Here is a 72089-nt window from a genome sequence, read left to right as displayed (position 1 = left end):
GTCGCGACAATGGCACGAATCGGATGTTCCGATAAATATCATCAACGTAAACATTATTCGCATAGAGTGTAACGTGACCGCGGGTGCGTACAGCAACGACAAGTACGTGCACACGATACACGAGTTTTCACCGAGTGTGCCTCCAGGATATAAGATATCGGAAACGCCTGCACAGATCATTTACCTTTCGATCATCGTACGGAGCATTTCGGACTTGACGCTTCGCGTCATGGATCAGGACGGCCGATTGATTGATTTTCGTGGAGAGGAGATCACCGTTAGACTGCATGTACGAAGACGACAGCGATAACGTGAGATGCTCGTACTGAACGAAGCTGAGCAGGTGCAACAGACGAGAAACAAAATTAGAGAGACAATCCGATCGCCAAAGAAGAAACTCACGGCGTTGAACGTTGAATTTCTGAAATCATTGGGTTTCGTCGTACGAAATGGCTAATATCTTAAACATTGGAGGTGAACCGATCTTTGACGACAGCGTCGTCAAGATTGAGACACACACGTACAATCCGTACGCCAACACAACGTTTGGACATAACGATGAGATAAGAATACCCATACAACAACAGGATTTATACACGTTGCCGTGCGAGAGCTTTCTCTACGTTGAAGGAAGATTGACGATAAAGAAAAGGAATGACGAGTCTCAGGCAACGCTTGCGAATAATTGTGCAGCGTTCATGTTCGATGAAATTCGATACGAGCTCAACGGTGTGGAGATTGATCGCAACAGAAACGTTGGAATAACCAGTACCATCAAGAACTATGTATCGCTATCGTATAATGATTCTCAACTCATGCGGAATGCTGGATGGGACGTTTCATCGAGCATACCGGAAGGATACTTCAACTTTTGCGTACCGCTCAAGAGGTTGCTGGGCTTTTGCGAGGATTACAAACGCGTGGTTGTTAACGCTCGTCACGAATTAATTTTGATACGAGCGCGCAGCGACAACAATTGTATTGTGGGAAATCCGGCGACGGAGCCGGAAATTGAATTGTTTAAAGTACAGTGGCGAATGCCTCACGTCACATTAAACGAGATCAATAAGCTATCCATGCTACGGGCCTTGGAAAGCGGGCGATATCTTAGTGTTAGTTTCCGTTCGTGGGATCTGTACGAGTACCCCATGTTGCAGAGCACGACCAAGCATTCGTGGGCCGTCAAAACGGCGACTCAGCTGGAGAAGCCGCGATACGTTATCTTTGCGCTGCAGACCAGGCGCAAGAATATCATGTCTCAAAATGTTAGCGTATTCGATGACTGTAACTTGACCAACATGAAACTTTATCTAAACTCTGAATTTTATCCGTACGACGACTTGAATCTGGATTTTGGCAAAAATCGATACGCCGTCCTTTTCGATATGTATGCGCGTTTTCGTAAAGCTTATTACGGATACGATTCCAGTGATACGCTTTGCAGCTTGTATACATTCCTGATGGAAGGACCTTTTGTTGTCATCGATTGCTCGCGACAAAACGAATCTGTCAAGAGCGCCACCGTGGATGTGCGAATAGAATTTGACTGCAAAGAGAATGTACCGGCAAATACTACCGCCTATTGTCTCATCTTGCATGATCGCGTAATCGAATACTGTCCATTGTCGAACGTAGTGCGCAAAATCATGTAAATTGCAATATCAGCGGGTATTGCGATATAAGATACACTGATGTACCGCGATAAGATACAGATTGCTCCGTCGTTTCGTCATGATCGTACCAACGTTTGTCGATCTGCAAGGCTTCACCGTCGGGATGAAATTTGTCGTAAAGGAGGTGGCGGTTCTGAGAAACGGGACCGTTTTGGCGCATTACATTTTTACATGTCCCATGCCATGGAGTCTCCTCACGAAATCCGACAAATCATGCGCTTCTTGGTTGATTGCAAATCACCATGGACTACGATGGGAGGATGGAAACGTGCCATACAGCATGGCGAAACATTTAATTACATCGGCCGTGCTTGGAGAGGGCGACGAGACGTCGACTCTTGTGTACGTCAAGGGATGCCAGAAACGAGAATGGCTGGTGGATCTACTTGAGAATAAAGCTAGAAAAAATCTAAACATTGAGACTTTGGATGCCGATTACGAAGATATCGAATCTTTAAATAATCTAGATGTTACTAATACTATAAGATGTGAAAAACATGTTAAGAATTGCGCATTACAAAATGTATTAAAAATATGTAACTGGTGGTCGCGACACCAGAAAAAATTATGATTTTTTTAAAATAAACTATATATGTATATATAAAATGTTTTATTTCCTTTTCCCACATAGTTTGTAATATAATATAGATGTTTTAGTTGTTTAAAAGCTATTCAAAAGCTGTTTTAGCTGTTCAAAAGCTGTTTTAAAGCTGTTTTAGTTGTTTTTAGTTGTTTGATAGCTGTTTGATAGTTGTTTTTAGTTGTTTTTAGTTGTTTTTAGTTGTTTCTAAAGATGTTTTTAGTTGTTTGATAGTTGTTTGATAGATGTTTTTTAAAGCTGTTTTAGTTGTTTTTAGTTGTTTTTAGTTGTTTGATAGCTGTTTTTAAAGCTGTTTTAGTTGTTTTTAGTTGTTTGATAGCTGTTTGATAGTTGTTTTTAGTTGTTTTTAGTTGTTTCTAAAGATGTTTTTAGTTGTTTGATAGCTGTTTTTAGTTGTTTCTAAAGATGTTTTTAGTTGTTTGATAGCTGTTTTTAGTTGTTGTTTTATAGCTGTTTTAAAGAAGTTTGATAGCGGTTCAATAGCAGTTATACAGATAAACCATTGAAAGTTAATGGCGCGATATCGTTTTCATGAATATACGTGTCTCGCGGTGACTTCATCGCACACGTACAAAACTGTACATCGTAGATTTTTCGCAAGGCGCATCCGTACGGATGCTGAGATCATTGTGAAATTAAATATGTTAAACAAACGATGTGACAATAGTGGGATATAGAAGGATGAATTTGAGGGTATGCTCAGTAGTCGTGGACCGAAAATCGCGAGTACAGCACATGACGCGATATGAGCGACGAGTACATAAAATTGTGCAAACCGGTGCTCAATTCTAAATTCAGGATCGTGAAAATCAGCGAACCGCGCATGAGAAATTGTAGCAGATTGAACTTGTGGAACGTCGACGTAGCGCGATATTTGATCCGTCGCGAATTGGGAATCGCCGAGCTTCGATCGAACCGGGAGTTTCTCAACAGCGAATTTGATTGGAAAAGAAACTTCGGATATTTTCCAAAGTTTATATTTTAGCGCGTGAGTGGAACAGAGTGTATATAAAATGGATTTCGAAGAATTGCAGTTTGAAGGAGAAGAAAGAATGGAAGTTGAAGCAAACGATGAAGAAATGGAAGTGCCTGAAGAAATAGAAGTGAATGAAGAAAAAGGAATGGAAGTTGATGATGATGCTATATTGTCAGACGATTCATGTTATGATAGTGAAATGGCTGATGAGGATATTCCGGATGAAATTTTCAGAGTGTTGAATCAAGCTGAAATTAATGCGTTAAATCCTCTGACAAAGATGTGCTGCACATACTGTTATTTCACTCCAGGACAGGTGAAGTTTTGTGCGTCATGCATTGTGAGAATCAGTGGATTATTCTCAATGCTGTACGTTTATCGTAAACATGACACCAGGCCTTATATACTAATGGACGGTCTCTTCTGTTCGTCATGTGGAGACCCATTATATTTAATTTCACCATGTAATCTGTGTCCTATGTGTGTTTTTGTGTAAATTTTAACTGCTTTGAAATAGTATTTTTTTAACTATTTTAAGTGTATATATTATTGTCTAAAATTAAGAGACTATGGCCTATACTGCTAAGAGACTCTACTGCTAACAATAACTGTAACATATATAGACAATACAAAACGTATTCATCAATATTGTGTCACACAGTGCGGGATGTGACTGACTCACGAGCCGGGGGTTTCTGATTCAAATCCAGCGGTGGTAAGCAAATATTCTATGTATAATATAAATTTATTTAATTCCACGTACCGGCACGGCGAAAACGCGGTCGCCCCTCCCCGCGGCGCGGCGAAAACGCGAACGCGGTCGCCCCTCACCCCGCGGCGCGGCGAAAACGCGAACGCGGGTTCCCTCACCCCGCGGACCCCTCTCCCGCGGCGCCCGAAAACGCGAACGCGGGTCCCCTCACCCCGCGGACCCCTCCCCCGCGGCGCCGGAAACGCGGTACCCCCTCCCCCTCCCCCGCGGTGCCCGAAAACGCGGTCCCCCCTCCCCCTCCCCCGCGGTGCTCGAAAACGCGGTCCCCCCCCCCCCCCCCCCGCGGTGCCCGAAAACGCGGCCCCCCCCCCCCCCCTCCCCCGCGGTGCCCGAAAACGCGGTTCCCCCCCCCGGCGGTACACCCCCCCCTCCTCTCCCGCGGTATACCCCCCGCCCCTCACCCCCCCTCATTGCCCCTTGGTTAGAGCGCCCATAGCTTACCTACTTATTTAACCTACCTACGTGACAGCGCGAGTTTCCGTAGTGTGTTTCGATCGCGGAATAGTAAATGTTAGTGCCTAAATTTTCCTATAAAATGAAATAATTTCCATCGATAATCATATCCACACTTTCATTTTCTCTTTTTTTCACCCTTTAGTTACAGATCACATGTAATCGAGTCGCTGTGAGGCAATATTCGTTGATCTCTGCTAGGTTACGACAAAAAGTGAGGTTATAGGACTTTGTTTTCAGTTTTCAATTTCTTAGGTCATCTGATGAAACAAATATGACACGATTATTGATAAATTGGTTCTCTAGCACAGTCTTGGTTTTTCAATTGACCAAAGATTTGTAATAAACAGGATTTAAACAGATCTCTTCTACGTGTCACAGGGTACCCTACCTTTCACATTACATGTCACAGTGTACCCTACGCTATGGCTCAATCGACCCCACGCGTGGGGTCCACTGTGACAAACGCAGCATTTCGAAATATCATTATTTTTGCAAAATATTTCTGAAAATTTACTTCTTAAATCATTTACAAACAAAGTTTATTATATTAAACATCAAATAGTCTCATTTATATTATAATGAAGTTATTAAAAATCATTTTTAATGTGATTTGAAAAAACGTGGTTCAAGGGTGCACACTCTCCCCTACTGCGCCTGTACCACACGTTAGTATTCCTGATTCCACGATTATTCGATAAGTACTAAAAGAGTACTGGAGGGATTACTGGAGGGAGTACTGGTGGGAGTACTGGAGGGAGTACTGGGGGGAGTACTGGAGGGAGTACTGGGGGAGTACTGGGGGGAGTACTGGGGGGGGGAATACTGAAGAAAGTACTGGAGGGAGTACTGGAGGGAGTACACACTAGAGGAAGTACTGAAGGGAGTACTGAATGAGTATTGGATGAGTACTGGGAAGGAGTACTGACGAAGTCAGTATGGTCGAATTTAGTAGTACTTTGAGTACTTATGTCTCCAGTACTTTCACCAATACTTTTTCCAGTATTAAAACCAGTACTACTTTTTCATAAGGGATGTGTGTCAATATATATTTATTTTTGTATATAGACTTACTTTTATGCTTCTATAAATACAACAAACAAAAATAGGAATTTGCACATTGCTTTCTCATTATTTTTAGGTGTGCAAATTAGGAATTTGCACATTGCTTCTTATTGCGTTCACAAAGCTTCTTCTATGAGGAAGGTTGTATTTTATTTAATGTATAATTATTAGTATTTATTAGTTTGGCTTTCTCATAGAGGAAGCTTTATGAACACAATAAAAAGCAATGTGCAAATTCCTAATTTGCACACTTTTTTAAATATAATTTTTACAGAAATTTTACGGGCTCCATCCTCTTCTGGGTCAAATATTACATTATTCGAGGTCAGATTAGGGTATCGCTTTTTAATGTATTTTTGTTCAAATAATGTTAGATTGTCATAAGAGTCATTTCTCAAAAAATTCAAAATTTTGATCGCGTGTAAAGCCAGGTTTAATCAACCAAATCTTAAAGAATTATATATAAAATAGGGGTAGAAAAGACCGAAGAAGATAATAGCATTAGAAATAGCCCGATATCTCAAAATATACGGAAGTTATAGCTACCACAAATATTTCTCAAAAAATTCAAAATTATATAAAAAATGAACCCCTTTACCGATCTTCGCCAAAGTCAATACCAACCTTCCTTTAATAAAACTCTACATTAAAAAAAAAATTGAGACCGATATCTCCAAATTTACGGAAGTTAAAGCAACCACACCCATTTACAAGGTGTACGTACACACACACACACACACACACACACACACACACACACACACACACACACACACACAGCATTTTTTAAAAACTGTATTTTTCGACGTTTTAGAACATTCTAAACACATTGGTAGCGGCAACTCCAAAAAAAATTTTTTTATTAGTAATAATTAATAAGAAATTAATTAGTACAGATACGCGAATCAGGATGCGCCCGTGCGATTTGACGAATAGGAGCAGCCCAACGTTCACGTTGTTACTCGTGTGGAGAAATATTAGGAGGAGCGCTTTATAAATAACAGCGGCTACGCACGAATGTCGCTCATGTATAGCCGTTGTTATTCACTCCTTCCAATGCGCGCCTCGCCACGCATCTAACAAAACGTAAACGTTGGGCTGCTCCTTCTCGTCGAATCGTACAGACGCATCCTGATTCGCGTATCTGTGTTAAGTAATTTCTCATTAATTATTAAGAAACTTATAAAATGATATAATAAACGACCTTTCAATCCAGTTTTACCCGCTCTACCTGCCCATCACGAACAATGGTCCGCATATTACATGATACTAAAATATATTAAAAGATTTTTTAAATACATAGGTATCTCTCTTTCTTTGTTCCTTCTCTCTCTCTCTCTCTCTCTCTCTCTCTCTCTCTCTCTCTCTCTCTCTCTCTCTCTCTCTCTCTCTCTCTCTCTCTCTCTCTCTCTCTCTCTCTCTCTCTCTCTCTCTCTCTCTCTCTCTCTCTCTCTCTCTCTCTCTCTCTCTCTCTCTCTCTCCTCTCTCTCTCTCTCTCTCTCTCTCCTCTCTCTCTCTCTCTCTCTCTCTCTCTCTCTCTCTCTCTCTCTCTCTCTCTCTCTCTCTCTCTCTCTCTCTCTCTCTCTCTCTCTCTCTCTCTTGAAAAATTCTCTCTTGAAACTCTTTCCGTAACCTCGCACTGTCAAACGCGAAACAAATTTAACCTTTTGACACGCATTGACAAGCCGTTGACACTTAAAAGAGATAACTAACCAACATTATTAAATATTAATTTCACTCTTATGATAATTTCGAGATTCGATCTGCATATAAGCGAGATAACCAATCAGCATCAAGGAATGTGAGCGTGTGAATGTGGTTACACTGATTGGACTGACCAGAGCGATATGAACGCGTTTTGAGGGACAAACTGGCTTTGCGTGTGAGTGCAAACGCGTGTCCGTGTGACTGAAATCTGAACTTCTTGCTGAGATCTCGCCGAAAAAATTCACATTTTTGACATGTGAGATTTCGAGATCTCAGCATTGACTGCACCAATCTTAATCAGATTGGTCGCAATTGAAAGCTTGTATCAATGTTATATTAGAAAATTGTCGTCGGATTTTCGATCGCAGTTTTCTTTCTTGAGATATTTGATTCGGAAAATCGACCGGCCCGAAAACTCCGGATAAGCTACTTGGTAGCGTCGTCTGCTAGCTCTCTCTTTATGTACTTGGCGTCGCGACGCTCCCGCGTCGCTTGAAAAACGTGCAATTTACAGAATACACTTATTCTATTTATATTATTTCCTTCCACATCTCTATAAGTCACTGAAAATGAATGTTTAATGCATCTCATCTGTGATTCAAATTCTCCTTGTTGGTTTGAATTATAATTACCCAAGGAGCGCCAATGCGCGTATAACGTGCTTTTAATGCGCGTACAATTGCATTGGCTTCAAAACTACATTAATTGTGTGTTCAAAATGCGTGCATTTAAATGCGTAATTAATACAAATTGAGCATTTGATTTATAAATGACAGGTTTTATATTATATTTAAATAAGTAGCTTCTTACTCATTATGAAACATTTTATTTAAGTTTTTAAATTTTATATAAATTGAATTTTAAATAAATAGTTCCACTAACTATCTTTGTTCTTATTTCTGCGTTTAAAGCATCAACGTGTAGATGCACGTGTAGACTCTTAGATCCCCTATAGGGTAAGCAAGTTGGTGGAGCTTCGGTTGTTCATAGTGAACTCTACACAGATAAAAGGACATTCTTATTTAGAGAATATCTTTATCTTTGACATGTAATTCTTAAAACGAGATTATACGCTATATAATCTCATTTCAAGATTTACATGTCAAAAATAAAAATATTCTCTAAATAAGAATGTTCTTTTCTTCTGTGATAGCTGTACTGGAATATGCTTACAGCAATGCTTAGAATAATTAAATTATTGGTTTAATAATCCAGATATTGGGTCTAATAATAATACAATTGAATAAACTACTTATGTTTTTAAACCCCTCTTGATAGCACTTTAATTGAAGCAACAGTTTTTTCTCAGTGTAGGTTGCACTCAACGACCATTTCTTTCTCTGTCTGGACACAGTGGACACTGAGCAACCTATCCCTTTTTTCTTCGTGTCCGGCCTCTAAACATTGTAGTGAGCATTCTAATATAGTACAGAGTTCACTAGTTGTCCGATTGGGCTTTTTGATCAATGAGCGTAGGTGCACTTTTTGGTATGCGCTGCCATAATATGCGTTAAATGCGCATAGAATGCGGGACAAATATGCGCTTTAAATGTGCATTTACAACCCGCATTTAATGCAAAGTTTAATGTACATTCAAAGCGCATTATACGCGCATTGGCGCTCCTTGGGTAGTATAATTATAGATTTAAAAACCAAGTAGATTAAAGTATCTTGGATGTAATCAACTGTATGTACGTAGATCATTAGTAGATATCTATTATACGTAGACCATGTACGTAGATATTATATCGACAAATACACGGAAAAAAAGACTTGGTTGAGATAACAAAAAAAATGGTCGCCTCGACCAAGTGCCTTGATTATATATGCGCCAGCTGATATCTTGGTCACATATACCAACGGCACCTGGTTATACTGCCATAGTTGGAGCAACCATAGTACTTGGTTATACTGCCGTAGTTGGAGCAACCATAGTACTTGGTTGGACCATCCAAAAGAAATTGGTAACACACATCGGTGATTTCCCTTTCTTCCGTTCGTCTGCGACGACGGCGGCGATGGTGAAGATGACGATAACGACGACGACGACGACGAAGATTCGCGCGGTTGGTGCACCGACCGCGCAAATCTTCGTCGTCGTCGTCGTCATCGTCATCGTCACCATCGCCGCCGTCGTCGCAGACGAACGGAAGAAAGGGAAGCACTCGTGTCAAAAGTCTTCGATTGCGGCGATGCAACCGGCGATCGCGGGACGGTAACCACGACGATGATGATGACGGTGACGATGACGGCGCGCTGGAAAACGTCGACGAGCCCCTCGGGGCTCGCGAGCGTCGCCGGGAATCCGGGACGTAGATTCTCCGCTGGCCGCCGCGCGTTGAAGGTTAGATTAGGTTGGTGAAGGACTTCGCGGGTCCGCCGGCGATTCCCGCCGCGCTTCCGTTCTCCAAGATACCGTTCGCGTTTCACCGCGACCGATACCCGCACACGACGCCGATGAGAAAAATCGTCAACGACGACGCAACGACAGGTCGAACGACATCCGCGTAATGTCAGCACGTTCAGTTTTCGACTGCAGTGCAGCCATGCTGCCATGGCTTAATTCACCAAGAACTTGGTTAAACTAGCTACGGTCAGCTACGGTAGCTGGTTTGTGAGAACTAATTTCTGGGTGACCAATCAGAATACAATTTCTTGGTTACCTCAACTAATTGTGTTGATTATAAGCACCAATAGTTCCTACCAAATTTGAATCGTGAAACAAATTAAGTGTACATGGTTACGGCAACCAAGTCAAAGGTTGTAGTTACCAATATATATGTAACCAAGAAAAACTTGGTAAATTCAACCAAGCCTTTTTTTCCGTGTAGATGTGGGTATATATATTATATCGACAATATATGTAGGTATTGTGTAAGCAATAAATTATTACGTCAACAACTATTTTCTAAATATACCCTGAGAAACCCATTTAGTTGAATCAACTAAAATCTTGGTTGGATATGAGTTTGGTTGGATAAACAAATTCTTTAGTTAATATAACAAAAAATTTGGTTAACGTAATAAAAAATTTAGTTATGTTAAAAAATTTTGTTATGTTAACCAAATTTTTTGTTATATTTACTAAAGAATTTGTTTATCCAACCAAACTCATATCCAGCCAAAGATTTTAGTTGATTCAAATGGGTTTAAATAAATGGGTTTCTCAGTGTATGTACGTGGCTGGGGGATAATGTTATTTCCGGGGCCCCTCAATTTGATAGGTGTGTTTGATAGATCTTTTACTGAGAAAAAGAATGCCGCAAATCACAATGCGCTACGATGCATAGTTTTCGAGATATCGATTTTTAAATGTAATAATAGCAATATTGTTGTACGGTATTAACATGGGTTTGCAATTTACCACGCGTGGAAAGTTCACGCATGTACTTTGTAAGGCACACTATGTGTCTAGTTTAAAAGTAGTGGAGCCCTCCGCAGAGGGGGGCGGAACCTACTGTCTCCACGCATATACTTTTCGCGCGAAACGAGGTGCCATATGGGTTCGTGGCGTGCTTTACGAGCTCGTTTAAGTAGAGGTGGTATTAAACAATATAAGTTAGTCGATCATCTGTGTGAATATTTGTGGCAATATACAATAAAAAGAATTGGAGGAGACCCATTTCGGTAGCGACATTTTGATACTAAATTCTACACTGCCTAGTGTACACTAGACTTGTATACTATACACGTTTGAATACTTGTAACACGTCAAACAAAGAGAGTAGTATGAAAAGAAATGTTTTGAGTGAAAGGTAGGGGGGGGGCAGGTGTTAGAATTGCGTAGGGGTCACTGCTAATTTTGTGTATATTATTATACTATATGTGATAGATTATATAAATTGATATCTCGAAAACTATGCATCGTAGCGCATTGTGGTTTCCGGCATTCTTTTTCTCACCGAAAGATCTATCAAATACACCTAATCAAATTGAGGGGCCCCGGAAATAACATTCTTGCCCGTGGCTGAGAGGTGTCGAAACATTATAGTTTAAGGGAAAACATTTTTCCAGAATTAGTAAAGTAAAGACTCTGATACTCGTCACATGTCTATTTGTAAATCAAAATACATAATACAAACCAAATAAAACAACATAATGCAAAAATCATAATAAGTGAGACATGATTGTTACGATAACAATCAAATAAATAGAAAATGTGCCAATAATATAGTCAGGCTGGATCTTTTTTGTGTCTAATAATATTTTCCGCGTGAATTTATGTACATTTTTTGCTTATAGCAATAAACTACGTACACGCTGATTATACGTCGGTCTTGAAAGACTGTTACTATTTGACTTAAAAGACGTTTTTCTTAATATTTATAAATTATTGCGATAAATTACCACATACCTCAATAATCGAATTGGTAAAGACAGTTCCAGAATAGGGAGGTCCAGGTTCGAATCTTGGAGTGTTAATTTTTGCAACATATCCTATATATAACAATGGGAATATTAATCGACTCTACTGGCCATTATAATCGTCAAGACAATACGACCACAATTTGGTTCGATTATCGTTAAGAAAAATATTACCTTACCGGGTATTTTTCGCAATAAATTTAATTATTTAAATGAGATGCTTATATATGTATAAGTATCCAAGATTACATCAGCTTATATTGGTTAAAAGAGCGTCTTGACGATAATCGAACCAAATTGTGGTTGTATTGTCTTGGCGATTATAATGGCCAGTAGAGTCGATTAATATTCCCATTGTTGTTTATTATTTAACTGGCGAAATAAAAATTTATTTATATCCTATATATATTCCGCATCCTATCCTCATCCCGCTTTTTTTTCATATTGTATATCTTTAATATTCTAATAATTTGTATTAGTGTGATTATTATCAATTTAATAATGTGATCGTAATGTTCTAGCTTCAGTCAAAACTGCGTTTTAAGACCGTTAGTAACGGCACGTAGTTTGATTGACGAAGAATTGTACATAAAAATTCACGCGAATAATACTATTAGGCTACCAAGATCCAGTACTGACGCCTAAAGGCGTTTTCTCTAATTTACTTCTAATCAAGATAACTAAAAGAGTGTAATTATTAGTTCTACAACTGTCACAGTTTTTAACGACAAAATTGATGAGGCAGCTTATTTTGTTCTGAAAGAAGTAAACATTGGAAAAACCTTTGTGTGAATGTGGTATATCTCTATTTCCACTATCTCCAGTGCGTTTTCTAATGCGCTATAAATGCACCTTGAGGAAAAAAATTGTTTCTTATACGTGCGTACTTAAGACTAAGAAACTAAAATATGAAATCAATGGAATGTCAATGGAATTAAGGGAAAATTACGGAATAGATTTTGAAATCTTACAACTGACTATACTAATTTTATTCAAACTAGTCTCAATAAAGTTTGTGTTAACATTAAGCTGCGTCTCCACTAGAGCAACAACGAGCAACTTTTTTTGCTCGTTGTTGCTAAATGTTTCGAAATATGTCAACTTATGACAACATTTTGTCTACACTAAAGCAACATAATCACAGTAACATTTGGGTTTTTTGGATTAATCACAAGAACATTTGGGTTTTTTGGATTTCGGGAAATATTTTTGGATAATGCGACCATAACTGCGACTGTGTCACTGGTAACTGAATACCACAGCCACATTGAAGGAACATTTGTTTCTGTTGCGACTTGTTGACGCGTGTTGCTAGTTTTCCTTTCATCTCTACCGTTTTGAATTGAAACACACAACAATTTTTGTCGCAGGCAACAGAAACATAAAGGAACTTCAAGAAAAATTCGGCAACAACTAGCAACTTTTTTAAAAAACATGGAACATCAACAAAAAGTTGCTCGGTGTTACTCCAGTGGAGAAGCAGCTTTATATAGGTTGTGACGTTGCAGTTTCGCTGCATCGTGGCAGCGCCCCGCCGCCGTCACAAGGCGCGGGTTTTCAATAATTATCCGTTTTGCACCCGAGGACGGTTCACAGAGTCAGAGCGAGAGATCTCCAGGGGCATAATTATAATTGCGTTTCCGTATTTTGATCCTTTTTTTTGTTATTTTGTATTGATACGTGGCGCCTCACCGAGCTGAGACTGGAGTTCCTGAGGAGATGCAGCGGATCGTAAAATGCGGATTGAGTCGACCAAGAGGAATCGAGCCAGGATATCGATCGACGCGAGCGGACCGCGGCGAGACTCGCAGGCCGGCGGGCGCACGGGAGCGCGGAAGGACACGCGCGTGGCGCATGATACGGCGAAGGACGGACCCGTAGAGGCAGGGCCCCGGGATGCCGGGGCGGAATGAACTTCGCCTGCCCTCCTCACCTGCAAAAAGGACTCCGGGGTGGATGGCCACCACTCCCGGACCGAAACCAAAAACACGGGGACGTTAGCGTCTCGTCCGCTACCGGGAAGGATCCCGGCGAAATCGTCATACGCGCGAGGAAATCTTAAGCGCCCTGCGGGAGCCGGAATTGTCGGCCCTGCGCAAGGATACGTCGCGAGCTTGCGGGCTCGCCCCTAATTGGTCCGCGCGTTAACGTCGAGCGGCTGCGTACGCCCGGGGTGGGGCGCGCAATCGATTCCGCCATCGAGCGAAATTTCGGGAGCACTCCTGGATCGTCCTCGACAGCCGAAACACGCGTGAAATCAGTCGCGAAATACAGTTGATTTTCTTGGCGAATATCGGGACGATTCTCTTGGCGATTCTCCCGACCCTTGGGCGACGGCGAGAAGCTTTCGAGGGAGAGCAGAAGAACGGTGAGGTTGCCTCGGTAATATTCAGCATGTAACGCCACGACACCGCTCCCCGGGTCGCGCTCTCGCTCGGGAATATTCGCGATAATTAGCGTATTCGCCGACAAGGCGTATTTAGCGATCGATAGCGAGAGCGAGGGGCACCGGAATGGTCTCGTGGCCGTGGGATCGCGATCGGAATCTACGAACTCCTGGAGATCGCGGTAGGCGCGTCAATGACGACGTTCGATATCGCGAGTACGCCATTTCTCGCGCCCTTCGCGTTCACGACCGCGTGTCTCGTTGTGCGTAGTATTTCGCCCGGTCGAATCTTAGATTCCGCACGCGATATTAATTGCATCAGACGGTTATTCGCGTTGGTTTGATTGCGTACTTGCGATTCGCGTCCGGACACTTAGATTATCCTCGCGATATCGGCTGCGTTGAGATATTATTCGCGTTAGGATGTTGCTTGTCTTAAGATACCATTCGCGTCGACCTAATCTGGCGTCTCGTTATTACTCGCGATAATTCCGTAATTTTATCGCGTTAATTCGAGTAGTTCGCGTGATGCCGAGTGTCTCGGTGCATCATTTTTCGCGTTGGACGATCGCTGACGATCGCGGGTGTTGCGTTCGATCAGAATCACTTGCGTTAACCTCAGATTTCCTCGCGTTAGTATCGTGTTTCGCGTTACGTCGAGCGCCTCGGCGCCTGATTCTTCGCGTTAGGATATCCTCGGCGATATCACATCTTGCGTTCGTTCCCTCTTGCGTTGGGACGTTACTCGCGTCACGTTCGTCCTCTGCGTTAGTTTAAGATATTTCCCTGCGTTAGATTAAGATTATTACTTGCGTTAGATTAAGATTGTTTGGCGACAGAATCCCTGCACGGATTTGGACCTTGCGTTCACGCACTCCGAGCGTGGCGCACTATCATTTCGCGGCATTTCACGCTATTGTTTCGCGTTCATCCCAGTTATGTCGTATTCGATCGTAACTTTTGCCGATGTCCTACATTATTCGTCAGTTTAATACTCTTATTATTACCGGCGTAATTTATACGACTTTGACGCTCTTGTGAGTTTGAATTTCTCCTGATATTATTTGCTGAATAACGACGCCTTCCGCGCGTTTACAAACTTTTCTTCATTCTCCGTGTTTTCTGGCGTCTGCGTTACTATCGTTTTGTTATTTGAAAGTTGACGCCCGCGTTATCAACCGCGCCAGCATTTTCCTTATTAGTGAACGCCATCATGGCCCTTGTTCTATTACATAATAAACGTTGCTCTTTATTTGTTACTGACTGAGTTAATAATTCACACGTCACCCCGCCAAGTACCGCGCTGCCCTCCATCAACCCCGCCCTGCTATTAGGTCGAGCTAGCCATTCCCTCGCACACCGACTTATTTCGTTTTGCGTCTCGTTTTTTGTTTCTCGCGATTTCGTGGACGCGAATTTACGCGTCTGGCGCCCAACATTAGAATCGTTTTGTGGAGTTTCGGAGGTGCGAGAGAATCACCGGAGAGGCCTACCATCCCGCTCTCCTTTCCCCCTTTTGATCCGGCACACGCCCCGGACTGCTCCGGGAGTGAAAAAGTCGTGACAAGGTATACTAAAAAAGTGTAATTAGATTTTTTATTGTGGTTTCAGTTCTCTTGAGATATTTTAATCAAAAGTGCATTGATACAAAAATTCCAGATAAGGTTTGGTAGTTTATCTTCACGCTTGATGCATACATTATAACATAATTACACAATCAATCTATTTTTATGTGCTTAATGTCGTAATGCTACGAGCTTGATTTTACCTTATTAAAATAAATAAATGCAAAATTAATTGTTTTTATCATGCAACGAACCGTGAAAAATTTTTCGCATTAAGTACGACAATACTCATTCTTAACAAATATTGTGTAAAAAATTACACGTCTATTTCTGCAAAACGATGACGTGACGTTAACTGTAGCGAATTGATATAATAATCCATCGATTTAGTGATCTAACAATAAGATTAAGCAGTATAATTTATGCATAATATGCATCAATGCAACTTCCGACAAGAGATAAGAAATACAGCGTTTTATTTCTAATAATATTTAGCTGGGATTAAAGTTTATTCTGAGAAACAAACTTCAAACGTTACGTGCACTATGCAAATAGATATTCGCGTAAATTAACCTCCATTATACTTTATTTCAACCACGGAAATCCGCGTTGAAATCCCACTGAAGATGAATAATGAAGAGAAATAGTGTTTCGTGAATAATCAAGCAAAAAATAACAGCAAGATCAAGTAAAAATATAAACTCGTACTAAAACGAGTAACAAATAATTAATCGATATAAGCCTTAAAAAATAACAATATTATAAAAAAATTAAGAAACTTGTGCTGCGCTTATATTGCGAAAAATAATGAACAAGACACATCATATCCATAAACATATTACAAAAATTTATGCATTCCCTCTTTTCACATTTAGTGATTAACTTTCATTGGATTTTGACGCCGCGTACTTACTTCAGTAATGTCCACTCCTCCGAAGATGACTAGAATAAGATTATGTAGCTATATATACTCTAAAAGCACTTTGAATAAATTATCTAGATAAGTTGAGCTGCCTAAGATCTAAGCTTAGACCGAAAACGGCTTGTATCTTATTCGATTATATAGATAAGTAAGAATTTTCCAAAAAGATAAAATGTCATTTTAATTCTATAAAAGGAGTGATCTCTCGGACTATAGCAGTACCTCAAGATTTCGATGCACATGACATGGTCGAATAGCTAATCATCAGTATTGTATTAGCATTTTAAGTATTATTGCAAGAAAAGTGATAAATAATTTTTTTCTTTAGAGTAATAATTTTGCGAATCTTATAAAATTATATGAGTATAAAAAAGTTTACTATATGTTATTGTTTATCAATTATTTACTTTTTTTATTTCTCATTTTTTCCCCTTTTCTCTTGAATCTCAATTCTTTTATCTTTATATTCTTTATTTATCTTTCCTTATTCTTTGTAATTTATTCTGTATTCTTCATTTTCATTATCTCTCTTTTCACATAAACATACATATTTTACTCTTTATTCTTTATCTTTCATGTATTATATTGATGACTTTTTATTTTTTTTATTTTTTTATTGTTTATCTTTAAATGTACATATATTTATATTGTTTACTCTCTAAGTTTCATAGAGTGGTTTTGCTACTAATATTAGAGTGATTGAGATAGTCGCCAAAAGAGAAGGTTGTCACTCTAATTTGAGTAAATGCGGGCACTTATAAGATAAGAATGAATTTTTCATTCAAATTTTTAGAGCGGTCACTCTACCGGAGTGATCCGATCTCACTCTAAAGCTATAGTGAATCACGAGTCACTAAAGATTGACTGATAAATGACTAACAGCGTGAAATTCCACTCAAAATTGTAGAGTGACATAACTATTTTTATGGACACTGATCCACACTGTACTCGAAAAGAGTGCCCTTTCACTCAAATATGGAGTGCAATTTCACTGCAACTTATAAAGTGCAATTTTACTCTTTCTTAGAGTGACGAATCACTCAAAGTGCACAGGCTCAATTTTCATTTTTCGTTACACTTGCATTTCACTCGTTTTGAGTGATATTTTATTCTTCGACTTTTAGAAAGTAACTATAATAACTCATTATTTATTAACAATATTTATAAATATGTAATTTATAAATATGTAATTAATGACAAATAATTAATATTCTACAAGGTCTGTCAGAAAAGTAATGAGATTAAATCTGAAGCGCATAATATGGCAACACTGAAAAATCGTAATCACGCAGAACGTAAAGTCGTAAAGTACAGTCCTTCCTTTAAAAGCGATACAAATTTCGATTCGTTTGGTTGCGTTCATGTGTCATTATAACATTTTTCATAAGTGTGTGTTAGTGGACCTCGTCACCGTTTTTGTAATCGTTATGAAGTGCACGGAAAAATAAGAAGTCGTAAAATATGGACAATTAACATTTTTTGCTGCGAGAGCTATAGTTTTAGCAATAGCAGCAATAGGTTTTTCTATTATTGCTAAAAATATAGCTCTCGCAGCAAAAAAAGTTAGTTGTCCATATTTTACGACTATAGATTTGCTACGGTAGCTAATTTCTTTTCCGTGTGACAAAATAGAATTCAACAAAGATATGCTATTATAAATATATAATTAATATATTATAATAAGATAAAGTTAAATGTACGATGTGAAAGAGAGCGCCACGCATTGTTATGAAAAGTTAAGAAAATAATTTAGTGATAACGTTTTATCATGTACTCAAATTTTTTGGTGGTACACGGCGCTTTCAATTCGAGAAATTTTGGCTAAAAAATGGATTGTGTGTGCGGTGCTACCACAGCCATTCTACTCACTAGACCTCTCCCCCTGTGACTTTTTTTTATTTCCGAAAGTAAAGTCAAACGTTAAGGGGCACCATTTTGAATCATTAGAATCGATTAAAGATCGATGACGGACAGTATAAACAGCCTTATTTCAAACGGACTTATCTATCCCGGATGCTTCGAACAGTGGAAACAGCTCCCGTTGACAGCGGGATGCTGATGGGTCATATTTTAAATGGGACCATTATAATTTAGTCACAAATGTATAATAAATAATTTTTTCGATTTAATCTCATTACTTTTCTGACACAGACCTCGCATATTTATATAAATCTATATAAATAATACGTACAACTCATAGAATATATACATAGAATATACATAGAATTATGTAATTTTCTTCTGCAATTTTATAAACAACGTTTCTCAAGTGATTTACGTTCTCCTTGTTTGCATCTTAATTATTATTAACATAATGGACTGCGAGATTAAAAAACCAAGCATATTAATTAGAACGTTATCTTTAGATGTAATGTAAATCAGTCAGACCACAGTACCCGTTTCCATGTATGTATATATAATGTGTATGCAATAAATCGTTACGTCATCAACTATTTTCTGAGTATAAATACGCGGTTGATTTATCGACGCGTTATAGTGCAGGAAAAACGTTTGCCAGAATTAGTAGTATTCTCGGAGAACGATAAAATGAAGACTCTGGTGCTCGTCGCATGTCTGCTTGTAAGTCGAACTGCACAATACGAACCAAATAAAACAATATACAGCAAAAAAGTTCTTTAATATCTGTTTCTTTTTTCGTGTCATCAAATAACATTAAAAAATAAACTAAAAAGTTTAAGCTCTTATACCTCTAATTTTTCATATTCATATTCACTGCAAATAATTACTCGACAAAAATTGCTGAGATTAAAAATATCCAATTATCAATGATATCTGGATATCATTGATCGGACATTATTTTGGCCTTGATCGACTTTTTATAAGTCCGATTGAAAGTTATCGAATTACCCGTTTGTTAATTTTTGAACGATTGTCCGATCATTTAAACCTGAATTTTTTCTCAGTGTGCAATTTTTGTCGGGAAATTATTTGCAGTGAATATAAATTGCTTTAACAAAAAGACTATTTAATATAACGATTCACTGGTTTAAATGACTTTTCTTCGTTCATACATGTATTATTTCCACATACATATTAGTCGTTTATGCCTTTTAATACTCAAAATAACTGCTATATTTTTCAAACTTTTTTGTTAATAACTTTTTAACGAATAACGAGCGACGGCTAAAACCTTCTGAAGGTCACTCGGAGTCATGACCTTGACAACATATATCAAGGTCATTGAAATCGGTGAGGTCGCCCTTAATGTTAAGTTTTACCCATTTGGATTATTTTCTAAAAAATAAAATGTTTTAAAATAAAAATATATTTGTAGATTTTGAAATGTACTTACAGATACTTTATTGCAGAATGCAGAAAGTCTTTTATCACAATAAACGCTTAACAAACATAATTTTTGTCCTTTTGACAAATTAAAGATATAACCAAATTCAATAATATATATTTATAAATTTGAGTCAAATCCATTATTCCAACTTCATTTGAATTGAAATAATTCTCAGAAAAATCGTGGATATTTTATGTGGTATTTGTAATCGTCCTAAGCAAACTATTCTCAGACTTTAAGATAAGTAGAATTTAAACTTTAAAACTTATAAATACGATATTCCAAAAAGCATAAAATGTTTTAAAAGTAATATTTCAATTTGAGAATCAAAATAACTATAATTTTATAATTAAAATTTTTTATAAGAGTAAGCTGCTCATATAGAAAATTTAAATCTTTGGCTACAATTCTGTCCTACTCGAAAGCGCCAGTTTCTACATATCGAAGTATATTCATAGAATATTCAAACACATCTTGTACAAGTTGAAATTTACTTTGAAAAGTAGGGGAGACCGGGGCTAGTTGGTACACGGCAATTATTGTAAAAGTAACAAAAGATAATATTGTATAAAAAATATAGTATTTCCGCAAAAACATTGCGATAATATTTCAATTAGTTATTTTAGGCAGAGTAGCGTATTTTCACAGACAGAAAATATTTTTAGTTTTATATATAGCCAAAAGTTAAATAAATCAGTGATGTACTAAATGTTATATTTATAAATATGGTTATCATATCATAAATCTAACTGTGTCTTTAAAATCTTTACTTTAAACGTAATAACTTCCAGTTATGTTAAAGTCTTAAAACATTTTTTTGTTTAAACAATAATCAAAATATCTAAATATGGTAGGTCGGGACTGATTGTGACAGGGTAGGTTGTTTATACTGCTGTTCTACTTATAATTTCGACCAACTCCGTCGATGTAACACATAATTTCGGCATAACAGCGGCAGATATTTTAATCTTATGTAAGATTTCACCGTTAACGTCTCTTATTACGTATCAGAACCCGTCAATACAGAACATCAATTAAATTATATTTATATTATAGTTTTGTACTCAACAATGTAAGTGTAAGATAACACATATTGTTACATGTTGTCATTTCTCTTTATTAAATATATTATACTTTGAAAACTGGATCTTTCACAACTTAATAATCTAGTACTGTAACAACTGACCCCGTATATGGAGCTGGTTGTTACAAATGTCGTCGCCTTATAATTGTTATTGATGCGACAAAATTAATTATACTATTTAGTTAAAAAAATAATTTTTGTGTTATATAACCATATACGGCTATTGAAAAATTCATTTGCGGCTTGTATTCCATTTATTAGTTACGTGTAAAAAAAATCTTTAAAAAAGTGTACCAACTAGCTCTGGTCTTCTCTACTTGTATTTTTCAAAATAATCATAGAGAATCTGAAATATACGCGAATAGATACAAATCTATTCGTAAATATCGAATCTCATCTCTGATCTAATTGTAAGTACTCCGTCATGTTAACATTTAATACAAAATAATGTTTAAGATATATATGTTATAGTCAAAGCCCGAAACGCGGGCATTCCTAGGATTGACTAGTCAACCCTGCACAGAAAAAAAAATATTCTTGATTTGAAAATATATTTAGTTTAAAGTTCCAACAACATGGAAATCTTGAAATAAAATTATATTGCGTTAAACGAAGAAAATTTGCTTGAATGAAGTCATTATATAGTTCAACCAAGAAAAAAAATGTTGAAATAAAAAGTTGAAATTCTTATAAGAAGCTCATAGTAATCTTGCGTATATACGAAACAATCTACATCTTCTTATTAGAATTTCAACTTTTTATTTCAACATTTTTTTTCTTGGTTGAACTATATAATGACTTCATTCAAGCAAATTTTCTTCGTTTAACGCAATATAATTTTATTTTAAGATTTCCATGTTGCTGGAACTTTAAACTAAATATATTTTCAAATCAAGAATATTATTTTTCTGTGTGGGGAACGACCAAGCGTCTTGGTCAAAGCCCGAAATAAGTTTTGCGTTTCGGCTTTTGACTAGTCAATCCTAGGAATAACTAATACAGCTGGTCAAAGTTAGAAACTTAAGAAAAATCACTTTGGACTTTGACCAGTCAATCCTAGGTGTGGCTTAATTCGGACTGTGTGACTGTTAACAAATAAAATCAAGATTTTTTTTACTAAATTAAGTTCTTATTGTTAACATAATGTAGCTTTTTATTTACTTTTTTACTCTTGTACATAGTTTTTTTCTCCTTAAGTTTAAAAATGTAGCTTTGGTAAAATATTGGTAAATGTCTACAATTAGGGCCCCAACGAGAAATCAATTGAAAAGAGGTAAATTCTATGTATTTTTGCCCCCCGAATCCAAAACTGTTGATAAAATTTGGGGGTCGCTTGTATTTTTTAAGATATCGTTAAGAAAATGAAAAAAAACACTAAACTCGGATATTTGGTTTTTTTATTTATCAAATACGGATTAATTATTACTCATTGTCGGTTGTATTCTCTTCCGGTGGAAAAAATTTTCCGATGGCTTCGAAAAAAGCAACTATTCTGTTGCTAAACTTGTATCGCCGTTTAAAAAAAAATTCTGCCATGTATCCGATGAGATGTTTTTCTCGCGTTCCGTATCGTGGAATGTTGATAGGTTAGTGACGCGCTTTAAACAGTTAAATACTTTTAAAGCGCGTCACTAACCTACATAGGTTAGATGACGCGCTTTAAACACTTAAATACTTTTAAAGCGCGTCACTAACCTACATAGGTTAGTGACGCGGACTATAATTTCTGTTTTAATTACGCCACATTTTCGCAAAAACTCTATTAATTCATTTTGCCTTTCACACATGGATAGAAACTGAAATAATTTCATTGTTCTATTAATTGTTATAACACAGGACTACTGACGATAGACTTCATTGCTCGATTGTCGGTCGAACACTGTGACGTTATAATTTTTGTGAGAACACGAGATTTATGTTTACTGTGCAAGGTGAAGCAAGGTCTACCCCACAAAGTCATTAACTTTTGAAAATAATGATTTTATGTCAATATTTACCACAATATCTTAGTAAATACAAGCGACCCTCAAATTTTATCAACAGTTTTGGATTCGGGGGGCAAAAATACATAGAATTTACCTCTTTTTAATTGATTTTTTGTTGGGGCCCTAATTGTAGACATTTCAATATTTTACCAAAGCTACATTTTTAAACTTAAGGAGAAAAAAACTATGTACAAGAGTAAAAAAGTAAATAAAAAGCTACATTATGTTAACAATAAGAACTTAATTTAGTAAAAAAAATCTTGATTTTATTTGTTAACCGTCACACAGTCCGAATTAAGCCACACCTAGGATTGACTGGTCAAAGTCCGAAGTGATTTTTCTTAAGTTTCTAACTTTGACCAGCCGTATTAGTTATTCCTAGGATTGACTGGTCAAAAGCCGAAACGCAAAACTTATTTCGGGCTTTGACCAAGACGCTTGGTCGTTCCCCAGGATTGACTAGTCAATCCTAGGAATGCCCGCGTTTCGGGCTTTGACTATAACATATATATTTAAAAGCATGCATATATTGTACACTAATTATACACTAAAACAATAGCACAAAACTCTTCACCTCTTTTGCCATCTTATTGCAGAATTATCCTAATAATGAACTGCTTTATTCCCACATCTTTTATTCGCAACATTTTGCATAAACCTATGTTCAGAATATCTAAAAAAAAATATTTAAAATTTAAATAATATTGTAATATAATTTGCATAATATTTTAAATATAAGTATTAAGAAATATATAAAAAATATATTAGAAAATAGGTATATATAAGACTAAATGAGTCTTTTGGATTTCAGGCAGTGGTCTACGCCGCCAATGAAAAAGTGACACGTTTCCATGAGAACGTTGCAAAGTGTAGCCAAGAATTAAACAAACCGCGTAAGTATTAAATATATATAGTACCTTCTTACAAAAAATATTAACTTTTTTGATAGCAAAAAATATTTACTTTCAAAATTATGAAGTGAACGTATTAGTTTTGTAGAAACCATAATGCTAACACCATGAAATAAAAATTAATGAAATTAACAACTAATTATATGTATTTTGGTATTAAAATTAAGAAATTCACAAAAAGTAAAGTTGATTAGTTTAAAACTCATATATTGAAGATCAGTGCAGAAGTTGTAAGTCAATCAGTTCAAAAATTTTCGAAAAATTTCGCTAATTTCAAAAACATAGTTTCAAGAAAAATTACGTTTAAAGTTTTATTTATTTCAAAATTTAATTATTAATGGAAAATTATTTTCTTAGCTTTTTACTTCAACTACAGCTTCGACAAGAATATTTTGTGGTCAAATTTTTTTGGCAGGACATTAAAATATTACTGGATATATTAACAGAAAAAATATGTTATAGTAAAAAAAAATAAAATAAGTATAGATATAAAAAACCTGAATCTCTTATTTTTGGTTATTCTATGGCATATCTAAAACCCATTAGTAAAATCCAAAAAGAACATTCACATATTTTTATTGTTAACAAATATTGTGATTTTGTTAAACAATATTATACTTTCCAAACATCATCTAAGAGCGACAATATAATTACGATATACGATTTAATCATTTTAAATATTTTCTCTGATATAATAAAATCAACTAAGAATTAGTGTCATGTTATATAACAAAATTAGAGAACCGGAACGATAAACAATACATAAATCACTAATTTCTAACAATAGCTTCAAACTTGCCCAATGCTGATAAGAGCTGCAATTAATAATAGGGATCTACAAATAATTATTAGATCAGTAATTATTAGATAAATATAAATAAAATAGTGTTAGACCAGAATTGTGTAGATAATAATTTTTTTCAGCGGCTGGACCCGAGGTAATCTTTTGCGTTCTTCAGAAGGGAGGCAACGTATGTATCTACATATTTATTGTATAAATATACTTAGTATAGAAAATATGCAGAGTATACCATTACATAAATGTGCCACTCTTTTGTATACCGTTAAATTAAAAATCTAAACTTTGTCTTATAAAAGTAAAACTTAAGTTATTAAAGATTACAACCGTGTGACTCATAAAAACTGTTTATATGTCAAAAGGCAAGTCAATTTTCTCTGCGCTAGTGCATACCCAGGTAGCACATACACGTTTCAGAAATGTATTATAAGCGTTTTTCCGAAACGTTTTAAAATCGATTTCTAGAAACGTTTCTCATGAGTAAAAATGTCCATTCGAAAAACGTTCGATGGAACGTTTCTTTTCCGATAAAATAACGTTTAAAAAACTATTATAGAAACGTTTTGTTTTAATGATAAAGACATTTTAGATAAAAACATTTAAAATTCCTACTTTTCACGTCTTTTGAACGTGTTTATGACGTCTTTGAGACATGCGTGAGAATGTTCTAGAAGCTTTATGCAGACATCTATGACGTCTATTCTTTTTCGAAGAAATTCCTGAACTGGTGCGCATTCGTGCAATAAGTTAAAGTGAAACAAAATATACTTGTCTCACTCTAACTTAATTGCATTACTATTGTGCACCAGTTCAGGAAATTCTTCAAAACGGAACACACGTATAAATGTTCTTTCAATGGCCACGTTCAGTAGAACGTTTATTTTACAACTGTTGAAAGTTTTCTTAGCTCAGATTTTTCCGATGACAAATAGATTAAGACCGGTAGGACAAAATTAATTTAAGTAAATAAGTGGATATATGTGCATGGATAAAATGATTTATTTTGTGCAATAATTAGTGCAATATAAATTTAAATGTTTCAAAAAAGACTATTACAGCTATTATACATATAGATAAAGCAAATTATAATTTTGAAAGAAAAAATTTAACAAATAGGTATTTTTGTTAACTGTAGAAACGTAACAAATACGTTTCTTAAATCATGGTTTCAAAAACATTTTTTGCTTCAAACGTTTTTTAATGGTTCTTTACGGTTATGAAACTATGTATACGTTCAAATAACGTATGTGAAACTAATCTGTGCTATCTAGGTAGCGTATACGTGTATTGATATATAATTGTCATAACAATTGTAATTCAATTCAATTTTATACAATAAATTTAATTTAATTGTATTTGTCCATAAATCATACAAATCTTATAAATTCGAAATTTAATTAGCAGAAATAATAAGATTATTTTCTGTTTATAATCAATTTTAAATGCTTTTAACAACGATCACTATTATTTATAGTTAAAATGTCTGAAAAATTAATATATGTAAATATTTTTTACCAAGAAAAGGAATAATGAAAATATTCCTTAATGGCGATAGTTAATTTTATCTATCCCATAACATAACATGACACAATAAATATCACTAGCAACTAAATAACATTACTATAACTTATCAAATATTTAATAACGTGTTATGTATAATATTGCAGATTACAATTAACGTAATATAAAAGAAAAATTGTATCGCTAGTAATCAAAAAAATTAATAGCACAAATCGTATTAATGAGAATATGTACAATACAATCTGAGTGACTTCTATATAAGAATTTATAGAATTTATTATTCCATAAAAATTTAAAATACTAACTTTTTCACTTTTTATGTGTATATAGTAAATTATTTTATAAATTACAAATTTACTGATTTCAGATCGATGAAGAGGGTAAATATATATTAGAAAAAGGTCTTGCAGATTTTGATAATCTTATATCTGACGAAGCCAAGAGAAACCAAGCGAAGGATACTGTTCGCAAGTGCTATGAAACACGTAATAAATATTCTATTATTTATATATCACATTACTAATTATTATTTTTTATGTGCGTACCAAAAGTTCCCAGTAGAGTTCAAGTCAAATTTTTTAAATAAAAACCCCCATTTTTTATTTTATCAATTTTTTTCATTAATCAATTTGAACAACTTTTGTCAAAAACATATTTTTATTTGCCTTATACTTTTTGAGATATATTTAAGGAAAACTTGGTAACTTTTCCAATATTTAGCTTACGACATCTCGATAGCTATTCGTCGGAGAGAAAAGTGATACAGGACAAGACTTGATTTGGTCTCAAGAATATGCTATTGCAATAGTACCCCAACTTTTTTAAATACTTGTGACAGGTATACATAAATGTATACATATATACATGAATGCTGCAAGAAAATGTATTCCATATTTCATTTAAAAAATTTGACTTGGGCCCTACTGGGCTCAACACGAGCCCCGGACTTAAAATCTAATAAGATTTATTGGCCTCCTTTGAACTTTATCTGAAATATTTTTCCAATAAATCAATATACTTTCTGAGATAATTGGCCGTTCCGAAACTTTTGGTATACGCACGGTATAATAATTTTTTTAATTTGTTATATAAACACTATAATTATACGATATATCTCCAGTTTCTTAAATAATCTTTTATTATTGCAGTTGAATATAAAGGACCCAAAGAAGCTAATACAGAACAGACAATGAAGGGTGTTCAGTGTGCGTTGCCTACGGTAGCTCTTATCGACAAACCCTAATTGAAGAAATACATTCTTTTCTTTACGTAAAACTCTTTCTATGTAAAAAAATAATAACAGGTTGTAGAAATCCCGCATTAATAATCTTTATTTTATATGTTTTTAATATACTCTAAAGGTTTCTTGTTGCTTTCTCTTAAACTGTAACTGACTTGTTTGTGCTAATAATGCAATAAAATATAACATTTGTTTTTTTCAAAACATTTTCGAAATATTCTACTTATTTATATCAATTCCTGTACTATACGTAATTAAAATGTTACATTGTTAGAAAATTTGTGTTAAATATAACATAAATCACATGTCCCAAACGGTCCACTCAAAGTTTTGTGTTAATTTAACATAATATAGATGTGTTAAATGTGGTAACACCGATACTATGTTAAAATATTTCAACAGAAAGAAAATGCAATTTTGATCGTAATTTGAGATTAATTATGTGTACAATTAACATAACTTTTATGTTAAAGTTAAGATTGTAGAATAATAAAATCAACACTCTTCTTCTGTAAATTTTTATTCCCACTTTTATTATTATAGAATAAAATCAACACTCTTTTTCTGTAAATTTTAACACATTTAATAAATACGTTCAAATTGTGTTACTTTAACATATTTTTTAAATTATTTTAATAATTTTACATTTTAAATTTGTTAAGTTCAATTAATATAGCAGGCATATGTTAAATCTACACATGTATGTGTTGATTATTTTACACAAAAATTTTAAACAAACTACAAAAATTTTTCAACAGTGTATAAAAAAATTTAATTTTTTGAATTTTATGTTATTTATAAAAATTCTTATAAAAAAAGTCATTACGAAATATTAGATATAAAGAATTATAAAAATAATATAATTAATATTTGTAAAGTTATATAAAATAAAAAAAACGCTTTTCTATAGCCTCGTTTTATTTTTTTCAAGTGCGAGTCGAAAAGAAGGCAGTTAGAAAATCGTGATGGGAAGAGCAATCCTATTGAACTCTGAATAAATGTGTGCAATTAATGACTTACGCTGCGAATTAATATTTCGTCTTCAATCGTTCAGCCATTCTAGAATCTCTTACAAATCTTATTTTTTTTTTTTTTTGAAATAATTTGCTTTGTATATATTAAAGTCTCTATGCTCTATCTTTCCTTTTTTGTATTTTTACGTTACTTTATATATAAATTGCTTTATATTTTTTTGTTTACATTCATATTTTTCCTACATATTGTATTATTATTTACATTATTATAATATAACTATTCAATAGATGTTTAAAAGAACTCAGTTATTTTTCTATTCTATTTTCTTATTCTTTATTTTTACTCTTATTTTTCTTTCTTTATTACAACCCGAAAGCTCAAATATTTCATGAATTATGCTGCATCTGGCACCTGTACGCAAGCTTATATGAATAAACAAAGTAACCTTAACGCCCTGTAAATTATTTAGTGTCGCGACGGTGATAAAGCGCAACGTTTTAACGACCAGCCACTGCAAACGCAATATGCGGCAACCACGTACATATATACGCGCTTATGTACGTGTAAAAGCGAAGATGGAGTTCGCGTAAGCGACTCACGTCGCCGGTTATAATGGCAGTCGGTAATGGTAGAAGTTAGTTTGTATATGCAGCGTCGCATAAAATTGTAGCCGGACGGAACAAGGGTTGGGACAAGATGTTGGAGAGGGTGACATTTTAGATACCGTGGCAAATAGCTGGGTTTAAAGTCGATTATCGTCCATCGAACGTCCTTTTTAAACCTAAAAATAAAGGTGGACTTCTAATAAATTTTGAGATTTTTAATCTTTCAATTTAAATTAAATTTTTTTAATTTTCTATTTAAATTCTACAATATTAAAATTCAAAAATAAAATAATATTTTAAAATAAAAAAATATTTTAGAAAAGGTCTAAAGAATAAACAAATTGCTATTTTCGTTTTTTCAAAAAATTATATTAAAAATAAATAATATAATTAAAAATAAAATAAATAACAAAAATAAAAATAAAAATAAAATAATATAAACCAATATTTCTAAAATATTTCTGAAATAAAAGTCAATAGTAATAATATTATTTTGAATTATTTTATCCATCAGTACGACGTAATATTATTCAGATTAAAATCGCGTAAAGTGTAATAATACACATTAAAATGTAATACTATTCTGAAAAAAGATAAGATCAATTGTTTATTACGAATACAGGCGTATATCATCTGTAATTCCAGCTACATTTTATTACCCAATAATTCTGAAGGCGATAACAAGGCCAAAAGAATTTCGTTTTCGCAGAAACTATTTGCTGTTAAACATAACCGACAATAGGCAAGATCAAATTAAAGTTTGAGTCCGTATAATATCTGTTGCACGCTGTAACAAAACAGCATGTTGGAGACCTTGAGCAGTGACCGTAATTACTGTCATTATTTTTTATCATTTGTAATCATCGTAATTTGCCGCTACCATTTTTATCACTTATTATTTCATCATAATCCTCTGTTTTTTTTTATTCGTTATCTATTACTCAATGAACGTGCAGTATTGTTCTATATTTCGATACTTTGTTTAATAAAAATATTTTGTATATAAAATTATTAATTATTATTATATCTTATTAATATATAATATTATATATTATATATCTTAATTATATCAATTGTATTAATATTTCAGAGTGTAATTTTGTAAATGTAATTATTAATATAAGCATCGTATTACATATAAAATGTCTTTTTAAATCTCAAATTGTAAAATTGCAATTATAAGTGTAATTTTAATTTTATTTTCTATATAAAACATTAATATATTCGTGGAAGGAACCGGGCTAATTAAGAGCCGATCGCAGTTGACGGTGCGAAAATTATATTTATTGAGTCAGTATCGAACGCTAATGAAAGACGGTTGCTTCTTACAGACTGGTGAAGTGTTCCTCCTTATGGCTGGCACCTAGAGGAGACCACATAGAATACCTTGTCATCCGTGAGTGGTCACCGTCATGTTAAATTAAATTGTTACAATCTACATATCACACAGCACATTGCTGAAGATGGTCCGAATAGGGACCGAAACATACGTTTAATTCCAAAGAAGAATAAATATAATTTTCGCACCGTCAACAGCGATCGGCTCTTAATTAGCCCGGTTCCTTCCACGTGTAGACATCCAACAGAGCCTTATCTCTCCAATTAATATATTACTAAATAACAGTATATTAATAATATAAGGCTAAAATTCTCTGTATATTTTTACTTACATTAAAAATATATATATATTTTGATTTAAAAAAAAAATTTATTTGGTGGCTCCTAATAGCTTATTTACTTAATATAATACGTGTATTTATTTAGAAATATTTACAGGTATTTTTATTTAGAATTAGATATTTTCATTTAAATAAAATGAATATATATTTTAATAAAAACAAATAATTTTTAGTAAATGTATTTACTTCATTAAAAAATTTTTTTCTTTCAGTGTACATGTACTGATTAAAATTGCCGTACTTGTATTATTTATACATTTATACTACATTACTTGTTAAGCATTTCAATTGAATTGAATCAACTTTGCGTACAATTGCTGTGTTTTTTCTGAATGTAACCAATGCCGCACAAATGAAATACACCTAATTTGAACACACACATGCACGCATGAAACAATTGCGATATTGTAATCACATAGTATCACAACGCCATCAAAACTTATGCAAATCTGATATGCCGGCCAATTATACTAATCGCGCTTCCGCAAATCTACGCGCATACACACGTTACATATACACACAAATGCAGAATTTCCTCTCGCGTGTCGATGATGTAAGATCATATACAACGCTGCGGACAATATAAATATGTCCATGGAAATACAATGTCGCCCAGTTGTCGGATCAGTTTATGCAAGTTGTTCGTTTCTCTCACTAAAACGCAGAAAGATGAAGAAAGTCGGGCTTTTCGTTTTAGCACTCATTGCTATCGTAAGTACAATTTCTTTTCACACACGCGTATTATATACATATTACTGTTCTTTCTTATATTTCATTTAGGTAAAAAAGCTAAATACACTTACACAAATGCGAATTGATTACTGCGGTGTTTAAAATATGCAAGAAAATTGCATTTTTCTTAGCAAATATATGGAGAGAGATCATTATTTATAACATCTTTTTAATTTTAAACACCGCATATTTTTATAACCAAGCCTCAAATTAGCATTCTATTATAACAAACTTAAATTATAGTTAAAAAATTTATTAAATTAGTTTTGTAATCCAAATGTTATCTCCTATATATATATATATAAAACTTAGTAACAAAGAAGTTACTAAAGCCTTCAGATTTAAGTGAAAAAGTGTACTTCAAATTAATCAAAATAATAAATCTTTTTATTAAAAAAAAATATATATTGTTTCTCGCACATTTTGAGCTACATATATACATAATAATTTCTGGATACGTTTATAAGTGTCTGAAAAAAAGGTTAAATATCTTTGCGTGAATCAGAATAGGTTATATGCAAGTGTCGAGTAAAGGTTTTTTAATTATTAGATATATTTTATTATTTATGTATGTTTTCAACATTTTATTAATTTTTTTATCAAATGTATAATTAAAATTCAGAAACAGCTGGTTTAGGAAAAAATATCTTTAATTTTATTTTTAATCGATCAAAATATAGCCAATCACACGAAAGAAAAGTAAATAAAGGTGATTCGGATATATTGATTCAGTGATAAAAGAAAGAAACATTGAGAAACATAAAGATAGATAGTTTTGTTCTATGATTTTAACTGCACACTGATAAAAATTGATGTAAATTTACAGAGGAAATTTATTTATTTTTTTTGTAAATTTACTGAATTTTTCTAGATTTTTACTTATGCATTTTTTTTCTCTTGTTTCAGTGAAATATACAGGAATTTTATGAAAAATTAACTGCAGAATCTAGTATTTTTACAACTCATTTGTAAATTAGCTCCCGGTATTGTTAAATTTATCCATAACATTACATATGCTAAAATTTTATTTCTATAGGGTAACTCCGGTATATACGCCACACCTAAAGAAAACTTAATTTATCGAGTACTATCTACTATGTTTAAGGCAAATGAGTTATACCAATAAAAACTTTATATTGTCTACTACTATAGAAAAAATTAGAAATATGAAATATTTTATTCTTTGTATTTAACAAAAAAAAATTTAGAAATCCTTGCATTTTTGCCATATATCCTATAGGGGTGGGATATATGACATTCATGGGTGGAATATATGCCTTATAAAAAATTACAAATAATGTTTATAAATAAGGCAATAAAATATCATATTAAGTTATAAAATGTGTGTAAAAAAAGTTTATTAAGGTAAGAATGATAAACAAATCATAAAACCTAAAAATTTTTTAAAGAAAATAGACGAACGATAGATGCATTAAAGATTATTGGTACACGATCCAAAAAAAAAGAAGGAAAAAGAACTCATAAGAGATTTCGATTTTTACGGAGTATCCGTACTATTTACTACGTTTACGCGGAGCGTTACTTCTGTAGTCTACCCGCGGAAAACAGTTAAATATGAACTTTATATGGACCTTAATAAAATCTCCATTTAAATTTTATTTGATTTAAATTAATGCTGAATAACTGCATTAATATGGCTCATATTTGTTCTATATATAAAACTTAATTAAGAATATAAGAAGAAATGCCGATATACATTTCGATTAAAAATCTCGAACATATGAATACATGTCGTATATTCTTAATCGACGTGTATACTCGTACGTATGTTTCGTAGTATACAAAGTATATATACGTACTTCTTACAGTATCATTTCATCATCAAAATATTCGTATTTAATTTGGCTTAATAAGGATTTAATTAGCTAATATATTCAATTTAAATATTAATCTTATTGAAACCATATATGAAATTAATAAGTTGTACATTTTATTCAAATTTCATTAAATTCAAATAAAACTTTTATATGTTCTTAATATGTTGAATTCAAATAAGACCTTTATATGTTCTGAATAAGTTCTAAATCTAATTTAAATTTAATTAAATTCAAATAAGACCTTTATACGTTCTTAATGAGGCTTTTAAGGCACAGCGCGCGCGCACCTGGGGCTGGATCCTTGAATTTATTCGCAAGAAAAACGTATGCGGAAATTCTGCTCTTATAAAAAAGTTGCAAGTTGATTAACTAAAAGCCATGTGATCAACTTGCAACTTTTCTGTAAGAGTAGAATTTGCGCATACCTTTCTCTTGCGAATAAATTCAAAAATCCAGCCCCTGTTGTAGCTTGCCGAAATTTTGCGGTTTCAATCAACAGGCAATGTTTTTCAAACGTTTTGTAATATGTGTTTAAAACTGATTTTCAAATATTTTTCAAACGTTTAAAAAACATTGTCTGCTAATTAGGATAATAATGGGATTAGAGAATATGGTATCAACAGAGAATGAGTTATAAGATAAAAAAAAACGTTTATAAATTACAATTATTGTGTTTATATTGGTTTGCTTTAAATCCAGTGGTACAAAAAGAAGATAAGTAAACTTCTGATAAAATTAACGAAATGCGCAACACTTGCGCAGTAATCGAATACATAAAAACAAATATTAATCGCTAGCAACAAAAAGATTGATGCAGTTGCACAAAATATTAATCACCATAAAAACCAAGAATACAATTTGCTAGCTCAAAAGAATAAAAATAGAGACATTTTTTATATACTTAATCAAACTGAACCCTTATGGAAAAATACACTCAACTTTTGGTGTTAACCGTTAAAAAAACACCATAGAAAAACTCTTAAAGTTGGGTGTGATTTCGGACCAATTGAAGGTTAACCATCATTTGAAGGTTAATCTTCAATTGGCGGTCCGAAATCACACCCAACTTTAAGAGTTTTTCTTCGGATGATGGTTAACCTTCAAGTGATAGTTAACCTTCAATTAATGATTAATCCTTAAAAAATGACGGTATAAACCCTAAAAATATGAACCCTCAAATGAAAGTAACAAATATGGCGTCCCAATGAGAATCTCTTAAGGAGGGTGGTTAGTCAAATCAATTTGATAAGAATTAGTTCAATGGAGAATATTCGTCTATGGGAATCTGTCGTCCATATATGCCAAAGTTGAAGATAATCGTCTGCATGGTTGTCGAGTAATTAATTATTGAAGTTATACTCTTGTCTCTCTCTTATACACGGGCGACACAGCAAAAATGTTACCTAACCTGTAATGTAACTCTCAAAAGCATATTAAAAATGATAAGAATTTAGTGAAAATAGGTGCAAATAACTCTTTACATATTTAGGAAAAACTTTCTCGAAGACTGAAATGATTCGTCTTTATAGTTATCAAGAAATTGTAAAAATAAAAAAAACAGGACCACATTTATTATTTCCACATTTCAATGTGGATAATAACGTATTTGGGTTTCAATTGTACAAACAACTCTTTTTAAACCTTAAGAAACAGCAATTAAATGCATTCCACATATTTATTTGCTAAAATTCGTTTATTTCACGCGACGAAAATCTAACCTATATGCTTTCCCCCTGCCGCGCCGCCTGCCTCGCACCGAGAACTAACCAACCTCCTTAAGGACTCCGCTCGCTGAACCGGATTCCTCGCCTCGATCCTCCCTCTCGGACGCTAGCTGCCGCAGCTCTCCCTTTCCTGGCGGTGAGCTCTCCCTGGTGATCCGACTCTCGCTCGGTTAGTCTCCAGAACACGCGCCGCAACGATCAATCCGTCAAGAAAGAAATAACGGACTCGACACGTTCGAAGAAACGCAAGCAAGTGCGGCCATGACACCTAACGAGTGAGGAAGGAGGCGGGGGCTCTTTGAGAGTGGCGACTCGCGCGTCGCGCCATCTAATGTGAAACGATCGGGCGTTGTAAAACGCGAAAAGAATTCGAGCGCAATATCTGAACAAATTATTTAATTTTTAATAAGTCCAATTATTAATATTTATTTTCATAAGTGAACTTATTTTTTATTTTGATAAATGTAAATACAAATATCTTATTGTATTAATATTTAATATTAATAATTTAATTAGTTGCTTAATTTAACTTCTTGTTTAATAAATGAGCGGATGTAGTACTGAAAATGTACCTATTATATAATATTTTAATTTTCAAAATTGTCAAATTACAAACAGGAATTTTGTTGTGACTTTTACAGTTATAAAGTAACTATTTAATGGAAATGGAAGCCTAAAAAAATTAATATTGTAACGCAATTATTATAATGCTCAAATTATAAAATATTTACATTATCCATGTCTGCCAATACAATATAATTTTTTATTCATATTGCATTCTATATAATGGCAATGTTATTATATATTTGACAGGCAAATCAAAATAGCTTTGAATCGATATCGAAATGATGAAATATCCATGTCTTAACAGAAAATACATAATTTGCCTGTTTTTCGATACATATATATTTAAAATAATTAAAAACCCACATAGCATGCATATCAAAAAGACGTCCCGAAGATATCCCGAGAAGATATCCTATCTTCTAAATATATCTTCGGGATATCTTCTGGACGTCTTTTTGATATGCATGCTATGTGGGAAGCCAATGACCTACATAACTAAAACTGAAATTATAAAATATATGTACGATGTAGACAGTATAAAATAATTAACATAATTAAACATGCAGATTTGTGGTTGATAATGACAAAATTCAATAATAAACCTATAACCTAACAGACTACAACGCAAGACTAACATAACTCGCAGGTTTATTAAAATCTTATGAATCACAATTTTTGATTAAATATGAATATATGATGGGTCAATGGGAACACTTTCAATTAAATAAAAATTTAATTTGGGTGTTAATTAAAATTTTATTTGTTTCAAATACAAATAAAATTGAACTCAGGATGGTTAGATGCTTATTAAATATTAATATGATCCATATATGCGCCTGGACAAGTTAAATCCAATAGCAAGATCTTATTTAAATTTAATTTCGATCCAAATTTGGAACATATTTAAATTTAATTACTTTTATATTCAATATTTGGTTTTTATTTGAGTTTAATTTCGTTCATATAAATGACTAATATAAACCATATTTAAAACATATTTAACTCTTTTCCGCGGGTAGTAACTTACGATAATTCACTCGTTTACGCGGAGTAAATTATCGTAAGTTACTACAAAATCCCGTTTACGCGAAAGAATTATCGTAAGTTACTACAGAAGTAACGCTCGCGTAAACGTATAGTATATGGCATAAATCCCGCACGCTAAAAATTCCGTATATCCCAAACAGGTGGGATACCAATAGAAGATATCAAACTAAACAAAAAATACAAGAGCTATGCACTTGTATTTTGCTGTATTCCATCCTTTACTATCGCTCTACACTTATGTATCATGAAATAACCATTATAAACACCGCAAATCCAAGTGTAACGCATAAACGTCTAAAAAGAATATATTAGACAGAAGCACTTTTTATGTGTTTCTTTATGTGTTAAATTACATCATTTAACACGTTTAATCATATTAAATTAAAAGTTAATACGTTCAATCGTGTTAAATGACGTGATTAAAACAACAAGAAATGTGTAAGAAGAGTTTTGGCTAAAATAACACACTTGGATTTGCAGTCAAACATTTTACATTTCCTGCAGTAATCATTTTACGTAGGTCGCAATACATGATCGCGCTACCCGGGAAAAAATGGAAGAGATCTGAACAAACTTGATCAGATCTCATCAGATCCGATCCACTCAGATCTGGTTTGATCAAAATATTGGCCCTATCTGATCAGATCCAATCAGACATGAGTAGATCTGATCCGATCCTAGCGGATAGAGTCAGATATGTAACAAGAATAATCTATTATATCTGCTCAGATCCAATCAGACATGAGTAGATCTGATCCGATCCGGTGTCCATCCACTGCAGAAAATTGTTGTTTTTAAATGTTATTTTTTAAATGTGCCACTTTATTATAAAAGTGGACTCCACGATACAAAAGTTGTGCCGTTCCACGATTTACATAACTTGGCGCAACTTAGCACGATACTGCCGTGTCTGATACCGTTCTTATACCACTGTTCATCAAATTTTAAATACGAGAATCAGATTCCGTCGGATGCCATCTATCGGATACTTTGAGATGCAACATTATCTGATCATATATAATCTTATATGACTATATAAGTTTATATGTGATTATATTATTTTATCAGTTTAAATTATTAGGTATGTTTGCAAAATAATTTAAAAGATTTATGTTTTATATATACATATACACATTAATCTTTTATATTTATCTATTATTAATTAATTTTGCATGGTACTTTTTTAATGGAATATTTATAATAAATTCTACATATGGTGTCGAAATTAACAATTATTATCAAATTGGCAGAGACTATATTTATTATATATGTTAATGTTTCAAAATTGAGAAAACTGTTTTTAATATAAAAATTAATTGATTTTTTGATAAAAAATCATTTAAGCTTCCCCTTCACAGAGTTAATATTATATTTGATATAATGTACAACATTGGGTGTAAAAATTAATAATGGACAATTTGAGAACGAAATTTTTATAAGTTCTATACTGACGAGATCTGCTCAGATCCGGCAAGATCGGAAGAAATCTGATTGGATCAGCAACACAACTTTGTAAGCCAAGATTGATCTTATTTGGTGAGATCAAGATATGTCTGACTAGGTCTGCTCAGATCCGGCAAGATCGGAAGAGATCTGATTGAATCAGCAACACAACTTTGTAAGCCAAGATTGGTCTTATCTGGTGAGATCAAGATATGTCTGGCTAGGTCTGCTCAGATCCGACAAGATCTGAGGCGTAATGTCTGCTCGTACTTCAGGAGATCTGAAGCAATCAGATAATGTCCGATTAGATCGGAAGAGATCCAATTGGATCTGCGATTCAATATCGAACGGCAGCAATGGTCAGATCTGGTGAGATCGGATTATAGTTCAGCATATCTGGCTGTATGTGATCAGATATGGCCATGCAGATCTGGCGAGATAAAATTGTATCCAATCAGATCTGACTTTACTTGAATTTCAGATCTCGTTGTATCTCATTTTATCAAATCAGGCATGGTCAGATCTCCTCCATTTTTTCCCGGGTACTTACTACATTGAGAAATCGATTCAACTCATGATGGTTTCGTTAATATTAACAAAAGAAGTGAAATTACAACACAATACTAATATGCCATAAAGGCAATATGAGATTTTAGTCTCAGTATAGTGGTATTACGGTATATTCGAAATCATTGCAGTAATAGAAAATTAAGTGGCCAAATATCTAACATCTGCAGTATCTGTGAGATGTGAAATTTGGGGCTTTACTTGTAAAAACACAAAATCTACAATTAAACACCATAATCATATAATTCCTTGAATAGCGGTTATATCGAAAATTGCTATTTTATCAAAGAGAGTGTGGAACGGGCTAAGTAAGAGCCAGGCGCTGTTGACGGTGCACAAAAGTTAATCCCTTTATTTATGATAAATCAAATTTTAAATGTACGTTTCGGTCCGAATTTTTGGATCATCTTCAGCGATACTACAAAAAAACAATATACAGGATACATGAAATCAGTAAAAAATTAAACGTATATACAAAAATAAATTAAATACCTACATATAATAACGGAGTAAAAAAAAAATATATATATATATAAGAATAGACAACTCGAGACATCAAGCTCGACAGCGAGGAAAAGTCAGCCTCTATATAGTGCCAGCTACTAAGAGGATGTGTTGCATTGGTACGGAAGCAATGAGATCTTAAAAAACCATCAGTATTAAGTGTAAAGAAGAAAAGTAAAAGTAGTCAAAAAGTTAAAAGAGGCGACTCACCATGCTCGTCGAGCGAGAAAATCGAATTTGCTATTTTATATTAGAAATAATGTGATCAAATGAATATTAAAATAAATCAAGTACTTTTACCACCAGACAGTAAACCGATAAAATATTAAACAAAAACTTAATTTTATTTGAAGTAAGTTTAACGTTTTGAGATAAAATTACAAAAATTACTCTGTATTTTAACTGCATAAATTGAAGGTTAAAAATGACCACCGATTTTTACAGTAAAATGATAACATATATTTTTATCAGTGTAGAAAAAATTGACTTCAAGTTGACAAAATAATTTTGCTGTTAAAAAAATAATGTACACGAAGCGGAACATATGTTATACTTCTCTAATATTTTATTATAATATTTCATGTCACAATATTTCTAATATTTATCTCACAAATTTGTTTATAACACGATATAAACAATTTATATTATATTTTCCACGCAATGTATTTTACTTGTAATTATTATTATTGATAATAATGCAATTATCGTATTAATAAAGTATAATGTAATATAACTGTATTTTAGGTAATTGCAGATGATAAACGTCTAGAAGAGGTAGCAAAGAGATTCGAAACCGATGGAGAGACAATACAGGCATGTTTACAAGAAGTTGAGGCAGACTCGGGTAAATCATCCAAAAATATATAAATCAATTTACAAATAAATCCAATTCTCATTATTGTTTTATTATCGTTATTTTCTTCTTGTTATTATAGAACTTTAAATTTTTAATTCTATATATCTATATTAAAAATTCATAATTTTAAATTTATAGTTTAGAATTTAAAAATAAGGAAAAATAACTTCAAAAATCTAGAATCTATTATTATATAATTTCTGAACTTTTAGAAAGAGAATAAATTTAGAAAACAATTCTTAAATAATAAAATACAAGAAAATTCTATACATATTTCAATATTAAAATATTTTTTTATATAAATTTTTAAAATTATAATTAAAAATTTTTTTTAATTTTTTAGAGGAAATAAGTACCTTGATTGAGAAGTGGGATGAAGCACAGGATGATGCTATCAGTGACGATGCCAAACAATCTCTAATAAAATACAGTAATTTCCTGGGTTGTATATTACAGAAGAAGGGAATGGTAATAATTTGCGATAATTATTATATATATATATATATATACTCATCCCCCCAATATATAATTATTGGACATACGAAATTCTGATAACAAGTACAGCAAAGCTGATGCATATTAAACCATTATTTCCCCATTATATTTTCATTAAAGTGCATAATAAAAGATATTTCTTATTTCTATAACACAAGTTTGTTGTAGAAAATTAACTGAATTTTTCATATTTAAACTTTATATTTTTCTCATGCTATAGAATTTCAGTTCAATGTTTCAAAAACTTAGAACATATTACAGATACAATTAATCATAGAAAACATACACATTAACAAATATGAATTTATTCGTCAGTGTGTACGTCAAAACAAAACAAAATATATGCACAAAATAATATATAATAAAAAAATAAAAACAATACATAATAATAAACATATTATCGATAACATATGATATATAATATTAAATTATAACATATAATAAAATATATTGTCTAACATAAGCTTACTCAAAATTGAGTAGAACAATGGTAATAATTAATTTTTTAAAGATATAAATAGGTAATGCATATCTAGTTTATTTACGTTTAAAAGATTAAATTGCCATTATTCTACTCAATTTTGATTAACTTTGTGCATAGACTTATATAACAGACTGAGCATTCCCATTGGAGATCTGAACCCAGCTCAAAGGATAGAAATATGTTGATATAAAAGAAATATAAACCCTGGTGTTTTCTTTGTCCTTCGAGCTTGGCTTTAGCTCTCCAATGGAAATGCTCACAGTTAGTCTATTAAGGGGGGAGCCTCATGTAAAACGCTGAAAACAAAGCAATTTTGTGGAATTTTTGTTAAAAAGACATTAAAATGAAACTTATTGAAACTTGGATAATGGTTTTAGCAACATTTGTAGATGTAAAAAAATATTTTTTCATTGCAAAATTCTTTATTTATAAGTAGCAACAAAGCCTATTCTCAAAGGCCGCGGCGCCAGACTTCACAATTGGTGTGCAGCATTGCGCCTGCAATTCATCACTAAAACAAAAATACAAATTTTTTTTACTTTTATTATAAGTTACCATTGTCGGTAAACCTTTTTGTTCAGTAAAAAATGCAAAATTGAAAAAATAACAGGACTTAGAAAAAAAAATTCAATTTTTACGGAAAAATTTTGGCTTTAATTATGCAATAAAAGTTATTTAATTTGATAAAATGACTAAACAAGTATGTTTACATACAATGGTATTTAGTTATCTACATACATGCCAAAAAGCAAGTCGATTGGTCGAATAGTTTATGAGTAATCTTGCACACCAATTTGAAAAACATGGTTTTGAGAAAAACGCGTTTAAAGTTCTCGGAGCGCGCGCTTTACTTGCGTAACGCTCAGGTATAAAATCGCTTATATCAAGTTCGAATTTCGCTCTGGAACTTTGGGAACATATTCTAGAGATATTATACTAATGATTTATGCAATAAAAGTTTTTTCGATTTTTTTAACCGGTTACATGAGGCTCCCCCCTTAAATGTATAAATCTAGACCTAAAGGAACCCGGGACATAATGGAAATGCTAAGGGGTCTAAAAAAGTTTGAAACATATTGAAAATAAATAAATAAACTTGGTCTTGCACCAAAATATTCTTTGAAATAAATCACTACAGATAATCGATATTTACACAGATACTTTACTAATCGACAAGAAAAAATTATTTAATAACGTATGTACATATATTTACAATAATAAAAAGTAGAATTTTATCATTATTTATCTTATGCAAATGTATATCAAAGAAACTGCAACTCAGTCGCGGAGAGCACAGCAAACGCATTAAACAAGTCAATTTGTAGCATCTTTTAGTTAAAAATAATATGAAAACTAATAACAACACGCGATTAGAGACATCTAAGTGTAATAATTTCGAAACATTTCATTACATGGCAGCATCTCTGTAAAAAAATATCGAACCATATCCCATTATGCCCCGTGGACCCGTGGACCCGTTATGCCCCGAGTTCCCCTATAAGTTTATATCAGACAATATAGAACAAGTTCTATATTATGATATCCTGTGTTTCTTTCGTTCATTTTAGATAAAAGAAGATGGTACGTTGGTTGTAGATAAGCTAATTGAAAGTGTCGAAAAAGACAATGATCTACCAAAACCTACAAATAAAGAAGGTTTAACAAAATGCCTCAATTTACGTAAGTAAACTTAAAACAATATACAAATTGTTTCTCTGTTTCAATTCTTTCTCTCTCAATTTTGTTATAACTACATCAAGCGACACGATTGTACATGTAAAGGGTGATTGATCACGTGATTACGTCACTGCATAAATACTGAGACCAAAGTTATCTGGAATTTCCATGTCAAATGAGTTTTCGGAATAAAATATCTCAGATACTAAACCAACGTTTTGCAAAGCTATTTCTAATTTGGAACTAAAATGGAGGTTTAAGTTAGATTATAAATATTTTGAAATAGGGGTACAGGAAGGACGGAGCCTTTTCCCGTACCCCAGTCATTTATTTAAATAAGTAAATATGCAAATAATGTAATATTTACTTACTAAAAGTAAAGTTCAAATTGTAGAGTTAGGACACACGTTTATATATTCAACTTTACTTGTCAATAATTTTTTAATAAACAATGAGAGATGGTTAAAACCTTTTAAAAGTTGTTCAGGTACATTAAAAACATCATATCGAGGTCAAAAGATTGGGTTCCCTTTTCTACAGTTCTACATTTTTATAAATTAGAAGCTGATATTTTTATACCAATTTGAACATAATGTTTTGTTATTGTACTATATCATGTAATACACAGTTTGCGGATAATTTTTGTATAATATTGTTAATAATTTTGCTAATAATTGCTGATAATTGCTTTAATTATTTCAGTGAACGAAGATAACAAAATGACTCGGGATGACAGAGTTTTTGGTTTAATGCTTTGCGTAATCAACAATCAAATGGATGAAGAAGGAGGCAGTAAGTAAAAGAAGATTTGTACGATACATTACGTCGTCTGGATAACCATAATATTTCCTATAGATAATTATAATAATTTCTATATATATTATATGCAGTAGTATAGTATAATATAAGAGAAATTTCTGATATCGGGGTTTAAACGAAATAAAACGCTATTTCTATGGAATCTACAGATTCACAATAAAACTTGTTGCTTATAAACCATGTTAATAATGTTAAATAAAATAAATTAGTTTCATAGTTTCAATGATTTGAATTCAAATAAGAACAAACCTAAAGATGAGTCAGAGGAGGACTGTGTCTCTTTCTTCATTATCCCCCATGTTCCTCGAATATCTGAACTGAATAAAAATATTACTATAAAGACCTGAATGTGAAACTGCCATACTTTAGCCTCAATAAGATGCGTGACTATATTAAAGCATATAAAGATAATCTGCCTCTAAGTCTGTTTTGTACACAAATGTTATGTACAAAATAAATTGTAATTGCGATGTCTCTCATGTGAATCAGATGTAGATAATTATAGTAGACCAAACAATAAATGTTTATTTTTTTTTATCATTATGGTAACAAATTGAAAAATTATTTAAAATAATTCTATAGTTATCAGGAATGAATCATACTTATTATCTTTGTTTGCTACTTCGGCATAAAAAGATTTAGTTGATAAGAAGAGCAAATGCATAATTTTTGAAAAAATGAGTCTGTATAAATCAAGTTTTATTTAGCCTTTATTGCAAAACAATATTTTATGAGTTATTTTTGCAAATATTATCTGGATGAATGCAACATCTTGAGAACACAGAGTTATCGTAACGCACTCATAAACAGGGTCATGTGAAGTCGTATAGACAGGATAAAATAGGGGAATTCCCGTTGTGATTCAAAGATAGCGATCATCATGTTTGCTTCACGATCATTTTTATTCAATTTTTATAGATTGTTATGTAATATAAATTAGGTCAAGGAAATCTGGCAATTAAAAACCTTTAAACGCAAAACTTATAAACTCAAATTCTTCATTTAAATTTAAAATTTTCTTTGAACACCAATTTATTTAGTAATTTGAGATTGTTTAAAGATAAAATGCTGATTACTGAATCAAAACTCTTACATCACAACCAATAATTGACATTTCATAATATCTTCAAAATTTTCAAACACTTTGAAACAAAAAATTCTTCAAGTGTTTTAAAACACTGAAATTTCTAAATGTTTCCAACTTACAGAGTTTGGATTATTGGAAAATAATAAAATAACAAAATTGAAATGTATATCAAATTAATACTAATCTAGAATGCTGAACAAAAAACCATAAATTACCCTATACATATGCCTTCAATCTTTGAATCCCGATCAAAATGTAAATAAAACCTCAAATATCTGATATGTTGTTATGATAATCAATCTTCCTTCGTTATAAAAAAATTTTAATATTTTAAAACGACCGAATGACGCAAATTGCGGCGTAAATTCCCGATAAATGCGCATCTTCCTTGATTCGTGCATCGACCGCGTGGATACCAAGGTTTTTCCTGTTATACCTTTTCTGCGCGCATGTCAAACGATTATCGGCGGTAAGTTTCCTATAGCGCTTTCTCTTGGTCGTCGATTGCCGTATTTAGCGTTCGCATGGAAGATATATAAGTAGAAGTTTGCATCGGGGTACCATCATCAGTTCACGAGACACTGAGTGCATCGAAAGTGTTTTATCAGTAAAGAAAAAAATCATGAGATTCTTTGCGCTATCCGTCTGCCTGATAGCGACCGCCGTAAGTAATTGCGATTAAATTATTAATTATTAGTTATAATTACATTGTTATTGAATATTAATATTGTAATTGAATTATTGTTATTTTACGAAAATTAAAATAATATTCAATAAAAAAAATTAAGAATGTATATTCAAGTTATTGATGTATAAACATTAAACAAATTGTTATATTTTATAATCAATTACGAAATAAATGCTATTGATATCTAATTTTAAACATTGTTCTATCGACCTATCATTAACAGAAATAAATACTAAGAAAAAAGCTAGAATACAAGTGATTGAACGCGAGTGTTTTGCTTATACTTTACTTTTAACTTATTCAGTCGTCGCGTACTAATTTTCTCATTTTTGTGCGCCGTTGTGCACCGAATTATATTTGTAGCCAGGTAGTCGAGCAATAAATGATCCTATTCGTTTTTTAATCGCTGGCGGATAAAGGTTTTTTCTATTATTTCTCATTTTTGTATGTCTCATCGATTTCTTGTAAACATTTTTAATTTGACAAGTAAAAGTTTGCTTCACTGAAGTTAAACTTATCAAAATATTATACACGACATTGCCAAATGTTGTCGATTAAAAATAGAGTTTTTCTCGTTAATCATGCACTTATTGGCGGAACAAATATACACTTTTCTGTGATTATACACCGTTTACCTAAAAATCGGTGTTTCCATCTTAGTATTATTCATCTTAAGATGTGTTATTGCGAAAAATATTACCACATGTCTCAGTCGAATTGGTACGACGCCCTACACGAAATGAGGGAAGTTTCAGGTTGTTCGAATCCTGGCTGAGGTAATATTTTTCGTAATAAATTTAATAATTTAATTTAATAAAAATGAGATGCTTATACATAAGTATCAAAGATTATATCAATTTAGAAAAGACCAAAACCCATGGTCGAAACGTGACGATTAATCCGACCAAAACCAATGGTCGAATTGTCACGACATTGCCAAATGTTGGCGATTAAAAATAGAGTTTTTCTCGTTAATTACTTATTGGCGGAACAAATATACACTTTTCTGCAAAATATTATAATTAAAATGATTTTCTTTGCAAGCTCCTCTTAAACTAATATAGGTACTGTTAAGAAAGAAAGAATTGAGAATCGTAAAAAATTGTTTAGCACATACACAGTATGTCTAATAAGTTCACGAACACGTTACTATTACTTATTAAATAGGAACAATACGTACGATTTTTTTTATTATTTAGGAGTCTATATAATCTCCCTAGCACAAATGTTCTTATTTAATAGACGTAGTTCGCGAATTTATTGGACACTGTGTAATTCTCATTTGTTAAAAATACAAAATATATATAAAATATTTATATACATTTATAATATAATACTTATAACTTACATCTTTATAAAAGTGATACCTATAGATAAATATATATTTTTATCACAATTTAATATTCAGAAATATGTATTATTATATATACGATTTTTATAAAATTGTTATATTTAGACTATATTTTTATTGCAGGCTTTGTAGTAGTTTATATAACAATATTGATTTCAGATTGTGGTTTATGCAGACACTATTGCGGATATAGCTTTACATGGTGGAGTATTATCCACTGCAGATTTGCAAGAATGCTATAACAACGCGAATCTAGCGGAAAGTAAAATCTCTTAAAATTTCTTAAATTGATTTACTTACATATTTATTTAAATTTATTTACATATTTATTTAAAAATATTTTGCTATTTGGTATATAGCTATCTCGATTATTTTTCATATTTAGCAAATATTTTTTATAATATTGTATAAGTCAAAATAAGTAACTTTAAAAACGTTATAAAAAATATAATTTAAAAACAATATAAATAAATTCACATAACAATAACAATAATTAAATTAAAATAGTTATACAGTAAAAAAAAAATACATTAAAGTAAACATTAATTTTTTTACAAAAAAAATTTATAATAACAATAATTAATTAATTTCTAGCTGATTTGATTACAAACGCGGAAATAAAGGATGGATCTTATAAGAATCCAGAAAATCAAGAAAAGGCAAGGAAAAACGGATGCTTCACGTTGTGCATATTACGAAAACGAGGCCAGGCAAGTATTAATTATATAATTACACATTAATTATTTAAAAAAAATTTAAAAGCAAAAGTTGAAATTAATTATCAAAAATAAAGAATACATTATTTATTGTTTTCTTTACGTGTTTTAAACTGCACTATCTGTTAATATTAACAACATAGTCTATTAATCAACGATGAAATTGCACTCTGAATTGTTTCTGAATTGTTATCAAAGATGTCAATATGTCCCAACGGTCTTTACTTGATAATAATGTGTGTGTTTCATCATTGATTAATAGATTATATCGTGGTATTAATTCTTTAGCTGCAAACGACGTATATGTACGATATGTAACTTTTTGTTTGCAAATATCTCGTATATACATAAATGGCATTGAATATGGACTAGTATAATTACGAAGCCCGTATATATGTACATGTATGTCACCGAGATAAGAAGTTACGCGTGATCGCGTAAACGTAAACAATGTAATCTGAGAAGTCTGTTGTCGCTATTACGAAATCAGGCACAAGAAATTGTGTACATATTATACTAGCATAAAACTGGTAAAAAATTACCATTTGTCTCGTTTTTAGAGGAAGTTCGGGTAATTTAAATCACCGTAAGCCTTTTTCAAGATAACTTAAAAACTGTTAAAGATAACTGAACTTTGTTTTCGCTGAGTTGTAATGCCAAATGTTTGTTACAACGTGTTTCTAATAAATTTCGTTTATTTATAGTAAATTTAATGTTATAACAAAATTTTTGAAGGTATATTTTTGTAGGGTAATTTGAACCATGTCGTGAACCACTTTATTAAACTTGCAAGAAATTAATTTTTATCGTATTTTAAAGCGTATTAATAAATCATATAATCGTATAAATAAAATAGTCTATAAAAATTATTATCTATATTATTATATATTTGTTTTATTCTAATTTATTACAAACTCTAATTTTGGTGCTCTTTGTAACAATGTCATACAAATATATATAACATGTTTAAAACTTTTACTCATAATAATATATACTTATAATGTATGCTCATCATAATATTATTATTTCTGAAAGAAAGAAACAATAGAATATAAAATGCAATATTTATAAAAAGTATTATACAAACTGTCTCAAAATTATCTAATATCGCTATTTTTACCTTTTTATCGTATACACAATAGAAATGTACACCATATGACACTTGCTAAATAGACTACACTAAAGTTCTATCTTAGTTTTACATGCAACAGAAAGCGACTAAGAATCTGTGAAGTAGATTAACTGCAAAATATATACTACCTACAAGTTAATATTACTTGCTTCAAGTATTTGATAAGTTCATATATGAGCAAATCTACCATAAAGTCGTCATAAGTATCACATTTACTCAAAACATATTCTAGATCTTAGCAAGTTTAGTACTTGAAACAAGAATATTAAATTAATACGAACATTCTGTTTACTTACAATATAGAGTCCACGGAAGAGAAGCATATACTTCAATAAAGATATCACATTTTCTTGAGAGAAGTTTATCCGTTATTTGAATCAAGTAAAAATTTTATTCATCTAGAATAATCGTTTACTTAAAAAAAGTAATTTGTATTCTTGATGATTACAATTAATATTATTTTTATTTATTTAATTTTCTTTAATTCTTTAGTTCCTAAGTGGAATGTAGGTTAGGAGGTTTTCGTGCGCGGTGCGGAGGGGTACAGTTTAGAATATAAAAATTCCTGTCCTCAGGTGGACTCGAACCCGGTTCCTCGTGGTTATGAGTCTGACACTTTATCACTAGGCCACATCTCTGATTATATTCTTATAGTGCTGCAGTATCTAGTTTTCACAGAAGTGATTCATTGATTTCAAGTATTTCATATTCTTACCTAAAGAATCAGTAAATATTCAAATCAAGCTTATGTGGTTTTTCTTAGATAAAGTTTACAGAATATACTTGAAATCAATGAATCACTTCTGTCAAAACTAGATACTGCAGCACTAAGAATATAATCAGAGATGTGGCCTAGTAATAAAGTATCAGACTCATAACCACGAGGAACCGAGTTCGAGTCCATCTGAAGACAGGAATTTTAATATTCTAAACTGTACCCCTCCGGACCGCGCACGAAAACCTCCTAACCTAGAAGAATGTTGTTCTATACAGCCAAGTATTTCATATTCTTACCTAAAGAATCAGTAAATATTCAAATCAAGCTTATGTTGCTTTTCTTAGATAAAGTTTCAGAATATACTTGAAAGAAGAATAAATTCTTCTTTTAAGCACATGATGATAAGCTTTTCTAATACTTATGATAAGTATATCTTAAAACTAATATTAAGAAAATATTCTTTGTTGAAGAAAACTATTACTCAAACCAAATAAAATAAAATGAGTAATTGCTTTTCTTGGCTGTAGAACGATATTTTTCTGTGTGTACGCTGTAAGCGATACACACCAAATCGTCAATTTAATATATTTAATAATCTAGATATCGTAATGGTTCAACTTGCCCTCATGGTTCAAATTACCGAAACTTCCTTTATTCTTCACTCGCACTTCTTGACTATAATAATAATCCTCGTTTCAAATTTAAGATGTCATCTAGAATATACAAGAATTATAAATATCGAATTATAATTACTATTTCTTTTTACAATTATAGATTGTTGACTCGGAGATTCAGAAGGACAAGCTCTATGGCAAATCGGCACATGCTCACCTAAATCCCGGTACTCAAGCTAAAATATATGCAACTGTGGACCGTTGCGTTGAACAAGGCAAGTATATGTGCATATACTTATACTTACAGAGTATCCCGTAATAGGATATCCATAGCTTAACTACGTGTCTCTGAAATTATTTTTAGTAAAGAAGTTCAAATCAACATGGTCCGAATTGCAACGGTTTCATCGCATGATGGCGATGTTGTAATGAGAGAAATCATCAGTTCTCTTACAGAAAGAGCTCAAAGGTGTCTCGACAATGTTGGTCATTTCGAGCCTTAAATATGACACTTAATTCAGAATGTGCTGTATTCCTTAAAACAACATTGCAATTAAATCACAAGTATTAATACAACAAAATTATAATTTGGAAGTTCTGATTTTATTGAGAAATCATTGCAATTCGAGCCTATGTTGATTTGAACTTTTTTACTCAAAATAATCCCAAAAACACGTAATCAAACTATAGACATCTTATTATGAGACACCTTGTATCTAAGGAGATAGCTCATGCTTCATTCTGACACATTTTAACATAAAACGTACATTAAATATCTAGTAAAATAGTAAAATTTGTTTGACCTTATTTTGATATGTGTGACGATCGTGGCGCAGAGAGATGTGCGCTGCTCTAATAAATGGAAAATCCGAGTTCAAATCTGATAAAAAATCATTGGTTTTTATTCGATCGCCATATCTCAAAAGAGAGATACAACCCCACCGAGAATCTTGCCATAAACACCCTTCTCTGTAGAAAGCCATTCGAAATTGGTGTTAAATTGTAGATCTCATATACCTGACGCACAAATATATGCAGAGAGATCATGATGATCAAAATCGATCAAAACAACTAACAATAAGAAACAGATTTTAATATATATTTATACATAATAAGATAAATCTTATGAAAAATGTAGAACAATTAAAATATTTAGGATGTACAATAATAAAACGCATATCCTATGTTAGAGATTTTGATAAATATACATACATATATGTATCAAAATCGTTTAAACTAATTTTTGTAGCAACAATAGTTACAAAGTTATCGGAAGTGAAAATAGTGACTCACCTTGTATATCTACATAATAAATAAAAATAATATACAAATAATAATTATTAATTAATATGTATTTTATATTATTATTACAGTTAAAACAAAACCAGATATGTGCGACAAGTCTCTCGATCTCCTCACATGTCTCTGGAAGGACTTCATCTAACTAGTATTAAATAAATCTACGAATAATGAATCTATTATTTCAATATAACGATATAAGAAATATCTATTCTATTCATATTAATAAAAGTTTGTTTCTTCAGATAAATGTCTACATTATACAGTATCGTATTGTAAATCAATAAAATGCTCTTAGAAAAATTTTCTCTTGTAATATTTTCTTCATAAACTATCTTTATTGCTTATCCCCGCAGGGTTTGCAAGTCGTTTTTACAAGGAACGTTACCCAAACTTTTAACACTACTACCCTTTCCCCTCTCACTTTAACCCTTTCTGGACCAACGGTTTAACGTCTCTTCCGAAAGACGGAGCCCAGTTTACCATCTAGGGATACTGTATCCATTTGGGATCTATCCGCCAGATGGGGGGGCAGCGTTTTGCTGAGAAAAATTCTCATCGGCCTAGCGGGATTCGAACCCGGTTCTCCGGATTACGAATCTGGCGCTCTACCCACTAGACTAGCCGTCTCCCTTGTAATATTTTATTCTTATATGTGTATTTTATTACAAATGATATTTATATTTTACATTTATATATATATTTTATATAGATCGCATGATTTTTTAAATTCTATTAGAATATACAAAATATCTCGGTATTGCCATTTTCATAAATATAATTTATCTGAAATTCTTTAAAGGCATAGTTATAATTATTAATATTTTAGAAAGTATATTTAATAGTTTCTTTAAAAGCACTTCGATTGTTGTGTAAGTTCAGATGGTCACTATTTCGAAAAAAGAAATATATACATATGTACATACATATATAAATATTATACATATCTACATAGTCAATTCCACGTCAAATTGAACAAGAAATAATCTTGTACTTCTTAAACCGATCAAAACTTTTTTCGAATAAAATATACATAAAATAAGAAGATACGTATTTCTTTTTGTCCGAAATGTTATTTTGCAGAAGTTATAAGCAATAAAATTTTCATGAAAAATGAAGAAGTCGTAAACTTCAAATATTAATATATCTGGTTACATTGTTTTAGAGAAATTTTCAAAAATGTATTTTGACCTTAGAACCCTAAATGTCTAAAACTTACGTAAACCTTATACATGGGTAAATTTTACCCAGTACATTTTTATTTGCTTATAACATACGGAGAAATAATCAAAATTCAATGTCCTTTTTTAAATTTGTATAAAAATACTTGAGGAAAATAATTCTGTTAATATTTTTGCAGTTAAATAAAGTTAAAAGAAAGTTATAACAAAAAACGCAACACATTTTTCTTAAAAAATTCACTTTTCTCTAAAAAATCATAACTTTTTAGCAATAAGGGATAAAACAATAAAGCCAACGAGATTTCAATTCTTCAAGGCTACACCTCAAGTCTCAAAAACTTCAGACTCGTCAAAAATTGATGTTTTTGGACAATGTAATATTAATTATTGGCAAATTTTCCAATTCTATTATATTCTTCAGTCTTTTCTATCCCTATTTCATATATAATTCTTTAAGATTTGGTTGATTAAACCCAGTTTTAAGGGGATCCTGGAGTGACGGCCGAACTTCCTCGCTGTCGATAATGTCAACAATTCTAATTTTGTTTTTCCTATATCTGTCTTTGTCTAACGAAATGACATCTGTCTTTGTTCGATTGCTGCGCCATCTCTGCTTACTAGACTTTTTTTTTATCGTGTGGAAATCTACCAGACCCAGTGGCCCCCCGTTTGACAGGGGGGAAGACCCCCTCACCCTCCGGGGAGAGGAGTAAGGGGAGTGCCGGATTCCATACATGTACATCGCCCACGATACTACATGTATGGCCTACCGGCTAAAACCACACGGTCGTCCCTCTCGGCACATCGAGAAGGGGTCCCGGGAAACGCAATGATACCATCCGGGACCCTGCTTACTAGCCTGCGTGTATATTTTTGTGGAAAATATACACGATTTCTTCGAAGCTCTAATTTTTTTTCCAGGCTTTCAATCTCAATTTCAACGGTACGTTATTGTTTGTGCACGTATTCTGAAGAGTGGGAACATTTCATTTCGTACATATAACTTATACAACTGTTTATATTAGAAAATATGGTTATGAGGTGACAGCATTTTTACATTTTTTTTCAATTATCACTAATTTTTTATATTATAGTACCTATACTTTACTCCTGTAAAAGGATTTTGCGATCTATAAAGCTGTTTCAAAGAACGAGCTCTGACTGTTTTTGTCGGTAATTGTCCCTTGTCCAGGATCCCCTTAAGCGGCGTTTACACATGCAATGATTAGTGGCGCCAACTGACTGGCATTCATTGGCGCCAGAAACCGTTGCCATTAAACTGGCAAACTTACAAGTGTTTATACAGTGATGCTATATGAATATGAAAAATATTTAACATTTATCAATTAGACACACAGTAAATGACAGCAAGCATATAACCTCAAATTTTACGCTTAGGCACCAGTACTGCTAAAAGTAAAAATATCTTAACTTTCGATTATCTGGCGCCAATAAACGCCAGTAAATGCCACATTACTAGCGCCAGTTTGTAAGTGTTTACACTTGCATTTTTACTGGCGCTAGTTGATTGGCGCCACTAATCATTGCGTGTGTAAACTCTGCTTTACACGCAATCAAAGGCAAACGCAAGTCCATATGCGAGGTCCATATATAAGATAGGGGGCCCAAATTTCGTCCCCTAGTCACTTTTTCGTGCCTGGAAACCGTATTAAATAATGTAAGAGTTCACAAATTTGACATTATTTTCGTTAAATATCCCTTCACCTGAAAACCAAGCCAAATCGCCTGTATAATCAAGTGTTAGTAGGAGACCGGGGCTCGTTGGCACCGTTTTCACAATTTCGGCATTTGAGTTTTTAAATAACTAATTTTCATGATTAAACAGTACTAATATGATAGAGAAAACCTTTCTCTACATTTTCATGCCAAGAACGCTCCTGTATATTGTATAGTTTCTTTGTAATAAGTGAAATACGAACATGCTGCATTGTAGCCAACTTGCCCCGATAGTAGGGTAAGTTGGCTATGCGACAAAAGTCCATGTTAAATTATTGAAAACGTAATAGAAACACAAAACGGGTAACAGATATGTACTTCTTGATAAAGATTGTATCTTTTAAAGTTATTTTATAATGATCGAATAGCAAAATGCTGTTGCAGAAGAACAATTGTAAACTATTTTAGATGTGTAGCTTTCTTCAATATAAAAATATTAATATAAATATATATCTAGCTTCTATCAGCATTGTAGGTAGCAAAACACATGCTCACACAAGTCTCACGCGCGCGGCAACAACAAGTCAAGTTAAGCATGCCTTGATATGAGCCAACATACCCCATCCCTACATACGTTTGATTTCGGTCATTTTATTACAATAAATTACTGTTGTTCCTCAAAATAATATGTCGTATAGTAACATAAACTTTTCTTTTAACTACACTGAGAGAAATTTCTGGTGACGCTATCCAGAATTCAGAATCGGTTTACCAAACAGTATAGTGAATAATCGTGTAACAAGACATCTAGTTAATAATACCAAACTATCTGGTAAGCGCATTGTCTGGTTAGAATTACAGCAATGTTTAGATATGTTTACCAAACTGTCTAGTAAAGAACCATATTCACCCGACATAAAAAAAAATTATTTATTTTGAAATTTTATTACTATTTTTTAACTAAATTTGTTTCTTAAGATGCAGTCTATGATTATAAATATTTCTCTATTTTTCTGTATTTGAAAAAAACACCTTGGTGGGATTCGAACTCGGGACCTCTGGATCGTGAGCCAACTGCCTTACGTGGTAGACCACTTCTTAATTTAAGGACGTTCTCCGGTCCTTATACTAGAGAAAATTGATTTTCTTTAGATTTTCTTGAAACTGTGAATATACGTTAAATTAGGTGTGCTTTATGCGTGGTATAAATTTCAGTACCTCTTCCGGTATAAAAAATCAAGATACTGAGTCTCAAAGTTTCAATTTTTACCAAAAAAAATTTTTTAATTTAATTTTTTTTTAATTTTGGCATTTTTTCCTTATAGAACTCGACGAGAGGAGCAACTTTGGTCCTTTTAACCAACCTCGTATCTCTTACCGTTTGGCCTGGAAAACCTTTTCATTAGTAAAAGTTGAAACTTTGAGGCTCAGTATCTTTATTTTTTATACCGGAAGAGGTACTGAAATTTATACCACGCATAAAGCACACCTAAATTAACGTATATTCACAGTTTCAAGAAAATCTAAAGAAAATCGATTTTCTCTAGTATAAGGACCGGAGAACGTCCTTAATGTAAGTGTTATATATAGTCTACATATGTCATAACCAGCGCAAATATATAATTTTTCAAAAATCATCTTAAGAAACAAATTCAGTTTAAAAAGAGTAATAAAATTTTGAATTGGATGTATGATATAATATTTCTTAATGTCGGGTAAATGTCAGAAACTAGTGCCGGCTCATTACGAAATTTTGTGTTCGTAAATATACGATTCATTTGATGAGCGTTACGAATAGAAATGACTCGCGGTACCACACGTCTAGAGAAGATTACCAAACTGTCTAGATACCCCGCGGAAAACAGTTAAATATGAACTTTATATGGACCTTAATAAAATCTCCATTTAAATTTTATTTGATTTAAATTAATGCTGAATAACTGCATTAATATGGCTCATATTTGTTCTATATATAAAACTTAATTAAGAATATAAGAAGAAATGCCGATATACATTTCGATTAAAAATCTCGAACATATGAATACATGTCGTATATTCTTAATCGACGTGTATACTCGTACGTATGTTTCGTAGTATACAAAGTATATATACGTACTTCTTACAGTATCATTTCATCATCAAAATATTCGTATTTAATTTGGCTTAATAAGGATTTAATTAGCTAATATATTCAATTTAAATATTAATCTTATTGAAACCATATATGAAATTAATAAGTTGTACATTTTATTCAAATTTCATTAAATTCAAATAAAACTTTTATATGTTCTTAATATGTTGAATTCAAATAAGACCTTTATATGTTCTGAATAAGTTCTAAATCTAATTTAAATTTAATTAAATTCAAATAAGACCTTTATACGTTCTTAATGAGGCTTTTAAGGCACAGCGCGCGCGCACCTGGGGCTGGATCCTTGAATTTATTCGCAAGAAAAACGTATGCGGAAATTCTGCTCTTATAAAAAAGTTGCAAGTTGATTAACTAAAAGCCATGTGATCAACTTGCAACTTTTCTGTAAGAGTAGAATTTGCGCATACCTTTCTCTTGCGAATAAATTCAAAAATCCAGCCCCTGTTGTAGCTTGCCGAAATTTTGCGGTTTCAATCAACAGGCAATGTTTTTCAAACGTTTTGTAATATGTGTTTAAAACTGATTTTCAAATATTTTTCAAACGTTTAAAAAACATTGTCTGCTAATTAGGATAATAATGGGATTAGAGAATATGGTATCAACAGAGAATGAGTTATAAGATAAAAAAAAACGTTTATAAATTACAATTATTGTGTTTATATTGGTTTGCTTTAAATCCAGTGGTACAAAAAGAAGATAAGTAAACTTCTGATAAAATTAACGAAATGCGCAACACTTGCGCAGTAATCGAATACATAAAAACAAATATTAATCGCTAGCAACAAAAAGATTGATGCAGTTGCACAAAATATTAATCACCATAAAAACCAAGAATACAATTTGCTAGCTCAAAAGAATAAAAATAGAGACATTTTTTATATACTTAATCAAACTGAACCCTTATGGAAAAATACACTCAACTTTTGGTGTTAACCGTTAAAAAAACACCATAGAAAAACTCTTAAAGTTGGGTGTGATTTCGGACCAATTGAAGGTTAACCATCATTTGAAGGTTAATCTTCAATTGGCGGTCCGAAATCACACCCAACTTTAAGAGTTTTTCTTCGGATGATGGTTAACCTTCAAGTGATAGTTAACCTTCAATTAATGATTAATCCTTAAAAAATGACGGTATAAACCCTAAAAATATGAACCCTCAAATGAAAGTAACAAATATGGCGTCCCAATGAGAATCTCTTAAGGAGGGTGGTTAGTCAAATCAATTTGATAAGAATTAGTTCAATGGAGAATATTCGTCTATGGGAATCTGTCGTCCATATATGCCAAAGTTGAAGATAATCGTCTGCATGGTTGTCGAGTAATTAATTATTGAAGTTATACTCTTGTCTCTCTCTTATACACGGGCGACACAGCAAAAATGTTACCTAACCTGTAATGTAACTCTCAAAAGCATATTAAAAATGATAAGAATTTAGTGAAAATAGGTGCAAATAACTCTTTACATATTTAGGAAAAACTTTCTCGAAGACTGAAATGATTCGTCTTTATAGTTATCAAGAAATTGTAAAAATAAAAAAAACAGGACCACATTTATTATTTCCACATTTCAATGTGGATAATAACGTATTTGGGTTTCAATTGTACAAACAACTCTTTTTAAACCTTAAGAAACAGCAATTAAATGCATTCCACATATTTATTTGCTAAAATTCGTTTATTTCACGCGACGAAAATCTAACCTATATGCTTTCCCCCTGCCGCGCCGCCTGCCTCGCACCGAGAACTAACCAACCTCCTTAAGGACTCCGCTCGCTGAACCGGATTCCTCGCCTCGATCCTCCCTCTCGGACGCTAGCTGCCGCAGCTCTCCCTTTCCTGGCGGTGAGCTCTCCCTGGTGATCCGACTCTCGCTCGGTTAGTCTCCAGAACACGCGCCGCAACGATCAATCCGTCAAGAAAGAAATAACGGACTCGACACGTTCGAAGAAACGCAAGCAAGTGCGGCCATGACACCTAACGAGTGAGGAAGGAGGCGGGGGCTCTTTGAGAGTGGCGACTCGCGCGTCGCGCCATCTAATGTGAAACGATCGGGCGTTGTAAAACGCGAAAAGAATTCGAGCGCAATATCTGAACAAATTATTTAATTTTTAATAAGTCCAATTATTAATATTTATTTTCATAATTGAACTTATTTTTTATTTTGATAAATGTAAATACAAATATCTTATTGTATTAATATTTAATATTAATAATTTAATTAGTTGCTTAATTTAACTTCTTGTTTAATAAATGAGCGGATGTAGTACTGAAAATGTACCTATTATGTAATATTTTAATTTTCAAAATTGTCAAATTACAAACAGGAATTTTGTTGTGACTTTTACAGTTATAAAGTAACTATTTAATGGAAATGGAAGCCTAAAAAAATTAATATTGTAACGCAATTATTATAATGCTCAAATTATAAAATATTTACATTATCCATGTCTGCCAATACAATATAATTTTTTATTCATATTGCATTCTATATAATGGCAATGTTATTATATATTTGACAGGCAAATCAAAATAGCTTTGAATCGATATCGAAATGATGAAATATCCATGTCTTAACAGAAAATACATAATTTGCCTGTTTTTCGATACATATATTTTCGATACAGGAAATCGGTAACGAAAAACTATACACTCTATAACACTCCCCGGGAAATTCTACCCCTATTTCATATACTTTTGGTAAAAATTCGGTCGAATAGTTCAAGAGTGTATAAAGGACATACATACATACATACATACATACATTCATTTTTATATATATAGATAATTAAAAACCCACATAGCATGCATATCAAAAAGACGTCCCGAAGATATCCCGAGAAGATATCCTATCTTCTAAATATATCTTCGGGATATCTTCTGGACGTCTTTTTGATATGCATGCTATGTGGGAAGCCAATGACCTACATAACTAAAACTGAAATTATAAAATATATGTACGATGTAGACAGTATAAAATAATTAACATAATTAAACATGCAGATTTGTGGTTGATAATGACAAAATTCAATAATAAACCTATAACCTAACAGACTACAACGCAAGACTAACATAACTCGCAGGTTTATTAAAATCTTATGAATCACAATTTTTGATTAAATATGAATATATGATGGGTCAATGGGAACACTTTCAATTAAATAAAAATTTAATTTGGGTGTTAATTAAAATTTTATTTGTTTCAAATACAAATAAAATTGAACTCAGGATGGTTAGATGCTTATTAAATATTAATATGATCCATATATGCGCCTGGACAAGTTAAATCCAATAGCAAGATCTTATTTAAATTTAATTTCGATCCAAATTTGGAACATATTTAAATTTAATTACTTTTATATTCAATATTTGGTTTTTATTTGAGTTTAATTTCGTTCATATAAATGACTAATATAAACCATATTTAAAACATATTTAACTCTTTTCCGCGGGACCTATGACTAAATGTCTCTGTATCAACTACTATGACGCGTTAAGGCGCCGTTATCAGAATTTTGGATGTATAAACCACATATCGCATACAAGTTCACTCTGCTACGTCTCACAAAACGAGTATAGTTTTAATCACCAAAAAATTTCTCTCAGTGTAATAATACGTCACTTTGATTTAGTTCTCAAGCTGAAGAGCATTAATACGATATTTTGAAATGCTCGAAAATTTACTTGCCATCTCTTAAATTAGAGTTTTCTTTTTTTCTATTGTAATACTTGTTTGATTTAAATAAAACTTTGGGAAAAGTACCTATTGGGATCTGACATTCGTCGCCATGACATCTGGTGGTCGAAAGTGAAAGCACTGCATGGTAATTAGGAATGTTTAGTGTAAAACTCGGGGCAGATGGCGCCATGGCGTTCTGTCCTGTCATGGCGGCGTCACTAACACTAACTCAATATACATGTGTGTGTTGGTGTATCTGTGAGCACATCCGTGAGATATAAGGTCTGTTTTCTGTTGCTGCACTGCTGAACTAGTGCACCTAGTACACTAGTTCAGCAGTGCAGCAACAGAAAACAGACCTTATATCTCACGGATGTGCTCACAGATACACCAACACACACATGTATATTGAGTTAGTGTTAGTGACGCCGCCATGACAGGACAGAACGCCATGGCGCCATCTGCCCCGAGTTTTACACTGAACATTCCTAATTACGGATCTCGTGGCATTGTACCGGCTTGACGTGCGGTCGTACTGGTTTTGCGTTACTGGCTTTGTATTTTTATTAATATGGAACTTTCTCCGCGTTGTAAATCTACGAGCAGAATTAAGTGTTCAGTTCGCGGTTGTAAAAGTAAGGTTGATCGTAATTTAAATGTTCGATTTCATTTCTCGAAAATTTAATTTGTCAGTTGGATTTTTGATATTTTTTATTTTATTTCACATAATGAGTAATAGCAAGTAGTTTATTAAAATGTTAAACACATATATCATCTTATATCAACTTTTAAAATAAACTTTATCACATTAACATGTTAACATTAATATAAATATATACTCATTCTTTTAACTTTTTCTATATCTTATAATCCTATATCTAATGACTTTCTATATCTTATAACTTTTAACCCTTTTCTATTTCTGAAAACTTTTGTATATAATCTTTTATATATAGTCTTGTAATCATTTCTATATTTTATAACTTTTAACTCTTTTATAATTCTATATGACTCAATGTTTTCACTAGCATCTTTTATTGAACTTTCAGTTCTTAAACAGATTTCATGCAACATAATGCCATAGTATACTTTTTTTAATTCTTTTAACATTGTGTAAGAGTGTGTTTTTCTTTCAAATAAATTTTTTTTAAGGGGGAGAAGTTTAATGAAAGATAAAGAAAATATTTATTTGAAAGAAAAACATTGATATTATGGACAGGTGCAATTAAGAATGGCAGTGCTCAATTTAAAGTCAACTTCGTTTGTGATATATTCTACTTTTGATAAAAATTTATTTATTCTAAGGGTGAATCGAAATAAAATATTTCTTACCATAATGTTAAAAGAATTAAAAAAAGTATACCATGGCATTATGTTGCATGAAATCTGTTTAACCCTTAAATGCCACCCTGGGGTCCAGCGGACCCCAACCCTTTAGATCGATATATTTTCAAATGTTCCCCCCAAAAATGGAGCTCATGCTCCCATTGATGAAAGTTGAGTGATTGACCTACCCGCTTGTACACTTAGCAGTACTCAGTTTACTTAATTTTTTATACTATGTTGAAATTGAAATTTTAACAATATAAGCATTTTATTCTCTTTTCTAAGCCTTGAACAACATTGAAAATAATTTTCATAACTAAATATCAAAAAATCAATGAGTAAGGAGACATTTTTCATGCTGGGGTCTTGTAGACCCCATGTGTCATTTACGAGATTCTTGAGAGGTGGGGCATTCAAGGGTAAAGAACTGAAAGTTTAATAAAAGATGCTAGTGAAAACATTGAGTTGTTATAGGATTATATAGTAAAAGAGTTAAAAGTTATAAAATATAGAATAAATGATTACAAGATTATATAAAAGATTATATACAAAAGTTTTCAGAAATAGAAAAGGGTTAAAAGTTATAAGATATAGAAAGTCATTAGATATAGGAAGTCATTAGATATAGGATTATAAGATATAGAAAAAGTTAAAAAAATGAGTTTATATTTATATTAATGTTAACATGTTAATGTGATAAAGTTTATTTTAAAAGTTGATATAAGATGATATATGTGTTTAACATTTTAATAAACTACTTGCTATTACTCCCCGCGGAAAAGAGTTAAATATGTTTTAAATATGGTTTATATTAGTCATTTATGAACGAAATTAAACTCAAATAAAAACCAAATATTGAATATAAAAGTAATTAAATTTAAATATGTTCCAAATTTGGATCGAAATTAAATTTAAATAAGATCTTGCTATTGGATTTAACTTGTCCAGGCGCATATATGGATCATATTAATATTTAATAAGCATCTAACCATCCTGAGTTCAAATTTTATTTGTATTTGAAACAAATAAAATTTTAATTAACACCCAAATTAAATTTTTATTTAATTGAAAGTGTTCCCATTGACCCATCATATATTCATATTTAATCAAAAATTGTGATTCATAAGATTTTAATAAACCTGCGAGTTATGTTAGTCTTGCGTTGTAGTCTGTTAGGTTATAGGTTTATTATTGAATTTTGTCATTATCAACCACAAATCTGCATGTTTAATTATGTTAATTATTTTATACTGTCTACATCGTACATATATTTTATAATTTCAGTTTTAGTTATGTAGGTCATTGGCTTCCCACATAGCATGCATATCAAAAAGACGTCCAGAAGATATCCCGAAGATATATTTAGGAGATAGGATATCTTCTCGGGATATCTTCGGGACGTCTTTTTGATATGCATGCTATGTGGGTTTTTAATCATTTTAAATATATATGTATCGAAAAACAGGCAAATTATGTATTTTCTGTTAAGACATGGATATTTCATCATTTCGATATCGATTCAAAGCTATTTTGATTTGCCTGTCAAATATATAATAACATTGCCATTATATAGAATGCAATATGAATAAAAATTATATTGTATTGGCAGACATGGATAATGTAAATATTTTATAATTTGAGCATTATAATAATTGCGTTACAATATTAATTTTTTTAGGCTTCCATTTCCATTAAATAGTTACTTTATAACTGTAAAAGTCACAACAAAATTCCTGTTTGTAATTTGACAATTTTGAAAATTAAAATATTACATAATAGGTACATTTTCAGTACTATATCCGCTCATTTATTAAACAAGAAGTTAAATTAAGCAACTAATTAAATTATTAATATTAAATATTAATACAATAAGATATTTGTATTTACATTTATCAAAATAAAAAATAAGTTCAATTATAAAAATAAATATTAATAATTGGACTTATTAAAAATTAAATAATTTGTTCAGATATTGCGCTCGAATTCTTTTCGCGTTTTACAACGCCCGATCGTTTCACATTAGATGGCGCGACGCGCGAGTCGCCACTCTCAAAGAGCCCCCGCCTCCTTCCTCACTCGTTAGGTGTCATGGCCGCACTTGCTTGCGTTTCTTCGAACGTGTCGAGTCCGTTATTTCTTTCTTGACGGATTGATCGTTGCGGCGCGTGTTCTGGAGACTAACCGAGCGAGAGTCGGATCACCAGGGAGAGCTCACCGCCAGGAAAGGGAGAGCTGCGGCAGCTAGCGTCCGAGAGGGAGGATCGAGGCGAGGAATCCGGTTCAGCGAGCGGAGTCCTTAAGGAGGTTGGTTAGTTCTCGGTGCGAGGCAGGCGGCGCGGCAGGGGGAAAGCATATAGGTTAGATTTTCGTCGCGTGAAATAAACGAATTTTAGCAAATAAATATGTGGAATGCATTTAATTGCTGTTTCTTAAGGTTTAAAAAGAGTTGTTTGTACAATTGAAACCCAAATACGTTATTATCCACATTGAAATGTGGAAATAATAAATGTGGTCCTGTTTTTTTTATTTTTACAATTTCTTGATAACTATAAAGACGAATCATTTCAGTCTTCGAGAAAGTTTTTCCTAAATATGTAAAGAGTTATTTGCACCTATTTTCACTAAATTATTATCATTTTTAATATGCTTTCGAGAGTTACATTACAGGTTAGGTAACATTTTTGCTGTGTCGCCCGTGTATAAGAGAGAGACAAGAGTATAACTTCAATAATTAATTACTCGACAACCATGCAGACGATTATCTTCAACTTTGGCATATATGGACGACAGATTCCCATAGACGAATATTCTCCATTGAACTAATTCTTATCAAATTGATTTGACTAACCACCCTCCTTAAGAGATTCTCATTGGAACGCCATATTTGTTACTTTCATTTGAGGGTTCATATTTTTAGGGTTTATACCGTCATTTTTTAAGGATTAATCATTAATTGAAGGTTAACTATCACTTGAAGGTTAACCATCATCCGAAGAAAAACTCTTAAAGTTGGATGTGATTTCGGACCGCCAATTGAAGATTAACCTTCAAATGATGGTTAACCTTCAATTGGTCCGAAATCACACCCAACTTTAAGAGTTTTTCTATGGTGTTTTTTTAACGGTTAACACCAAAAGTTGAGTGTATTTTTCCATAAGGGTTCAGTTTGATTAAGTATATAAAAAATGTCTCTATTTTTATTCTTTTGAGCTAGCAAATTGTATTCTTGGTTTTTATGGTGATTAATATTTTGTGCAACTGCATCAATCTTTTTGTTGCTAGCGATTAATATTTGTTTTTATGTATTCGATTACTGCGCAAGTGTTGCGCATTTCGTTAATTTTATTAGAAGTTTACTTATCTTCTTTTTGTACCACTGGATTTAAAGCAAACCAATATAAACACAATAATTGTAATTTATAAACGTTTTTTTTATCTTATAACTCATTCTCTGTTGATACCATATTCTCTAATCCCATTATTATCCTAATTAGCAGACAATGTTTTTTAAACGTTTGAAAAATATTTGAAAATCAGTTTTAAACACATATTACAAAACGTTTGAAAAACATTGCCTGTTGATTGAAACCGCAAAATTTCGGCAAGCTACAACAGGGGCTGGATTTTTGAATTTATTCGCAAGAGAAAGGTATGCGCAAATTCTACTCTTACAGAAAAGTTGCAAGTTGATCGCATGGCTTTTAGTTAATCAACTTGCAACTTTTTTATAAGAGCAGAATTTCCGCATACGTTTTTCTTGCGAATAAACTCAAGGATCCAGCCCCAGGTGCGCGCGCGCTGTGCCTTAAAAGCCTCATTAAGAACGTATAAAGGTCTTATTTGAATTTAATTAAATTTAAATTAGATTTAGAACTTATTAAGAACATATAAAGGTCTTATTTGAATTCAACATATTAAGAACATATAAAAGTTTTATTTGAATTTAATGAAATTTGAATAAAATGTACAACTTATTAATTTCATATATGGTTTCAATAAGATTAATATTTAAATTGAATATATTAGCTAATTAAATCCTTATTAAGCCAAATTAAATACGAATATTTTGATGATGAAATGATACTGTAAGAAGTACGTATATATACTTTGTATACTACGAAACATACGTACGAGTATACACGTCGATTAAGAATATACGACATGTATTCATATGTTCGAGATTTTTAATCGAAATGTATATCGGCATTTCTTCTTATATTCTTAATTAAGTTTTATATATAAAACAAATATGAGCCATATTAATGCAGTTATTCAGCATTAATTTAAATCAAATAAAATTTAAATGGAGATTTTATTAAGGTCCATATAAAGTTCATATTTAACTGTTTTCCGCGGGTCATTATGTGAAATAAAATAAAAAATATCAAAAATCCAACTGCCAAATTAAATTTTCGAGAAATAAAATCGAACATTTAAATTAAGATCAACCTTACTTTTACAACCGCGAACTGAACACTTAATTCTGCTCGTAGGTTTACAACGCGGAGAAAATTCCATATTAATAAAAATACAAAGCCAGTAACGCAAAACCAGTACGACCGCACGTCAAGCCTGTACAATGCCACGAGATCCGTAATACCATGCAGTGCTTTCACTTTCGACCACCAGATGTCATGGCGACGAATGTCAGATCCCAATATCATAAAAGAGATATTTTGTGATAACTTTTCCATTATTTCTTTCGCTATAAATACATAAACGGAACGCATTGCTAACTCTTGCTTCTTGTGCCAACGAGCCCCGGTCTCCCCTACCCCAAAAAATTAATTTTAAAAGTATCTACTTTTGGCAAAACCAAAAAAAGTATTTATTCTAATTTCGTCTCCATACTAAGTTCCGAAAAAATGAGGTAATTACGATGTTTTTTTTTAATTTTAAACTTTATTTATATTATTTACTAAAAGTCATTACAAAAGTGAACATAATTAGTCGATTGTAGTAAATTAATATAAAATTTTATACTTATAGAAAATTGTCGTGCCGCACCTTGATATTGGTCTCAGGGCCGGCACCGGGTTCGTAGGATCCGCGGGAGGATGAAAGAACACTCACAGATTTGATTGGTTGTAGCGTGGAGTATAATTAAAAGGCTTATTCACAGTTACACTTGTTCACTTATTCTAACGCCCTGGCTTGCGGGCTCAAGGTTAATACACGCTGTGACGATACGTGTCTCGCGATACGCGCTCGGTTATTAGACTGCCCGCTGCTTCTCGGAAGGGCGGGCCTTTTATCGCGCGGAGTCGCTTCCTCGTTGTCAACTCAGCTGTCAGCGCTTTTGCTTCCGGGCTTAGGTCATTTGCCTGGTAATCCGGGTGATGCCCGGAATGCCACCTCAGATATATTTGGCAATATCCGGACTTGCGCTGGCAATCAGGTGATGCCTGGAATGCCACCTCAGATATTTGGCAATAGTCGTACTTGCGCTGGCAGCTGAGTGTCGCAATTAGGGGACGTTGACTTTCGTTTCACAACATCCCTTCCCCCGTGGAAAAAGAAAAACTGATATATGAGGTTTTTCGTTAATATTTGTGTTGTTTTCTTTTTCCATGGAAGTTACATTATTCTATTTTTCCAGTTGTGTGCGGAAATCGCGTCGCGTGTTCTTCTTCGCTTTCTTTTTTATTATCCATGTTATCGTAATTCCTATTCCTATTATGATTACAACTATGGACACGGAGCCCACGGGATATATTACATTCTTATTTGATAAAAAGCTGACTTGGTTGTTGTCTAGCTCCTCGTTTATTTCCTCGAGGTTAAAGCTTAGTTTAGTTAGTTCTGCGGGATCATTGATCACCGGTTCTAGCCGTAGTTCTGTTCCTGATTTTTTTCTATTTTCGAAATTTTGTGTTATTGTTCTGAAAGTCAGGTTAAATTGTGGTAGATGATTTTGTATGTACTTGGTGTACTCTTGTTTCTTCGTTCGTATCGTTAAGTTTGTCGTCGTCAGTCTACAGTTTTCGTTTAACTTAATTTTTCCCGTTCTATTTATTTCAATTTTGTTTTCTGCCTGATCATTGCATTGTATGATTACTTGATTTTTATACGGGGTAGAAAACAACCATGTCTGCGGTTCTGCTAACGTTATCCAAAGCGTCACATTCGAAAGGATGTGGCGTCGCTCGCAATTTAACTATCTTTTTGTGCTCGTATATAGATTTGCACCTCGCATGGTGCGTGCGCTGTTATGAAATATACGGGGTAGCTTATGTCGCATATAAACGTCGTGTCGGCCTGCGTACATCTGTCTAGATCGTTTTCGTTCAGTGTTATATAGTTTCGGTTTTCTTTATTTATTGCCAACACAGCGTGTGTGGTTTTAGGAATTATAAATATATTGTTGTTGTCGTACACTGGCAGGGGTGTTACTCGCACGATTTCATACTTGGGGTATGTAACAATTGGAAATGTCAGGATTGTGTAGACGTTGGGGTTGTCATAATAGGCATTTATTTTTACAAACTTTTCGATGATGTTCCAATTTTCTATTTGTATCTTGAAAGGGAAGTGTGCGCCCCGGTATAGGTGGGTCGTCGCTTCTCTTAATTCCGATACTAAGGTTTCGAGTGGCAATAGTCGCACGGGAATTATGCCGTGTTTCGCACAGGCCAGGTATTCTAACGTGTCTTCTACGTCGCTTACTAATTTAGCTGTTATTGCGCTTATTACTAGAAGGTGTTCGTCTAATTCTTCGCGGCGTACTATTTTTGCTACTCGTTGTTGTACTCGTCTCGTGACGTTCGCTATTACTGATTATCCTATTAATATTATAATATTCGCGTTTAAAATAGGCTTTTTCCTTGTTTTATTTATTAATATGTATCTATATTTTGCTTTTACTCCTTTATAACTGCTTTTAAACGATTGGCGTGGACGCGTAACGTCTTTCGTTTTGTTTTAATAGTATAGTTCACGTCGCTATGCTTTTCGAGGATCACGTACGGTCCGATCCATTGGGATTCGAGTTTTTTCGATCGTCCGCGTCGTACTGTCTCGTCATGTAATAGTACCTTGTCACCTACTTTAAACGTGTCCTTGTTACTCTTCTTGTCGAATGGTGGTTTTGCCTTGCTTAATTTTCTGCTGGCGTAGATGTTCGGTCGAACTTGGCCTACTGGCCCCTGAGAACGCACGGCTCCGGTGGCGAAATCTGATGCGTCCGTCGCCGCGCTCAGCTTATCTTCTTTTAAATAAAATACATTGCAAATTTTTCCTAATGCTTTTCGCTCTTTGCTATTTAAATGATCAGTTTGCAATTGCGCGTATAATTTTGCTTCCTCATAGAGGAAGCTTTGTTTTCGTAAAAAAATTTTTTTTTATTTGTTTTTCTGAATGTGTTCAGAATGTTCTAAAACGTCGAAAAATTGTAATTTTAAAAAATGTCTGTATGTATGTATGTGTGTGTGTATGTGTGTATGTGTGTATGTGCCAAATTTACCGAAATTTCTATAACTCTAGAATTAATCAACCAAATCTTAACGAATTGTATATGAAATATGGGTAGAATTTTCCGGGGAGTGCTATAGAATGTATAGTTTTTCGTTTTCTATTTTCTGGAAACCAATTTTTTAAATTTTTTTACCCGTAAGAATTAGAAAAATTAAAAAATCGGTTTCCAAAACATCGGTAACGAAAAACTACACACTCTATAGCACTCGCCGGAAAATTCTACCCCTATTTTATATGGTTTTAATACAAATTCGGTCCAATAGTTTTTAAGTTAATAACGTTTTTTTTAATTTTTATAATTCTTACGGGTGATGCACTCCCTGGAAAATTCTACCCCTATTTCATATACTTGTGGTAAAAATTCGGTCCAATAGTTTTTAAGTCATTAATGTTCAAACATACATCACCCGTAAGAATTAGAAATAATTTGTAAATAAATATCTTGTATTTACACATGTTAAAGACATATGCAACATTAGTTAAGACATAAAGACAAAGGCACATTACTTATACAGCATACACATTACTTATATTTTCTTAAAATTTTTAAGTATGTAAATTATAAATTTGCACATTGTTTCATAGTTTTTAAGTGTGCAAGTAGAAACCTTCGCTCACAAAGCTTCCTCTATGAGGAAGCCAAAACAAATAAATAAATACTAATAATTATGCATCGAATAAAATAAAAGCTTAAGAACTATAAGTAAACAATTGCATGAGGAAGCAATGTGCAAGTTTCTACTTGCACCATTTCTCCATGTGTTTATTTTGAATTGCGCTGAAATGGATTCGCGTTTTTCGGTCGCGTGTAACGTGAGTACGTTAGTTGTGTCACTTACCGGCTTCTCTAGAGTTACGCGCGGTATGGGTGTCTCTACTAATTTTTCCACGCCGTTGGACATGCTTATCGGGCATTCGAAATCTGTCGGCTCCATCAAACAGTGTCCGATGAATACACTTGGTGTAGGTTCTTTACTTTTTACGATACCTACTCTGCTGCGGGGTGGTGAGTTCACCTTCTTATATGGTCGGAGTTTAAATGTAACTCTTCCGATGTGTACCTGCTTTGTGGCGTGTGAGATAACGGCTTTGCGCTTTGTGAGGAAATCATTCCCCAGTATTCCCTCATGATCGATCGGGAAATCATCCTCTACCACGTACATGGTATGGCGTATTTTCTGGCTTCCGAGGTCTACGGTTGCTTTTATTTTTCCGAGAGTGTGGATCTTGTGTCCCGTCACTCCGGTCAAAGTCAGGCGTTTTTCTCGCACCATAGTGTCGCCTTTTAAATTTCCTACTTTGATTAGCGTCAGGATCGCTCCTGAGTTTAATAAGAAATTTGTCTTGCCTTTCTTGGCCTCTTGAATAGGCAGTGTTATCAGGTTTAAGGTATGTATGTTATGTTTCCCCGTTATCTGCGACACTTGATACTCTTCGGCGGCTCGTGCCTTATTCTTCTTTGGTCTCTCGTCTTCTTCGCTGCCGCTACTGGAGGAAGATTCATCTCTCGTTTCTCGCGATTTCTTTTTTCTTACCTTTAAACCATTTACTGGCGCCTTTTTGGGGGCGTCCGTTTTCGATCGGCTTGATCGTTCCGTGTTGGGTCGTCCGTTCAGCGACCAACACTCTTCTCGCTTATGTCCGGTCTTTCTGCAGTAGGTGCACTCGATCGTATTTATCCCGCCGGGCTTGTCCGCTTTCGGCAACGAGAATCTATTTGCATGTCGGCTCGTACGGCAATCTCGCCCGTAATGGCCCGTTTCTCCACATTTGTGGCACTGTATCGCCTCATTCCCCGGATATCGCGCGTTTTCCGTGTTACAGTTAGTTTTGTTTGTCGTCTGTCCGTTCCGCGGAGAGGGGCCCTTTACCTTTTCCTCCGCACTGGCGCCGGTTATTGCTTCCTGCAAAGTTCGGTATCGCTGCGCTCTGACTATCATTTTTATGTCGTCGTGCAGTCCTAGTTGGAAATTGTGCAGTGCTTGCATCTTGATGCTGTCAAGAATTGCCTTCTGCTGTTCTTGGGAGTGCCCTTGGCCTTCTTTTATGGCCTCGTATAGCTCGCGTGCTAATTTTTCCACGCGTCTCCCGAATTCCTGCGCGCTTTCTCCCGGTTTTTGTCTTAGGGAGTTAAAGTCTAATTGCAGGTGGGTCATGCCGCGCTTGCCTAGGTATTCTGACTCTAGCTCGCGTTTTAACTGTTCGAAATCGCGGATGTCGCGCGTGTCGAAATCCGTCATTGCTTTGCCCTTGAATTTGGTGCATAATATTGCTTCTAACAGCATTGCTTCATCTACGAGCTGAATATTCTTCATTGCGTACGTGCTTGCGCTTATGAATTCGCGAACGCGCTCTCTAGATTCTCCGTTTATTTCGGGAATCATGTTACGGGCTTCCTTTAGGCTAAGGAATCCGACGTGGTGCCCTGGCTGACAACGGACGTCGCTACGTGTTCGTCCGTAGGTGACGTCCAGCGGGCCCTGGCTGCGTATGCGTCGCTCTCGTGCGTCGGAGCAATCGTACGTGGTGGATTCTAGCCGAGTCACGCGTCCCTGCATCTCGCGGATTGCGCGGAGGACTTCTACAGAGCGCTCGAACTCTGCGGCCTCTGTGCGTTCCATGCGTTCCTGCATCTTGCGCATCATGCGTTGCATGTCGCTGAGCACAGAGTCCAACGCTCCTGGGCTTATCTGCGTCGGCTCGGGGGCTCGACTTTGATCAAACCCGGACGGTCGCCCGTTTGCCGCGGGTCTGAGCCGCTCTATGTCTGCGTTAATCTGCGCGGGTGATATGTCCTCGCGCGGTGCAATAGTCGCGGCCGCTCGTTGCTGGCTCATCGTGTTGGCCCGGGGGGTATAATCCTCTTCCGCGGGGTCAAATAATTCGCTGTCGTATGAGGTCAGGGAGAATTCTCCTCTCCCTGCGTTCTCGCTCTGCGTATCGGCCGAGGTGTCCGATCGTGCGTCACCGTCGGTCGGGGGCAATCTGTGTGCGTCACTGTCGTGATTGTCGCTATTTTCGTCACCGCTTTGGTTATCTATATTATCTCGCGGATTTTCGTTCGCGTCACAAAGGCTAGCGTCTAAAAACTCGAATTCGCGTTCTACGATGACGTTGGGGTGCAGCTCGAGCTCCGGCGTACCTTCGCTGGCAAGTTGCGCGTCTAAATCTCGTCGTACGCGGTCTAATTCGTTGCTCGTGAATCGGGCGGCGCGAACGCGGTTTCGGATACTATTCTCGATCGCTTGTTGCGCGCGCTCGCTCAGCACGAAGGACGCGTTGCTGACAGGGGGATGTCGGGGTAAGTCGTCCGACATCTATCGGTGCTTACGCTTGTATCTCCTGTAATCGCGAAGTTTGTGTTCGGCGCTCGCGGTTATATCTCCGGTAGTCGCGGAGTTTATTCTCGGCGCTCGCGGGTGTATCTACTGTAATCGCGGAGGTTGTCTTCGGCGCTCGCGGACCGTTTCCCTAGTTCTCGCACAGTTTGTTATGAGTTGGAACGGACTTACATTAGCGACGCGGTGCGCATGGTGTCGGCTTTCGGCTGAGTCGTCGTCCGCTGCCACGCTGTCCCGCTGGGCCGCTTCGCTGCCTTGCTGCTCCGTGCCACGCTGCTTCGCTGCTCCACTGCTCGGGCTGGCGAGTCCGTGCG

At 33.5% G+C, this 72089-nt stretch overlaps 3 protein-coding genes across 3 annotated transcripts; all 3 read left to right on the top strand.

Moving 5' to 3' along the window:
- The first annotated feature begins 18942 nt into the window (after positions 1-18942).
- On the top strand, positions 18943-27538 carry LOC139784235 (uncharacterized). Its single transcript, XM_071723402.1, has 5 exons — positions 18943-19065; positions 23673-23754; positions 24697-24743; positions 26460-26577; positions 27241-27538. The coding sequence occupies exons 1-5, from the start codon at positions 19033-19035 to the stop codon at positions 27333-27335; spliced, it is 375 nt and encodes a 124-aa protein (XP_071579503.1). The 5' UTR covers positions 18943-19032; the 3' UTR covers positions 27336-27538.
- Positions 27539-31157: 3619 nt separating this feature from the next.
- Positions 31158-43567, top strand: LOC139784233 (uncharacterized). Its single transcript, XM_071723400.1, has 5 exons — positions 31158-31302; positions 39758-39857; positions 40213-40337; positions 42417-42528; positions 43228-43567. The coding sequence occupies exons 1-5, from the start codon at positions 31180-31182 to the stop codon at positions 43323-43325; spliced, it is 558 nt and encodes a 185-aa protein (XP_071579501.1). The 5' UTR covers positions 31158-31179; the 3' UTR covers positions 43326-43567.
- A 1366-nt stretch (positions 43568-44933) lies between these two features.
- LOC139784234 (pheromone-binding protein Gp-9-like) lies at positions 44934-51253 on the top strand. The gene is made up of 5 exons (XM_071723401.1): positions 44934-45095; positions 46630-46732; positions 47065-47180; positions 49811-49925; positions 51024-51253. Exons 1-5 carry the CDS (start codon positions 45054-45056, stop codon positions 51092-51094), a joined length of 447 nt encoding a protein of 148 aa, XP_071579502.1. The 5' UTR covers positions 44934-45053; the 3' UTR covers positions 51095-51253.
- The last annotated feature ends 20836 nt before the right edge of the window (positions 51254-72089 follow it).

The sequence above is a fragment of the Temnothorax nylanderi genome, unplaced genomic scaffold (assembly GCF_030848795.1).
Source record: "Temnothorax nylanderi isolate EJ_2023f unplaced genomic scaffold, tnyl_v1.0 TNYL_tig0599_pilon, whole genome shotgun sequence".
NCBI classification, from domain to species: Eukaryota; Metazoa; Arthropoda; class Insecta; order Hymenoptera; family Formicidae; genus Temnothorax; species Temnothorax nylanderi.
Note: the sequence above shows the minus strand (reverse complement) of the source record. Positions and strands in the feature narration are given on the sequence as shown.

Coding starts and splice junctions, on each gene's coding strand:
- LOC139784235 (XM_071723402.1), top strand. CDS start 19,033: ATGAAGACTCTGGTGCTCGTCGCATGTCTGCTT. Junction 19,066..23,672: donor TGCTCGTCGCATGTCTGCTT/GTAAGTCGAACT, acceptor TTTGGATTTCAG/GCAGTGGTCTACGCCGCCAA. Junction 23,755..24,696: donor CCAAGAATTAAACAAACCGC/GTAAGTATTAAA, acceptor AATTTTTTTCAG/CGGCTGGACCCGAGGTAATC.
- LOC139784233 (XM_071723400.1), top strand. CDS start 31,180: ATGTCCATGGAAATACAATGTCGCCCAGTTGTCGGATCAGTTTATGCA. Junction 40,338..42,416: donor TATTACAGAAGAAGGGAATG/GTAATAATTTGC, acceptor CGTTCATTTTAG/ATAAAAGAAGATGGTACGTT. Junction 42,529..43,227: donor AACAAAATGCCTCAATTTAC/GTAAGTAAACTT, acceptor TAATTATTTCAG/TGAACGAAGATAACAAAATG.
- LOC139784234 (XM_071723401.1), top strand. CDS start 45,054: ATGAGATTCTTTGCGCTATCCGTCTGCCTGATAGCGACCGCC. Junction 45,096..46,629: donor TCTGCCTGATAGCGACCGCC/GTAAGTAATTGC, acceptor TATTGATTTCAG/ATTGTGGTTTATGCAGACAC. Junction 49,926..51,023: donor GGACCGTTGCGTTGAACAAG/GCAAGTATATGT, acceptor TTATTATTACAG/TTAAAACAAAACCAGATATG.